This window comes from Glycine soja, chromosome 19 (genome assembly GCF_004193775.1).
Source record: "Glycine soja cultivar W05 chromosome 19, ASM419377v2, whole genome shotgun sequence".
NCBI classification, from domain to species: domain Eukaryota; kingdom Viridiplantae; phylum Streptophyta; class Magnoliopsida; order Fabales; family Fabaceae; genus Glycine; species Glycine soja.
In genome coordinates, this window is record NC_041020.1 from 5692118 (window position 1) to 5764206 (window position 72089).

The 72089-nt window shown below is 33.1% G+C and overlaps 4 protein-coding genes and 1 long non-coding RNA gene across 6 annotated transcripts; 3 read left to right on the forward strand and 2 right to left on the reverse strand.

The window, feature by feature from the left end:
* Positions 1–12761: 12761 nt before the first annotated feature.
* LOC114398481 lies at positions 12762–13514 on the forward strand. The gene is made up of 2 exons (XM_028360688.1): positions 12762–13140; positions 13248–13514. The coding sequence occupies exons 1-2, from the start codon at positions 12801–12803 to the stop codon at positions 13280–13282; spliced, it is 375 nt and encodes a 124-aa protein (XP_028216489.1). The 5' UTR covers positions 12762–12800; the 3' UTR covers positions 13283–13514.
* Positions 13515–19729: 6215 nt separating this feature from the next.
* Positions 19730–20733, forward strand: LOC114398514 (protein NSP-INTERACTING KINASE 2-like). The gene is made up of 2 exons (XM_028360710.1): positions 19730–19847; positions 20410–20733. The coding sequence occupies exons 1-2, from the start codon at positions 19836–19838 to the stop codon at positions 20731–20733; spliced, it is 336 nt and encodes a 111-aa protein (XP_028216511.1). The 5' UTR covers positions 19730–19835.
* Positions 20734–24183: 3450 nt separating this feature from the next.
* Positions 24184–26303, reverse strand: LOC114399939. Of its 2 annotated transcripts, none has more exons than XR_003663866.1 (3): positions 25684–26303; positions 25487–25559; positions 24184–24477 (listed from the first exon to the last, which is right to left on the reverse strand). It is a non-coding gene; the product is annotated as an uncharacterized LOC114399939 (long non-coding RNA). The 2 variants fall into 2 exon arrangements; XR_003663867.1 differs by lacking the exon at positions 25684–26303 and adding an exon at positions 25649–25673.
* A 226-nt stretch (positions 26304–26529) lies between these two features.
* Positions 26530–32044, reverse strand: LOC114398515. The gene is made up of 3 exons (XM_028360711.1): positions 31965–32044; positions 31187–31522; positions 26530–26646 (listed from the first exon to the last, which is right to left on the reverse strand). The coding sequence occupies exons 2-3, from the start codon at positions 31505–31507 to the stop codon at positions 26530–26532; spliced, it is 438 nt and encodes a 145-aa protein (XP_028216512.1). The 5' UTR covers positions 31508–31522; positions 31965–32044.
* An 8217-nt stretch (positions 32045–40261) lies between these two features.
* Positions 40262–40951, forward strand: LOC114398204 (heavy metal-associated isoprenylated plant protein 21-like). The gene is made up of 2 exons (XM_028360372.1): positions 40262–40397; positions 40485–40951. Exons 1-2 carry the CDS (start codon positions 40326–40328, stop codon positions 40704–40706), a joined length of 294 nt encoding a protein of 97 aa, XP_028216173.1. The 5' UTR covers positions 40262–40325; the 3' UTR covers positions 40707–40951.
* The last annotated feature ends 31138 nt before the right edge of the window (positions 40952–72089 follow it).

A 72089-nucleotide genomic window follows, 5' to 3' on the forward strand; every position in this document is an offset into this window, starting at 1 on the left:
AGTCTTAAGTGGAATTTGCATCATAATGTATGTGTATGTGAGAATGTAAATAATTGTGTGACTATAGTACAAATGTTGTTAGTATGATGATACATTATTTTTAATTATTTAAAATACTTACTTTGGTATATATGGTGAGAAGTATCTCACTCCTATTTTTATGTGTTGTTTGTGTTTGGGTTGATTGTCAATTGCAAGTGAGACTCAATACCATGTTGAGGATGATTCTTGAGAGACTTAAACTTTAATTTAGAATTTGTTTATTTATGTTTTCTTGTGAGTTGTAATGCTCTAATAGATTGTAACATTGAGGCTAGATTTATGTTTATTTTCTATTTGGATGTATGTTTTAAGTTGTAATAATTTAGTTATGGATTTTTAAATGGCCCTTGGAGAGTCAATAGGATAAAATTATTAAAATATATATATTTGTGTTGCCTATGTAAAGATTAAAAGTTTTGTGATACCCTTTATCTTATATGAAAGTTTTTTTTAAAATATTAAATGTTATATTCCGCTTGCTTTATTTCTATAAATACATTTCACTTAGTAACTATTTTTGAAGTAACAATTTAAGGGGAAAAAATTAACGAAATCAAATTTGATTTACCTAGCAAGAGTAGTCTCGATAGGGTACATAGTATGTTAGTGGTTGCCCAAATAGTAGTTATACTAGGATGGGTGGTAAACTCACAAGATGGTGGTGGTGGTTGTCCCTTCGCTAGCAAAATGACTTAGGGGTGGCAAAACTTATAAAACCAATGTAGATAGTCAAGGGTGCAAGTCCAAGGATCCCTGGGTGGCACAACATCATCTAGAGGAATGACATGGTGCAAAATGCATATTTCCCAAAAAAAAATGAACCGCTTTTGAAAATTAGAGAACCAAATTGAACCCAAAAAAATTAGACAACCAAATTGAATCTAAATAATAAATTAGAAGAAAAAATTTAATTTAACCAAAAAGTTTTCAAGGATTCTACTATTCGAAGCTATTGAACCCAAACCCATTGATATTGCCACCACTAAAAAGTTAGTTGGAAAGAGAACACCGTGCAACCAAGTCTAAAAATTTTGTATAAAATAGACCAATCGGGCTCAACAACACATGTTGTACCAAATGTGTCATTTATGATAAAACTACATGGGAAACTTTGCTTCATAGGATGTGTACAGGAGTGTAGTACAATTGTATGGAGGTTAATTAGAGTAGATTGAGTTGGGGGGCATGTGGCCATGTGGGGATACTTTAGTTGGGAATGTGACACAATGTTAGGGATGCTAGTAAAATTTCCTAAGTATAGAACTTACAAAGTTTATTAAAGATTGAATAGAGTTGAAGAACATGATATTGATGTTATGTTTGACTATTGATAAAAAAACGTTGCAAGTTTATTAAGGTTTGACGATATCATCAGGATAACAAAGCATGGAAGATAAAGACAAGTTGTTGAAGTTAAATGCTCCTCGAAAAAGTGAATGAAGAATCAACGAAGATGCATAGTTTTGATTAAGCGCACAAAAGCAGTTATCAATTGATTTTCGACGGAGAACAAAAAGACAGAGGTGTCAACATCTTAGATAATTAGTTCAAATAAGTTGTACACTTGTATAAATCTTCTAAATCAATTGTTAAGTCGAATTAGGCTATAAATAGACACAATGGTAGTCTTTTTTTTTTTTGTTTACGAAGATCACACAAAAGCTTTATACCAACACACTGCAAAAGAAAATGGTTAGCAGTTACTAGGAAAAAACATATGTTCGATCTCATACTTTAATGCAGTTTACAAATTTTGGAATTTTGTTTCATTGAGCAATTTACATTGAATGCAATTATCTTCTACATTTCTTCTCCAAACTCTTAACTCCTTCCAATCACCATTTCTTCTATGAACTCAAACTTATTTACTAGCTTGTGTTTTTTTTTAACTTTCAATTTACTTTTCAAAAACACTTTACATTTAAACTTTGTTTGCATTTCAATTCAATTTACTTTCAAAGCCTTTTACATTACAAGTTTTTTCTTCCTTTACATTTTAACTTTGTTTGATAATACAGTTTATATAATTTTTATTTGTTCAAAAAGAATCTTTGTTATTAAGAGTCAATACATCCTTTGGAAAGATATTTTTAAACTATACTCAAAGTGAATATATTTATAACTTTAAAGTAAATTTATCTTAATTATTAAAAACAACTTCATTACAAATATTACTAACCAAAATGACTATTTTCAAATATGATATAATAATACATGGTTATGTTGAAATATTACATACATTCGATTAATCTCGTAATTCTTTTAATTGAAAGTATAACAATTGTTAATTTGAATAAAAAGAACTTACAACTATGATTTTGTCATGCTAAATAAAATAAGTTGTTTTGATTGATAAGAATAAAGTGTGAATGTGGAAGCAAAGCTTTCAAGCTTATTTTGATGATGCCAAAGACTTTAGTCAAGAATCAAAATTCAAGTCAGTTTCAATAATCAAAGAGTCATTCAATCAAGAATCAAGATTCAAGTGAAGAATCAAGAAAAGATTCAAGATATGCAAGAGCCTCAAGAAAAACATCAAGATAAGTATAAAAATAATTTTTCAAAGAAAAATCTTTTACCAGAGTTTTTACTCTCTTCTAATCGATTACCATAAGGCAATAATCGATTACCAAAAGCCCAAAATAGTTTTATAACTATTTTACAAAGTAGTAATCGATTACCATGGGCATGTAATCGATTACCAATTATTTTGAACGTTGGATTTCAAATTTTAAGAGTCACAACTTGTGATAAAACATTTTCAAACTTGTGTAATTGATTACACAACATTTGTAATCGATTACTAGTGTTTCTAAACGTTGGTTTTCAAATCTAAACATGAAGAGCCACAACTGTTGATGTGTAATCGATTACACTATAATGGTAATCGACTACCAGTGACTGGTTTTGAAAAATAAATTGCCAAGAGTCACAATTGTTAAAGTGACTGGTTTTTGAAGAATTTTTCAAGAGTCACAACTTTTAAAGTTACTAGTTTTCAAGAGAAGTCACAACTTTTAAAGTGACTAGTTTTGAAGAAATTGCCGAGAGTCACAACTTTTAACATGGTTTCTTCAAGAGCCATCAAATGGCTATAAATATGTGACCATGTCACGAATTTCAGAACCGAATACTTACTGAATTATTCTCAACATCTTTCTAAGAGTTTTTGTTCAATACTTGCTTTGTCAAGAAAAGTTCATTGGACAAAAACTTGTGCTATTCTATTTTCTTTCTCTCCTCCTCCATTCTTACAAAAAGCTTTTCAAGAAACCTACTCTTGGTGATTGTTTTCAAGAGAAGATCTTCTTGGTTGAACACTGAACACAAGGGACCAACGTTTCTTGGGTTCATTGCAAGAAGCAGAATTTGCTTCTTGGTTGATCACTAGACTCAAAAGACTAACTGTGGAAGCAAAGCTACCATGATGATTCACCAAGATGTTTTGATGATGTCAAAGCTCAAAGAGTTCTTTCAAGATTAAAGAATCAAGCATTCAAGATTCCACTCAAAGATTCAAGAATCAAATGAAGAAATCAAGAAGCATCAAGCCAAGTCAAAGTAGGTAGTAAAAAGTATTTTTCAAAAAAACATCAAATAGCACACTTTTTGTTTGAAAAAAGGATTTTCTTAAATCTTCTAAGTTACCAGAGTTTTTACTCTCTGGTAATCGATTACCATTTGGTAGTAATCGATTACTAGTGACCAGGATGGTTTTCAAACTGGTTTTTACAAAGGAGTAATCGATTACCATTTTCTAGTAATCGAATACCAGTGTTTTGTAACGTTCCAAAATGATTTTCAAATAGTGTAATCGATTACACTATACTAGTAATCGATTACAAGTGAATCTGAACGTTGGAATTCAAATCCAATTGTGAAGAGTCACAACTTTTCATAAAATACATTGTGTAATCGATTACACCATTATGATAATTAATTACCAGTGAATGTTTTCGAAGAAAATGTTAAGAGTTATAACTCTTAAGATGGTTTTCTCAAAAGGTATCAAGGTTCTATAAATATAAAACCTTGGCACGCATTTTAACAACACATCTGATTACACAGAACTTTCCACTTCTTTTCTCTTGCAAAACCTCTGCCAAATTCATTCTAAGTTTTTGTTCAATCTTTCCTTGAAGAAAGGAAAATTCTACAAAAATGAAAATTGTGTTATCCTTCTATTTTTCTCTTCTCCTTCATTCCTTCTCCCTCTTGCCAAAAGAATTCAAAGAACTAACCGTCTAAGAATTCTTTTGATTCCCAAAACAAAGAATTCAAAGAACTAACCGTCTGAGAATTCTTTGCCCAAACACCGAATTCAAAGAACTAACCATCTGAGAATTCTGTGTAAGAAGCGGGTAGCTTCTTGGTTGTAATAGTGAACACAAGGGAGGATACATCCTTTGTGCTTCGCTTCAAATAGAGGGTACATCTACTTGGTTGTTCAAAGAGAACAAAGGAGGGTACATCCTTTGTGGCTCTTTGCTTGTAAAGGATTTTTACAAGGAAAGGAAAATCTCAAGAAGTTGCTTGAGGACTGGATGTAGGCACGGATCATTGCCGAACCAGTATAAAACTTATGTTTGCTTTCTTCTTCCCTACGCTCTTTACTTTTCCGCTATGTACTTTTTTATTTCCACTTTACTTTTGTCTAAGTTATTGTTTCTGTTCTTTACTTTTTCTTAACTTAGTAGTAAAGCCTAACTGAATCTTGTAACATTAAGAAGGATAAATTTTAATTAGTCAAGAAACATTCATAATTAATTCACCCCCCCCCCCTTCTTAATTATTCCGAGGTCACTTGTTCCAACACTAACCGCTTTTGAGTTCATTGCAAGAAGTAGGTACAACTTCTTGGTTGTTATCACTGGACTCAAAAGACTAACCGCTTTTGGGTTCATTGCAAGAAGTGAGCATAACTTCTTGGTTGTAATCACTGAACCCAAAGGAGGAGATTCCTTTGTGGTTCATTGCTTGTAAAGGATTTTACAAGGATAGTGAAAATCTCAAGCGGGTTGCTTGGGGACTGGATGTAGGCACGGGTTATGGCTGAATCAGGATAAATTCGGTTTTGCATTCTCTCTTCCCTTATCTCTTTTACTTTCTGTTGTCTTTACATTTCCGCAAGTTATTTTCTTTCATTTATTATTTTAGTAACTTGTTGACAAATAAATAATTGAATCTAGGGAATAATTAAGAAAGGGAAAATTTCAATTATGAATAGTCAACGGAATCTTAATTCAACCCCTCCTTCTTAAAATTTCTGAGGCCACTTGGCCAACAGTGAAAACAATGTTAAATTACATTTCAATTACTTAGACAAATTTCCACCATAAACACACAGAAGTTGTACCATAGAGGTGTTGGGTTAAAGTTTTTTGGGTTTAAGTGTGGTGTTAAGCTCACTTGTGTGATTTCTCTTTATCCATTGATGAATCTCTATGGTTCTTATTCCCTTTGTTTGCCCAACAATTGGTATCAAGGTCAATAATCTGACTTTGTGACCAACTTTGACGAGTATAATGGAGTTGGCGAGATCCATGGACATGGGGATCTCTTGTATCAAAAGTCTTCCGACCGGAGAAGTCCATACATGGAGGCCAAGCAGCGTTTCTAGTGGTTGTGGAATATGGCGATGCAAGGTACTAGAGGGCTACCATTGGATACTTGTGGATTGAACATAGTTTTCACTCGAGGGGAAGACTATCATGTATAAGAAACTCACACTTCAGGGGAATATTAATGGTGTTCAAGTGTGAAGGTATAGTCTCACATTGGGTAAAGATGGAAAAGTTGAGTAACAAATAAGTGAAAGAAAGATTCATATATAAAGTCAAACCTTAAGGTTTTGAGTTTAAGTGTGATATCAAGTTTACTTGTATGATTGTTCGTGACCTCTTGACGAAGATGTCCCCTATGTATAATCCCCCCCCCCCCCCCTCTTTGATTTTCCAACAAAGGGTTAATTAATTTACAAGTAAAAAAAGCATGTGATTCTTTTATTATGAATGTGACTACTAAGGATCGATGAAAAAATGGTAGTTATGATAGAAGACATGCTTTTTCCTTCTTCTTTTTTTACAATCATGACATGAATGTTAATTGTTTTACACTTTTTTTTGGTGGTTGGGTTGACATAAGTGAGAAAAGAAGGGAAAAAGAGAAAAGAGAGGAAAAGTGTGACTTTTTTTTACCAAAATGGGTTTAAAATGAAAACTAATTACCATAATGGGTTACTTAAGTATTTACTAAAATGAATGATTTTTGCCACGTAGGAAGAGACAACATCTTGATATGCTCCATCATGTTAGGCCGACTCTAAATATTCTTGTTTAATGACTAAATTTATGTTATATTTTAACTCAATATAGTGTCGGTTGACTGACGCGAGATACCTATAAAATTAAACTCTTGACTTTACAACAATTTATTTTGATGAGGCTAATTATAATAAGTATACAAGTGCAAGTAATTATGAAAAAAGGATACATACTTTAGTAACAAAGAACGAAGTAATATGAGTATGTATTTTTATTTCTTTTGGTAATGAAGAATAAAGTAATACATGTATGTAATTTAGTACTGTTATAATATATTACAAATTATGATATATTAAAATTTTTATTTGTTTTTTCCTCTAGTACCCCTTGTATATGTTATTGTCATCTGATATTGAATGAAAGTTTTGACTTTAAAAAAATAAATAATAAATATCTTTTTTAGACAAAAAAGAATTATTTAAACCTCAATTATTTTTTATATAATAGCTTTTTTAAAATTCATTTGTACACAATTCTTTGAAGTATCCTAATGCCACATTTTATAGGCTCATTTATTTATATTATATATTTGTCGTGTAATAAAAGAGATTCGTTTAATCATTCTTTTACCTAAAAAATCATTATTATTATTTTTTATTCGTAGGAATCAAACAAGGAGATTTACACCAACTCAGATTCTATTCAACCAATTGAGTTAATCTTCGATGGTAAAATTCATTATTTTACTAAGCAAATATATTTCTAAAATAAAGAAAAATTAAAATTACATTTATAACAATATTTGAATTATTGTTTAATCTTTCATTATATAATTGTATTTCATTGTAAACTTTGTAATTATAATATACTGTTTATTTTTTATTTATAGTTTACAATCTTAACTAAAAATTGAAATAAATATTGAAAAAGTTGTTAACTCATTGGCAAGTGCACCAATTTATCCAAGTAGTAAAGTAAGACAGAAGTCCGAGTGTCGAGTCCACATAAATTTTGTTTATATTAAGAGTTGTGTCTATCCAATTTTCAACCAATTAATGAATTGATTTAAATATTTGTGATACAGAATATTAAAAGTAAATTGACATAAAGTTAAATTTATTATCTAACACGTGCAAGGCAAGAAAAACAAACACTCAGAGCAGTGAAGCGATGTTTGATGCAGAATACGAATATGTTGGAGCTTAGCCTACCAAAACAACTCTTGGTGCAATGTAAATGATTTTTCACTATTTAATATCATCACAATTATCACCCACATCTACTCATATACTATAGCCATGATTTCTCACACGAAAGATCCTAATTTACCTAATTCTTCTCCTAATCCCTTAAGAGATAAACCAGTTAAATTACATTATTAACGGAGATGCATACAATAGGCTAAATAACATCATTCTATCCATAGAGATGATTTATTTAGATGCTTTTTTCCAGTTCTTAAGAATTAAACATTTTCTAATGTCTAAACCCTAAAACATAACATGGATATGGACAATCAAACCACAAGCATCAGAATAAGCACATAAAAGAGACAATGAAATTGAAATAACATTAAATAGATAGTAAGAGTCATTACATCAAGAGTGTTTGGTTACTAAACTCCTAACAATGGGGGATTTAGCCTTTCATTGTCATGAGAGGCTTTACAATTACAAAAGGGTGAAACATGGTGTAGAAAGGGGAGAAGAATAGAGATGGATGGAAGGAATGACTCCTAATGGTTGATATTCCTTCTTCTTGCACGAACCCTAGCCTTCACTCTTTGTGTGATGCTGAATAAAGATCAATCCCTTTCCATCTTCCTTTTTCTCCTTTAAAACCCAATTTTGTTCGATTATTTTTTGCGATCTCGCGCTAAGCGCACCTTCACGTAATATCAGGTTTTTCATGTGACTTTTTGTAATATGAGGTTGCCCACTGAGCAAGTGTATCGCGTTGGGCGAACATGGCTTGTTGAGCGAGAATCTCCAGACCTTCAACCTCTTTTCCACGCTTTATTCTATGTCTACAAAAAAAAAATACCACCAAAACTGTATAAATTCACCCGTTTAAATACCTACTGGAAAAAAACTCAAATGATGTCAAAATCCTAATTATTCACAAAAAAAAAAAAGAAACAATAAAAGAGGAAAAATCTGACAATTTTATATAACTTACTCACAAAGTATACTTATGCACCACAATTATCAAAAGTACATATGAATAGAAACAAAATATGGGTGGCCTTATTTAATATATTTTTTTTAAAAAAAAAGTGTCTATTTTATAAAAATAAGTTGGTTTTTTGTTTGTTAGTTTTTACCCCTATTTTACCAAATATAGGTGACCTTATTTAAGCTATTTTGTTTCAAAATAAAGATCCAACTATTTATTTAAGGTAATTTTCTCCCCTATTCTTTTTTACAAATTTTACCTCCAATGTTTGTGCTTATTAATGGATCAATGACGGGGATAAATTTTGCAGGTTTCTTAAAAGTTAAGGGTAAAATAAGTCAAATTAATTTGTTGTGTAAAATTTTCAAAAAAGATAAAAAAAAAGTTGGAAGAAAAATGCAATTAAGCCTATATAAAAAAAAACATTTGTCTCATTGTTGGGGGCATAAATTTTAACCAAAAACAAAATGGTGGAGGCGTGTTATGCTTATGTAATTTTGTATTTCAGAAGTTGATTACACTATTGATTTATAGGGTATATATATATATATATATATATATATATTGATCTTTGAATGTGTAGAAAGCATGATAAATTTGTTCTAAAAGATGGAAAACTTAAATTTAGTATCAGAAAATATAAAAACTGTGACATATTGATCTTGCTGTTAAATTTGTGAGATTATTTTATCATTAAGTTATAATATTCAAAGATCATCACAATAATTTTATTTTCAAAAGACTAGTTTAACATTAGACCAACTTGTCATTAAATTTTATTCAGGACCACTTTGTTGCACTTTTTGCATATTTATAAACTAAATTTGATTTTTCTTTTAATTTTAGGAATCAATTTATCATCATCTCACACTTTCAGTGACTAAAATAAATATTTATCATTGATTTTTAATACTATATTGAGTGTAGCACATATGATAGACATGGATAATGTGTATTTGAATTGGTGATGAGAAAAATAATTTAGAATAAAATTTATTTTACAAAATTAATTGTAAAATAATGTAATTTTTGTTTGAATAGTATATATAAAAAAATTGATTTATTTTACAGGATATTGTTAGCATATTTTGAATCAAAAATTGATTTTGAGGGTGAAAACAAAAATGAATTGTAATGTCTATGCACACTTTTCTATTATATTTAGTTGTGTATATAAATAATTGAAATTAACACTATATACGTATAATATGCTAACTTTTGAAATAGAACCACTTCTCTTATAAAAAACATTAAAATTGGATAAAATATATTATAAAAGTATTAAATTAACATATAAGCATAAAAAGTAAAAAAAAAATAATAATAACATAAAGTGCAATAGCACTTCGGCATATGGGTATGAGTACGAGGGTAAATTGGATTGAATGTATTCAAAATTAAATAAAATATGACAAGACTTTTAATTATATTTTTTAATTAATAAATAATAAACATGTACATAAGGTATATTGATGTGAGGGTAAATTTAGATAAAAATCTAACTAAAATTGATTTTCATAAAAGTAAAAACTATTAGTACTTATTTCAGTTTCACCATAATTTTTTCCATTAAAATTCATTCTATTTTTATTTTTTTGAGAAAAATGATTCTACAGAGATAACCAAACATACAAAATCATGATATTCAAGTTAATTTGACCCACGTCATAATGTTTTATCATAACTTTAAAGTTAATCCAAACACACACTAGATAATTCTACTTGCGGATCAGTTTCTTATACTTAATTTGTTATATGTGTATACCCACGTCCCAAAACATGAGCTACAATGCTGGACAAGCCAAGGGTCAAGCTCGGGTCTGCCTTTAACTTTCTATCTAAATGCCATGTAGAAATTCATTATTCTTCAGGACAATGGATACTTAGTTGTTGAAGAACTATTTAATAATTTTTTATTGTAGAAAAATTATTAGATAGATTTGAACCATCAGTGTTCCGATTATACATGACATATACTTAAGCATTACTAAATTTTGAAAGAAAAAAGTTAAGGTGTTTATACTTTCGTATTTATGAATTTGACTGTCAAACTAAAAAAAAAAACGTGTGAATTTAATCAGGACAAATTTGAGGGATAAGGTTAGAGTAAGGTGGATGGTTGGTTACTTATTCACTGGCAGGGAGCATTGTCTTGTCTGAATTTATTGCTCAGTCGCTGTAGTGGGGCTCGCTCTCTCTGATTTTTATTATTGCACTTATATTAAGCTGTTGCAGAGTGGGTCTAAATAGTACCCAACCACGTACACATGATGTAATTTCTTATTCTTTCGTACAATGATTGTGGTCTAAATGGTACCCAACCACGTACACTGATAGCAATACTACACAAGTGCCATACGAACCTATCACAATCTTTTATAACCGAATTCTATCCCACTACCCCATGTTAAAAGCCCACGTTATGTGCACGTTGCACGTTCCTTCTGATAACTTAACTTCCTATCTCACGTTTTGATAACAAGTTGAGAGCTCTGTGATGGACAGACTCTATAGATAGGGTGCTCTTAGTTTTGTATTACCAAAACCCACTTCTCTATTCAGAAAAAATACACCATCTATTCAGAGTGAGTAAGGGTCTGGAAGAACAAAACTGTCTTTCAGGTTCGTGTGTGCGCCGCTTCCCGTTCAATTTGCAATGGCTGGAGGTACGCTCGTAATTCCTTTTAATTTCCGCTGTTTGATCTAAATATGCTATTTAAATTTATTTGCATGTTTAGATCAGTGTATGTATTTTTTTTTTACATTTGGTATCAGAGCCGATTTGTACCTCTGTCTTGCTTATTGGGTCGTTCCTATGCGGAGTTTATTTTCTGAGTATATGGGTGCTATGTTTTAAGCCTCCTTAATTCAAAATAACATCAAAATTATGAATGATACGAGTTTTCTAATTTTTCTATGATTTAAAACGTATTTTTGGGTGTCTAAAATACATATAATGATATGGGTTTTTTGAAATTGAGGTAATAATTTTTTTTTTATCCACTGTTGGAGGTTGAAGACAAAGTTTTGCGGGTTTTGTTTACTGTCTTCGAATTGTTAATGTAAATTTTAAATTAACAATATTAAACAAAGCATGAGTTGGTCCAGTGGTAGATGTGATGTGTATTATCTCATTGTTCTGGGTTCGAGCCCTGCAAGCATGAAAGGACTCCCTTTACCGCTAAGCTATTGCAATTTAATTGTTTATTAATTGCAGTTCATGTATATTTATAACTTCTGAAGAATAAATTATATATGCACAAACTGTTTAAAATTGTGTGTCTCTTAAGTTATGTTGAACATGCAATATTATGTTAAATACTGGTATGCATTGGATTTAATCCTTTAAAGTTTATTACATGTTGAATGAATATACGTGCAATGTTATTTTGAATTGGTATACATGTAATTTTTATGATTCAATATTGAGCACATTTGCATTATTAAGTATGTTTATGCAAGGATTATTTTTGAATGTTAAGTGATTAATATAATTTTATTAAATTAGAGAATAGCCAGAACATCTTTAATTGAGTAATATTATATGCTAAATTTATAATCACATTAGAAATATTAATTGTGATTAATCATATGTAATGTGATGAAATCTACCCACAAGAATTTTGTTATATTTGTATGATTAATTAGGATAAAATATTAAATTATATTTCTTAATTTACCCACAGGAATTAAGGAAAAGAACATGATTTAATAGTTTTATCATAAAGTTGCATGATGAATCTAATTGAGTAGGACTTTAGCCCATAGGCAAGTTTTGTGTCACTAGATTCATATATTGAGACATGATTTGCATTGGCAAAACATGACATTTGTTTAGTCTCAAATTTTCTTAATGAGCATGTGTGTTTGTTTGCAGTTTCACAATCTATGAATATTTCTTGTGACCTTCCCATTTTGAAAGGTGATAATTATAAGGTTTGGAAGGAAAGAGTTCTCCTTCATTTGGGCTGGATGGATATTGACTATGCTATAAGGAAGGATGAGCCACCGGCTATTACTGAAACTAGCGAACCTGATGCTGTTGATCTTTATGAAAAGTGGGAGAGATCTAATCGTCTCTCCGTTATGTTCATAAAAACCAACATATCCGCTAGTATCCAGGGTTCAGTTGACCAGCATGATAAGGTCAGAGATCTGTTGAAAGCCATTGATGAACAGTTTACGACCTCTGAGAAGTCACTTGCTAGCACACTCATTATGCAGTTCTCTTCCATTAAGCTTACTGGAACGAGGGGTGTGCGTGAACATATCATTCGCTTAAGGGACATAGTGGCTCAGTTGAAAACCTTGGAAGTTACCATGTCTGAATCCTTCCTGGTACATTTCATTTTGTGCACCCTACCTCAACAGTATACACCCTTCAAAATCTCCTACAACACACATAAGGATAAATGGTCTATTAATGAATTGATGACCATGTGTGTTCAAGAAAAGGAGAGATTGATAATGGAAGAGGGTGAGAAGGTAAATTTGACTACTTCTAATTCTGGAAAGGATAGGAAGAAGTCTGTAGGCACCAATAAAGGAAAGATTTCGACTCAACCAACAATTAAAAAGGAGTCAAAGTGTTTCTTCTATAAAAAGAAAGGACACATGAAGAAGGACTGCCCCAAATTTAAAAGTTGGTTTGAGAAGAAAGGTACACCATTTGCCTTTGTTTGTTATGAATCTAATATGATTAATGTGAATCATAATACATGGTGGATTGACTCTGGTTCTACAATCCATGTTTCTAATACCTTGCAGGGTATGGAAAGCCTAAGGAAGCCAGTGGGAAGTGAGCAGTGCATCTACTCAGGGAGTAGGATGAGCTCACATGTAGAGGCCATTGGAACGTGCGTCTTAGTCTTAAGTAGTGGCTTTAAATTACATTTGGAGAAAGTTTTTTATGTTCCTAGTTTCTGTAAAAACTTAATTTCTGTTTCTAAACTTGCACCTTTGGGATTTTATTTTAATTTTACAGACTTTGGTTTTAATTTACTAAATAAATCTGAAATTATTGGTTGTGGTCAATTGGTTGATGGTCTTTATTCGATTGAATTGCAAAATGACGCTACTTCTATGCACGTTTCTGTTGGGTTAAAACGATGTATTGTGAATGAAGAATCCTTTATGTTGTGGCACCGGAGATTAGGACATATCTCTATTGAAAGAATCAAGCGATTAGTAAATGAAGGAGTACTTAGTACTTTGGATTTCGCTGATTTTGAGACTTGTGTAGATTGCATTAAGGGTAAGCAAACTAACAAGTCTAAAAAGGGTGCAAAGAGGAGTTCTAATTTATTAGAAATCATACATACAAACATATGTTGTCCAGACATGGATGCAAATAGTCCGAAATACTTCATAACCTTTATAGATGATTATTCATGATATATGTATCTCTACTTACTTCATTCTAAGAATGAAGCTTTAGATGCCTTTAAAGTTTTTAAGGATGAAGTTGAGAAACAATGTGGAAAACAAATTAAAAGACTCTATAAATAGGATGGGGTGCTCTCAGTTTTGTATTACCAAAACCCACTTCTCTATTCAGAAAAAATACACCATCTATTCAGAGTGAGTAAGGGTCTGGAAGAACAAAACTGTCTTTCAGGTTCGTGTGTGCGCCGCTTCCCGTTCAATTTGCAATGGCTGGAGGTACGCTCGTAATTCCTTTTAATTTCCGCTGTTTGATCTAAATATGCTATTTAAATTTATTTGCATGTTTAGATCAATGTATGTATTTTTTTACACCCCACCCATTTGGTTATTCTGTTTTGGCTATCGTGCAAGAGCACTTGGACCTAGTCTCATATTATAAATAATGTACTCCACCAGAAGTAAAGAAGAAGAGAAGAATTATGAAATATCAGCTTAGTGTAGCTTAGCATAGAATAGCTTAGTTTCGGTTCGTAACAACTAACAGGAATTTAAAATAGAAAGCTAAGTTGCAGGAGATAATTCTGATATCCATTTTATTTCATTTCTGCCCCTTTTTATAGCCATTTTTACAAGATATTTGTGCTAAGTCGTTGTAACAGAATTTCGAATTTGTAAACTATTCAGGTGGCAACTAAAACGTGGGTAATTGCTTATGGCGCTCAAGGGGAAGGATTCTAGAAGCTTGTCTTCGGGCTAGTGGTATCCATGGTTCTCATATGAAATCTGCAAGGTACTTGGGCCTGTGTGTGTTGCGTTTAGGCCTATGGCTGCTTCTGCTATTGGTAACTATGAATTCCTCTTGGTTAATCTGTGTGTTGTTTGGGACTGCATCTTCTATGTGTTCTGTTATCTGTATATTGCTATCATACACATGATGTAATTTCTTTTTCTTTCGTACAATGATTGTGGAAACCCTTGTCTTATCATCAATATTTTTTGCTGATCTAAAAAAATTATACGATATAAGTTTACAAAAATGTATAAGAAATAAAAATATGGGCGGGTTATTATAAATCTATGAATAAAAATAAATATATGTGTATAAGTGTAATTTGGATTGGATTGGATAAACTTTTAAATTCAATTTCAAAATTTGATCCGATAGAATACAAATTTTCATTTTTTTTTTAATTTTTTTTATTCATTTAATTTTTGATTTATTCCATTTTTTATTTTTTTTATCAGATTTTTTTGTCCACATTGGGTTACATTAGTTTATGAACATTCCTACTAAGCATCCACATGTAATTAAAAGTCTAAGATCAAAATTCATCAATACCAAAGTACAAGAATCTTGACAACATTTAACTCAATTTAGGGATTAAAAACATTTTTTTTCTTAATTCTTTCATGTAAATCGAAAAGTTGGACGGTGTCACTTAAAAATTGGTAAAGATCATACTCGATAATTAATAGTCTAAGACTGTTGAATAATTTCTCCTACACATGAACTCAATTTCGATGATTTTCATATAAGAATATCTTTAGTAGAAGAATCCATTTTGGATTTTTGAATCACTTTTTGTGAGTCCTATAATGTAACATAGGATGTAAAAGCTTTATTTATTTTTTTCACAATCAAGACATGAATGTTAATTTTTTTACTCTTTGTTTAGTGGTTGGGTTGAAATAAGTGAGAAAAGAACGAAAAAAGAGAAAAGAAAGGAAAAGTGTGGCTTATTTTTTCAAAATGGGTTAAAAATGAAAGCTAATTATCATAACGGGTTGCTCAAGAAAGAATTTACTAAAATGGATGAGTTTTGCCACATAGGAAGTAGGAGACATCACCCTGGGTGACACCTTGTGTTTTGTGTTTGTCCTGTAGCAAGAGACATCATCTTGGTATGCTCCATTATGTCAGGCCGACACTAAACATTCTTGTTCAATGAATAATTTCATGTTACATTTTCACTCAATTTAGCGTCGGTTGGTTGACACGGGATACCTATTGTACTGTCCAGAACCCACAAACTACACGTGTCAACCCTCCACGTTAGCCCTGCAAAAGGAGCGTGGACACCAAGCACTTAGCAATCCGGCTCCCTAACTGACAGACTATCTCTAACCTATGAATATTCAAATATATTTGAATATCTTTATCTATTGGCAGGTAGTTAATTATCCACAAAGCCACATATTATCTACAAGGTACAATTATCTTCTAACTTTTATCTATAAGATACGATTTATCTTTAACATTATCTACAAGCTCCCGACTATTATTTATAAGCCAAAAATTATCTGCAAAGGCTATAACAACCCCTACAAATAAGGACCTGCAACTACGCACCACTCCTATAAATACCAGGTTTCAACGAACCCTTTACATGATCATTCACACACTTCAGCACACGAGCAACAAGTTTGTGCCTCTATCTCTCTCGCTCACTCGAGCCTCACTTAAGAATATACTTGCTTTATCTCATAACTCATATACTAACTAGAGCGTTAGAGTCCTTTGTTTTGCAGGTCTCGTCTCCTGTCCTCTTGACAAAGGCACTTCTCAAAGCCGATGTAAGAAGTCTAAGAGCCCACTTCGGCCACGTCCTCCGTGACGTGTGCTAGCTCTGAATTTTGGTAAGAACATTTGGTTCCCACCATGGGGTCGTGGTGAAACATACCGCACAGCTCTTGTCAACTCTCTCTTGTTCATCCATGGTTAGCATTCGGTTTGGCCTCACGCGAGACCCCTCTCGAAGATTCCCATCCTCATCTGGTATCAATGATAGACACGTATAATGTACAACAACTCCAAACACGCATCGCGGAGATGGAGCGACGCCACGAGGAGGAGCTAAGAAAGGTAAAGGCTAACCATGATCAACTAAAGACTCAAGTCGAATGTTTCCAAGGTGACGAGCACTCAGCTCACACATTGCCTGAGTGCACCCAAGGAGAATCACACCCTCGACGCATAGTCAACACTGCAGATGACTTAAGTCTCTCCCACATGCAATGTCCAACAGGACAGACTACCTATTGGCATCCTTTTGTCGACCATATTATGGAGATAGACATACCTTTGGGGTGGAAATAACTCAACCTCAAGCGGTACGATGGGACAACAGATCCAGACGAGCATCTAGATGCCTTCTTGACTCAGCTGAACCTATACACTAATATCAACACAATTTTGTGTCTTGTCTTTCCAACGTCCCTCATGGGGGCGACACTGACCTGGTATGGTGGACTTCTACCTAGGTCCACAGACAGCTTCGACACCCTCGTCAAACGATTCAGTGCATAGTATGCCACTAGTAGGTCTCACCGCATGACCTCAGCCGCCTTGGCCAGTTTGCGACAAGAAGACTACGAGTCCCTCAAAAAATTCATGGATAGATTTGGGCGCGCAACCATCCAAATCTCAAATCTTAACCTCGAGGTAGTGTTGCATTCCATGTTCCTAGCTCCAGGCCCCGACAAGTTCGCGGGCAGTCTATGCCAAAAACCACCAGGTAGCATGGATGAGTTGGGTGAGCGAGCCAAGGGCTACATTCAGATGAAAGAAATGTCCAGATTCAGGAATGAAATCTAACAAGCCAGACAAAAGCGCGGTAAGCGAGAAGCAAACACCAAGACTAACTTACACAAGTCGGACAATAAGCACAAGCTAGACAAGCGTCAACCTCTCCCCAAAGGCCCCAGGTACGAGCGTAACACACCCCTAACAGCCAATCGCACCACAATTCTGGAGGAAGCTTTCAACTTGGAGGTACCCATCAGGCTACCCCTGACAAAACCTCCCAGGCCAGGGTTAGACGCAACCAAATACTACAAATATCATTGTGGTATTGTTCATAACACAAAAGACTATTGCATACTAAAAGACAAGATAGAAGAACTTATACAGGCTGGGTACTTAGCCTAGTTCGTTAAGAGGCTGGACAACCACCAAGTAGGAGAAAGACCCAGAGAACACCAAGATGAGCAACATAAGAACCACGAAGCAAACAGAAGAAGAGCGGAAGACCGAGGTAGATAAAGACAACAACAACAACGACATGAACGACAACCTCCACAAGAACAGGAACCTGCCTAGAACATCAGAGGTGTAATCTACACCATCGAGGGAGGATTTTTCTGTAAAGGACAATCCAAACAATCTTAAAAACATCATCTCCACGTCATCCGGGACATCAACATTATTTTTGTCAATGCACCACTACAACAAAGTCTCCCTCCTATCACTTTCATGGATAGGGACTTCCAGGGTATCCACCTCGTCAACTAGGATGACCCTGTGGTAGTCTCCATCATCATTGCAAACTTCATGATTTCCAGGGTCCTTATCAACTAGGGCAGTTCCACAAATATCCTGTATCGGAAAACTTTCCAAAGACTCAAGGTTTCCCCCGACACTGTCCACCCTTGTGCCGGTTCACTCCTCAGCTTTCAAGTCGAGAGAGTAGAGACTATAGGCTACGTGGACTTGATTATCATAATTTCTTATTAGTTAACAATATAAAAATATTTTAGACTATTGTGAAATTAAATTCTTAAAAAAATTGAACTCCCTAAGAGTGAGTTAGTTTATTTTGTTATATATGTACAGGCTAGGCAACAAATGCAGGCAAAAGCACAAGGAGTTGCTGATGCTGTGAGCGAGTTAGACTTGGTTTCCCTTGAAATAAACCATGTTCTCTATGTAGACTTTCATATTTATAAATTTGACTCTCAAACTTAAAAAAAAATGTGTGAATTTAATCAATACCTGATATTTAAGAATTATGTATTGAATTATAATTCAATTATTTCAATTTTATTGATATATCATGTAATTAATTTAATTTAAAATTTTAATTTAATTCGATCCAATCCAATTTAAAGTAAATTAGATTAGATCAATTATGATTTTATTCTTACTTTAACTTTTTATAAAATATTAAATAAGAAATATATTTATATATAATAAAAATAATATAAAATATCAAATATTTTATTTATATATCATTTTATAACTCATAATACTATATTTATTCATCTTAAATCAAATTGGTGATAAAAAAAAAAGTTTCCTTACTAAATGCATTTTTTTGAGTTGTATGTGTACATGAATTGGTGTTTAATACTATGACTCATTAGAGGGATACGGTTAGAGTAAGGTGGGTGATTGGTTACTTATTCCCTGGCAGGGAGCATTGTCTTGTCTGAATTTATTGCTCTTTCGCAGGGTGTAGTGGGGCTCTCTCTCTCTGATTTTTATTATTGCACTTAATAAGCTGTTGCAGAGTGGGTCTAAATGGTACCCAACCACGGACACATGATGTAATTTCTTTTTCTTTTGTACAATGATTGTGGAAACCGTTGTGTTATCATCAATATTTTTTGCTGATCTAAAAAAATTATACGATATAAGTTTACAAAAATGTATAAGAAATAAAAATATGGGTGGGTTATTATAAATTTATGAATAAAAATAAATATATGTGCATAAGTGTAATTTGGATTGGATGGGATAAACTTTTAAATTCAATTTCGAAATTTGATCCGATAAAATATAAATTTTCATTTTTTTTTTCAATTTTTCGGTAGAATATAAATTTGATTTTAAATTCCATTTTTATTTTTTTATCAGTTTTTTTGGTCCACATTGGGTTATATTAGTTTATGAACACTCCTACTAAGAATCCACATGTTTTTAAAAGTCTAAGATCAAAATTCATCAATTCTAAAGTACAAGAATCTTAACCACATTTAACTTAATTTAGGGATTAAAAACGTTTTTTTTCTTAATTCTTTCTTGTAAATCGAAAAGTGAGGGGCACAGTGGGATATATTGCACCAGAGTACCTTTCCAGAGGGCAATCTTCTGAAAAGACTGATGTATTTGGATTTGGTATACTGCTTCTTGAATTGATCACTGGCCAAAGGGCTCTAGAATTTGGAAAAGCAGCCAACCAAAAAGGAGCCATGCTTGATTGGGTAAGCTTGTTTTCCTTTGAAAATCATTATAGTTCTTTTCCCACTTTGTTAAGTTGAAGAGTATTTGTGTGTTTGGATGAACATTGGCAAATTTGATTTTACAAAATTAAATTAATTTTTGTTAAAATCTTGTTAAGTTTATTTTGAAAAAGTTATCCTTTATTTTTATTAATTTTTTAAAAAGAAATTTTAAAAAATAAAATGATTATTTTTCCAAAAAGAAAAGGGCTGAAATATATAGTAAATTTTATTGTAAAATTTTAAACCAATAGTTTTCTGACCATTAGATTTGTAAAGTATGCACCTGTTTATTGTAAAACAGGTGCATGTTAGATTTACATTTTGAGTCTTACCTAAGTAGTTTCTGTATTTGTTCTTACATGTGATGTGAAAATACCAATTTATGTGACTTTAGAACGTGGGTCCAAACACATTATTAGTCCAATGTGAGTTTGGATTTTGAAATCAAAATCACACCAATGGTAAAAAATAACCAAACATGTTCTTTTCCTTGAAAATCTTCTAAAGTGAACAACTATATATGTTGTTGACATTCATTCAGGTAAGGAAACTACATCAAGAGAAGAAGCTTGAGTTGCTTGTTGACAAGGATCTCAAGACTAACTATGACAGGATTGAGCTTGAGGAAATAGTTCAAGTGGCACTCTTGTGCACACAATATCTTCCGGGCCACAGGCCCAAAATGTCTGATGTTGTACGCATGCTTGAAGGTGATGGGCTTGCAGAGAAATGGGAAGCCTCACAAAGTGCTGACACTACCAAGTGCAAACCACAAGAACTCTCTTCATCAGATAGGTATTCTGACCTCATTGATGACTCTTCTTTGTTAGTCCAAGCCATGGAACTCTCAGGCCCTATGATGTGAACCTTACGGGGCGGATCGCTTGATACAGGCTACGAATATTTGGATGACGCCACTTCCAGTGAAGGAAGATAAGTCAGGGTAGACGCCACTTCCGGTGAAGGAAGATAAGTCAAGGTAGACGCCACAAGGATTACCTTGATAAGTCTGATATTGGTTCAACAAGGAACCCGGAGAGAAACTCTCACCAAATTTTATCAAATGCCAAAAGTTTTCTTATTCAAAACAAAAACCCATACTTATAGTGTAGCTGAACAAAAAGATAAAAATAGACATGGACCTTCTAAACAGTTTGGGCCAAAATTACAATAAAAATAAATTATAACTAAAAACTTATTTAACTTGGGCCTTCAAATTAGTTTGGGCCTTCAGCAACAATTAATAGTCTTGATAGTGTCTCTGCCTCTGGGCTTTCATCCTTCTCCACTCGGGACCTTCGTCCTTCTCCACTTGAACCTTCGTCCTTCTCCACTTGAACCTTTAGCCTGTATTTGGCCAGTTTCATGATTCTCATCACCCTAGGTGATATTTTCATAGTCATTTTTAGTTCTTTTACTTTTACTTTGTTTTTCTTTCTTATGATTGGTTTTTCTAGTTTACTAAAGAAAGTATATGAAATTGAAGAACATATGATAATTGAGTCCATTTGTATGTTGTATGATAAAAGCCTTCAAAGTTGAAAGGGCTTTCTTTTTGTTTTACTTTATTCAAATGTACATATACTTATTTGTTGAAGATAAGTTTGTAGTGCCAATTTCGTAAAGTTGAGACAAAATGAAAACCTTTACCAGGTTTTCGGTGAAATTAGTGATTAAATGATCTTACTTGCCTTCTTTTGCTCATTTTATTATGTTTCATGCTCAATATAAATTTATTAGAAATATTCATCATTTTACCATTATTTTTTTTCATTTCAGTTTGTAATTTTAATCTATCGATTGGTTTAGTTCTAACGGCTTACGTGAATAGTTGAAGGATATAGATCTATGATCCGAGGAATTGTACATACTTTTCCTCACTGCTTTAAGATGGACTTCTGTCTTCTTTATATATATATATATATATATATATAAAAGTAAATTTTATTAACGAGGGTCAGAAGAGGGAAAGATGTACCCATTAACAAGCCTTCAGGCAAATACAATATAAATGTTGGTTTCCAAGTAATTGAGCTAAGTTATTTGTAAAATATTCATTAAGTTAGACTTTTTAAATATTCAATCAAACTTGTTTATTTAATTAAATACATAAATTCAAGTTTGAAGTTAAGCTCGTTTAAATGATGCAAGTGAAAGCCATAAATACTTAACATTTCGCAGATAACTTGATTACATGTATATCTATACGATAGAAAAATTAAAATTACACATATAAATTTCACAATATTCATCCTACATGTTTAATACATGTTTAATACATGTTTATAACTGTAGATTATTATCTAATACTTTAGGTTAAATTATTCATTTGATCCCTATAATTTTATGGTTCTTACCTTTTTAGTCCCTGTAGTTTGAAAGTGGTATTTTTAGTTTCTATAGTTTACATTTTAATTCTCTTTTAGCCCTGTAGTTTAAAAGTGTTTTTTTAGCCCCCATCGTTTACATTTTAATTCTCTTTGAGGTCCTGTGATTTGAAAATGATAGGAACTAAAAAAATAAGAATTATGAAACTATACAAACTAAAAAGACAACTTTCAAAACTACAGGACCTAAAAAAGTAAGAATCATCAAACTATAGAGACCAAATGAGTAATTTAACCAATATTTTATTTTGTTTAAGTTATTATCTAGTATTAAAAATTTTTAAATATTAAATTATTGATAAAGTTAAATTTAAAAAAATCACAAATTAAAAAATAATTTAGCTATAAATGAGCTAATCAAGTTAAACTTAAGCTTTAACTTTTTTTAACAAGTCAGAGTCCTTACTTTTAATTAAACTCATTTAAATAAATAAATCAAACTTAAATGCTTGAGTCAAACGTTATTTTTACAAGACAAACTTAAATTTTTATTGTTCACTTAACTCATTTACACTAGTAGTTTCCATGCATAACAACCACCAACATTATAAAAAAAACTCAAGCAATATATTGCGTAACTACTTTGCACATGCTAACAACACCAAGCAAGCATTACCCACCTTGACTTATTATGAAGACTGCAAAAGCATATTTTCTACTACATTATTTCTGCTGCATCAAAGTCACAAAAATTGGACTACCCCCAAATCATTTCATGCGGAAACCATATAAGTTGCAGCCAACCCTCTGCACCCCATGTCGAAACATCATTTTCCCTCTAATGAATATCATCCACGTTAGCCTATGGTGCCTAAACATGCCATAGGATTTAACATCCAAGAACCTAATGAATATTCAAACCCTCTCTTCCTTACTCTAAGTCAATTCCATGACTTGTTTTTCACTGATTCTATTATGTCTAGAGTTTGCACGTGTTTGTTCTCCTATAATGTCCATGCCACTGCAAACCACACCACCCACCAGTTATCTTTCTCCATCAATGTCTAAGTCCCCTATTGTTTTAATACCTCATTATAAAAACATTCCCGAGGGACCCAGGAGTGTATCAAAAGGGAGCCAAGTTTTGTTTCTACACAATCATTTAAACTTCTAATAAATAATTATTAGATAAATAATAAGTCTAACAAAATATTTATTATTAATTTATGTATAAAACTAGATATAAGATCTACTAGTAGAAAAAAATTAAGAAAATATTAACTCAAAAAAAAAATTATTCATTTTCCTCAATTAATACTCAGGAATCGTGTGCTACAAAAAACGCGTTCAACGTCGGTGCTTATCGGAGTTCAACGACGCTGCAAGGCCGACTTTGAATGAGACGTCGTCGTTGCTGTCGAAAGCAACGACGTTGAAAGGAACCAAGTTACATCGGTGCTTGAAGAGGAACGTCGTTGAATCCATGGGCTTCACGTCATGTCTGTGGGAGGAACGTCGTGGACTGCATGGGAAGCTCCGTCGTTGCTGTCGTAAGCAACTAAGTAGATTATGTTTTTTTTCTATTTTAAATTTTTAAATTATAAACGTTATTTGTATAAACATAAATAATATGAACTCGAAATTTTTAAATTATTATTGTCAACTAATAATTATTATGATAAGTAAATATAATTTTTGTGCTAAAATTTTTGGTTTTAATTAATTTAATATTATATAAATAAGCAAGATAATGCATGATATTATATAAAGTAAAATATAAATCAACCAGTATTTGAAATGTAATTAACCTAGATTTGTGTAGTATATATTAATAAACATAATAATTAAACATGATATAATATAATAATAAAAAAAGTAAAATGTACTAATAGTTAAGCTGAAAGTATATAAATTTGTGTAGTATATATTATCATTTTACTTAATTTAAATTTATATTAATCTTAAGCAACAATAACATAAATAATGAATATGAATACAAATAGCCATTTAACAGTTGTTAAAATATTGTAACTTAATCATATTAACAATTAACAATACATATAATTAGATTTAACAGGTAATTGTTAAATTTATTAACAATAAACATAATATATTAGTTGCCAGGGGAAGACTGTGGTTCTTGAAATCAGTAACCTTCTCAATTTTTTGGTACTGGTTTGATCAAAATTGTTGGAGCTGTTGCTCAAGCTGGTGTTAGAACCATATGCTAATTGAGCTCCACTACCATAGATGGGTTCTGGCTATGCCCTTGATGATCCATTCTGTTTCAGATAAAATCAAACATCACGCCTTTGGAATGACATTTATAATAAAGGCATCTTAATTAGTGCTTCCTATGATCATTTGCCTCATAGAGTAGTTGCCTATACTAGTAGAATTCATTTTTGTTGAAAGTCATCAAGTTTGCTTGTAATGCAAGTTGACAGAACCAACCAAACAAACAGTTGCACAAATCTCTATATATACTATATTTGGTGCTAGCTAGCTTAATTAAAAGAGTCTAGTTAATTCAAACATTAACAAAGAAAATGTGAAGAGCAGGGGTGCTTTTAAAAATACTTATTTAAACATGAAAATGTACAGCTGGCAAAGTGTGATCAATCATTTACGAATAATGCTTTTAAAAAATTTACGCTTTTTCAATGATCACGACTATTTTTAACATGAAATAATTTTGGTCGAATTATGTAGGATTAATATAGATAATAAAATTTACTTTCCGAGCATTTAAAAAATACGTTTGTTTTAAAGTAAGCGTATACTTATTTTCAATTTCATTTAGAAAGTGTATTGTAATCTTAATTTACTTTGATTTATTTAAATTTAAAAATTAAATATATTTATTTGCTCACTTTGAATGCTAGCTTGTTCTTATAGAACCTTTTTATTAGTGCCTACATATATGAGCACGGAGTACTTTGGACCCAAACTCAGGATTACTTTAAGAAATAAAAAATTAAACATACTTTTTTAGTTATTGCGTTCAATATAAATAATAAGGCTAGATAAAAAAAAAGTGGAAATATATTTATGCTATTTTGTAAAATTATGTATGATTCTTAATTTTAGTACTTGAACTCACTATTGAATATTTTTTTTTTCCTAAACTTTTAAAAGAATGATATCAATCGAATATAATCATCAGTTGAAATTCTTTCTCTATTGTGCTAGCCTATTTATTGGTTTTTCAAATGTTGCATGCTTCACTTTCACTCATAACTCTATTCCTCAATTTGAAAAGAAGACAGGTGGGTCAATTACCACACTAACCTATCATAAAACGAATAAGAAAGCGCCTCTGACAATATCCGTCCCACAGTTGTCTTCCCAGAGGCCATCATTCCTGCATATCAGATTCAAAATATTTTGAATACCCTAAGTAATTATACTTGCAATGTATGTATGCACAAGTACTTCTGCCCTGAGTCTGACCAACAAGATATATACAGCGTCCACTATAGCATTACCTTCAAACTTTTTGACGGTGATCTCAAAACAACTGATCCCTCAGTTGCTCCTAGCATACGAGCGATGTTTTCCTCATCTGTGCTTGGACCAGCATGCTTCCCACTTGTACTCACATCTTGTGTGATCTTTGAAGCCTCTGTTACAATCATTTGCAAACCAATTGTAGCTTTTAAGATGATGACATACCCTTTGTTAGTACTTAGCAGTATAACATTAAAGGGTATAACATTAAAGGAACCCCTACAATATAAAATGTAAGGAATGAAATTCAACATTCAAATCTGTCTCCAAAAACTATAATGAATCATATTAAGAAACATATTTTGTTTCACCCTCCTCAAAACAAAAGGATCAGAAACTCCCTGAACTTGTAGTTCATCTACAGGTGCAGCTTTTCCATGTGCAATACTTTCAACTCGAAAAGTATGGATACCATATATAGACTGCAGGCAACCTGGACAAAGAATTGAGAAAATCTAGTCAAAGAAAAAGTATAAGATGTAACAAACATCATGTAGGTAGGTTTTAAGCACAAGCTGTGCATTGTTATGCGTATTTAGCCAGTAATTTGTAGCCGTTCAAAACCCTACCGTTTCTTTCATACTTTTGAATGATATAAAACTCACAATTTCTTTCATACTTTTGAATGATATAAAACTCACAATTTATAAGGAAAAATTGATGTGTTAGACTGTCAGTCTATAACAACTATAAAATATAAAACGTGTGCTAGAAGAACACTTCATAACTCTTTGCATATATATATAAGTCTAAAAAAACAAAAACTTATTAGGTAACTGAAATTAGTTTAAGCAAAACACATTAAAATAGAGGGCAAGAAAACATTATGGTATGCCTGCATCAGTACCTTGTTCAATGATAATATCAATGACCAGAGAAAGAGGTACACGCCTCTCAATTGTTACAGTCCCCCAAAATGGTATAAATGAAGGTCTTGATACCTCACTACTAAAAAAACATTTATTTACGACATCATATTTACGACGGTCGTACAAAAACGTCTTAGTATGTATAAGGATGGCAATTTCGTAAATATTGCGAGCATTTCAAAGGCGGTTTCGCAAAAAACCGTCTTTGAATACGGGCCATTATAATTTTAACGCGCCCGTGCGTCCGTTCCTCTTCTTTCTGCTCGCGCTCGTTCCTGTTCTTTCCCAGCTGGCGTCTGTTCCTCTCCCCACTCGCTAGCTATCTTCTCCTCCTCTTCCCATTACACTTTCTCCACCTTCTCCCTGGTGCCACCACCGCCCCCAACCCCACATTCGTCCTCCACCCCCATTCCCCTCTCCTCCAGTGAAACCGCAAAAAACCCTAACCCCAAAAAAACCCAAACCCCTGTCGCAACGGAATCTCCACCCCCAAATAGCTCTTTGGAATAGAATCAAGGAACTTACCAAATCCATTACATGCTATTGGGGTTTTGCTGTGTTTCCGGTGTGAAAGAAGGAAAAAGAAATGCATACGCGACGATGATGTATGTAGGTACGCCGAGGGACTACGAATTCTATATAGCCATACGCGTGCTTCTCAAATCGCTGGCTACGGTCGACACTGAAGCCGATCTTGTTGTCATTGCTTCCGTTGATGTTCCTCCTCGATGGATTCGAGCTCTGTAAGTCCCACTCATTCACCATTATTTGCCACTTTATTTTTATTTACTTTTACTTTATTATTATTTGTAACCTGTGTTTTCATTTGGTTTCGGATATCTGTTGCTTTATTATTCATCCCGAAATTTGGTTGATTTTATTATTTTTGAAAAAGAAGGAAAGAGATTTATTTAGTACCCTCATCGGCATCTCCTTACGCGGATTCAATAGCAACTGGGTCGTGAGAGCTGAAAGACGTTCAAGCTCAAAGCTACTGGTTCTGTCATACTCAATTTTGTTTCTTTCTACTCTAGAGTTATTGGCTTTCCTTTCTCGTATTTATTAAAAGATGCTTATTGAAAACGATGGTTATGATTTAAAAGAAAAATAATACTGATCCTAAAAAAAGTTAGTATAATTTAACATATTTTATATTAAAAATAGACTCCTTTTTTTTTTTTGCTTCTATTATTTTGATTTTCTGGTTAAATAAATATTTTAGAAAGTTATGTGTTACCCATGAGTTGATTTCTTTTGTTTCAATGGCGTATGCATCTCAAAAAATGAAAATCACTTTGCATGTATCTGCTTGAAAGCATGGACAGATTGATTATCTAACAGAGGCTGGCTTTGTATCAAGGAGTCTGTCCAATATACATGGAATTCTGTGATGATTCTGAGGCAACTTTCAGAAGAGCCTTCAATTTGCTGCAGGTAATGTTTGGAGGATGTGTACACTGATTTACATCATGTTAAATTCTTGCCACTGGTGTATGGCATATGCCAATGCTTCGTGTTGTACTTCCATACAAAAATGTCTATTGTTTCTACTAACTAACCTTGATTATAACAAGCATGTTTTTGTGCTATGCGACTAATGAGTAGGGACAATTGGCTCTGCAATTCCTTTTTAAAAGGCATTTCCCTATCAAAGGAAAAAAATCCTTATCAGTGTTTAACATTGGTGATGAGTTTCATGACTATTGAAAGTCCACGACTCCTTATAGTGTCTTAGTTGGAGCTCATAAATTGTCCTCCTTTCACATAGGATGGATGTGTTTATGCTACTGGTCTTAATGATTTTGGACAGCTTCGTGTATCAGAAAGTAAACACTACTCGATGGTATTATGTTTTCACCTTTTTACCTGTTTTTTCTTTTCTTTTATAGTGAGCTTATCATAGTTGCAGTAGATTGTTCTTTTGTCCAATTGTTGAGGAATGCAGTTCCCCTGGACATAAGAAAGAAACGTAAAAATTTACTTGGCCTCTTTTTCCTATCTTGGGATCTTTTAGGAGCCACTTTGTGTTTTTGCATGTTGGTGTCTAAGGTCTTGGAGAGGAGAAGGAAGTTGTGCGATTACAAGTTTGTGCTCTTGCATGCTTCAACTGGGATGAATTTCATAGATAATAAAAATTTGAACCTAAATTACATATGAATAATTTATTTGATAGAAAAACTCAAATACTACATGCAAACCCAACATTGGATGTGATTTTATTGCAGGGAAAGGTGGTGGAGTTATACAGGGAACTGCAAGTGAAGCTGTACTAGTTGTCTTATTAGCTGCCCGTGACAAGATCTTAAGGAGGGTTGGAAGGAATGCCCTTCCTAAGCTTGTGATGTATGCATATGATCAAACACACTCTGCTTTACTAAAAGCTTGGCAGGTACCTCCAATGACACATAAAAATGAAAATAACATTATCATATATACTCAATGACATGGATTTTCCTAGTGCACCTTCTCACTGTCAAGTATACTCTTGACCATTATCATATTATTTTAAATTTAAATCTTATAAATAGGAATGTAGGAACGGAGGGAATTATAGAAAAACAACAACGATTACTTTTATATATATATATATAAATTAATGATTTATGTAACCACGCTATATAATCATTTTTTTTATCTTTTGTGCTTATTATTAGTTTCAGTTATGACTTACGAATGTTCAATTCTTCAAGTCTGTTCATACCCTGCAGCAGCCCCTAGCATCATTTACAAACAACAATTGCATTTTTAATGGCTGCACTGAGAAACTACTTGATTCCTAATAATATCAAAAAAATTGTTTATTTTATTACTTATTTTATTTATTTTGTGGGGTATGACAATGATACGTAACATCATTTATCGTTTATATATAACATTATAGTACATGCCATCAAGTTGAACATGTATTGAAGAAAATATTTTTTATATATAAAAAAAACACCATAGCTTGATAGTTTTAGTATGTAACGTGGGCCCTTATGCCAAGTAGTTGATAGGATAGAGCTTTAAATCATGTTGAAAATATTACGCATACACTGTACATACTACATATTGATCATCTAGTTGGTGGCACTTTTCCATGTGCATGCATTACGATGACTTGATTATTCTTATAATACGTGTACATAATTTTTGTCAAAAATTATATTTTTATGGCTATTTTTACAACTAGAAAAGAAAAGAGAAAAAAATGTAAAATAAAAACTAATATGAATATATGAGATAAAAAATTCAAAAAAATATATGGGTAATAAGAATAGTAGAATTATTTTTCATTACTGTTAAGTTATGTCTTATTTTTAATTTTCTTCAATTGACATTTTTTGTAGTTTTCAGTTCATTAAGATTAGACAAAAAGTATAAAAATGAATTTTTTTAGAGACAAATAAAATAAGCCTTGTGTTAAGACTGTACAAATAAAATTTCAAACACTGTTTTTAACATGTATAATAAGTGAGAATATAATATAGACAATTATAGTGTTTGATATTACATGTTTTGTCAAGAAGCTGTATATACACCGTATTCTAATCCAGTCCAATTATGGATGTGGTTCCAGAGGCTAGTAAACTCTGTTTCATGAAAATTTTCATTTTGGATCTTAAATTATACATCCAAGAGAATTCGTATTGACTATTATGCATGTTGACTTTTATAGAAGATATTAAATATTTGTAATTGAAACTCTGCTTGGAACTAATGTTGGATGTATATTTCTTGTTGTAACTTGAGGTAACTCTAGAGTCTATTATCGGTGGATTTCAAGTTTTTGGCTTTGATTGCATGCACTTTGCAATTATATATGCAGGTTGGTACCACTTCATCAACAGCTGTTGATCCTCTGCTTGCATTGGGAAAAATTGCCAAGGTAAATATATTTTATTGAATTGATGATATAATACATGCTAGTATAGTCGCTGATTCATTTTATTGAGGATATTAAACCAAATGTTTATTTTTTTTAAATAAAAAACATGTGACTCATAAGGAATTAGGAATGGTCCTAACAATTTTTTTCCTGAGCCTGGACATATTATTATGTATATACCTTTTTAATATTGGATACTCGTAGTAGTCAGAGATGTTATAAAGCTCTTCAAAGAATAAAAAAGACATGTTTGAAGAATGTATATACCTAGCTTTTAATGTTATAAAAAAATAATTAAAAAAAGACATTCTACATCGGTTCTAAGGAGACTGATGTAGAATGAAAATCATTTTAAGACGGTTACGTGCCGAAGACCGTCTTAGAATGCAATGCATTCTACATCGGTTCTGAGAAGACCGATGTAGAATGTAATCATTCAAGGACGGTCACTTGAAAAATGACGTCTTAAAATGCAATGCATTCTACATCGGTTCTTAGACGACCGATGTAGAATGTTTCAGCATTCTAAGACGGTCTTCTACAACCGTCGTAGAAAATCTTTCATTTTTTACGACACCTCCAACAACGACGGTTGTAAACCGATGTAGAAAGACTTCTTTAACCGATGTAGAAAGCCTACTTTGTAGTAGTGCCTTGACCAAGAGAGAAAGGGAATAAAAGATCATTTCGTGTATTAAAACTCATATCGCAACATCACGATCATGCAGAACAATTCATATATACCTTGTAAACTACTTCGGTACATGTAACATATAATCTGCGAGAAGACAAATCCTTTTGAAGCACATATCTCCTGATGGGCAGGTAAAGCAACATAAGAAGGCCAATTCCCCAAGCTAAAACTAGAAGTAATGATATAGCAAGCCATATGACCGTGTCATATTTAACGTAATTGCTTGCAAGCTCTTCAAAGGATGCTGAGTATAGTATCTGTTCCAAACAATCTTCCTCTTCATCATCACTTAATTCAGACCCAGAGTAGCCAAGTATCTGATCCTTCAATGATCTTGACTCCGATATGTGATCTGCGTGACCAATCAGCATCTCTTCAACCACAAACTAGTCAAGAAGAAAGGTACACAGATAATAACATTAGCTCCAAAAGAACTATAAAACCCTTTATTCCAGTGCAACTACTGCAGACATGCCTTAATCTAACCTTTCAAAGTGAAATTAGAAACCTCATAAGGCTACCAAATTGAGATCAAATTACATTTTGCACAGGAAATGTTCATGTGAATTGAGCTGAATCATACAATGCCGGAAACTCTAAATGTCAAAACACAGCAGAATTTTCAAATGCATTTATATTTATCTCTCTCAAAATGCAAACAACTATAGTGAGTTTGTGACATGTCTTTACTATTCAGCTCCAAATAAAAGACCAAAACAACTAAGCTCAGGTTATCATGCCCAGATGGTGTACTATAACTGAAGGGGCATCTTTGCAGTGAAAGAGCTTAAATCAATTAAAAGTGACAAAGGGCATTGTGCTATATACCTTCAAAATCAACTTTTCATCAACAGGAGAATGAAAGCTTCCAGATTCCAATGCTGAAGCTACAGGAGCGACATTTGAAAAATTATGTTAAGACTCAAAATAGGCAACACTTATTACAAATTAGAATCATCAACAAACTACATAGTACAGGTTAAACACATGCCTTCCCTTATATGTTAGTTTTCCAATTAATCACCCGAGGGAATTGTGACTGACACTGCAGATAATGAAAGGTAGCTCAAAATTAAGTGTAGCCTCGGTTAGCTCAACTTGATAGAAACAGACCCTCAAGGATCCAGTTGGTAAGAGCATTACCCTTTCTAATTAATAAGCCATGTGACGATTTTCAATATAGATAGTAGATAATCCACCATATTTAGTCTCAAATAACGGTGCACTGAAATTGACTTCCGTTTCTGAAAACATTGCTGGGACATTGCTGAAACATTGCTGACCTCAGTTTCTGAAATTGACTTCCGCACAAGTTCTTTTAAAACAAAGTGGACCTGCAGAGTAGAAGAAAGCATGTAATTTATAAATGGAAAGAACAACATGTCACTGGGAAATTTAATACAAAAAAGAACAAGAACAAACACTTATTACACAAATGTAAGTGACTTCCATTGCACTTTGGAGGGGTGCTTTCCTAAGGTCTGCCTAAGTGGCAGAGCCTACGTCATAACTCCCAAGAGAACCACCACGAACAGCAGATCCCAAAATGGGGATATTCTTTTCCTTGTCATTCTCATCAAAACAATTCACTGGAGCCTGCCAATTTGCATCCTCAAGCACCGCACCAACCTCAAATGTCATCACGTGACCAGTGTATCCTGCACCCACCAAATTCCAAGTGGATTCACTTCAGATAAATTCTTCAAATAAGGGAGACATACAAACAAATATAAGTAACAAAAAGTGTTGGACATTTTAGTGTAATTGATCTCTTTATTATGTTAAAATAAGAGTGCACGCTTGTTTTAATGTAATAACGAGATGTTCGGTTTAGGCAAATTTTGAAAGTTACATGGAAGTTACTAAAATTTCCGGTTGGAAGTTACATGGAAGTTACTAAAACTTCCATCAACGGCAGTTTTTAAAAAGAAATAACTTCCATCAACCGCCAAAAACCACCTGTTCTTTGATCATAAATAATCATTCTGGTTCAGAAAACATAACGGGTGACAAAACATACAAGACCAAAACAAAACTCTTGAATTATAATCTTCTGATTTTATCCGATTGAACAATTTTGGTTGAACCCCAAAATTTGATTCAATCTGAAAGTGTTATACACGACTTCAGATTTATCCAGTATCATCTCGATTTTTTCAAATTAACCAACAAAAGATTGAATCAAATTTTTCGAGATGACGAATGATAGTTCGAAGATGACAAGCAAGTTTGCGAAGTTGGACAAGTTTGAAGGGCAGGATTTCAGAAGATGGCAGAAGAAGATGCACTTTCTCTTGACAACATTGAAGGTGGTGTATGTATTGAGTACACCGATGCCGGTGTTTATGGAAGACGAAACTCTGGATCAAATAAGGAAGCGTTCGAAATGGGAGAACGACGATTAAATTTGTCGTGGACACATTCTGAACGGTATGTCTGACTCTCTCTTTGATATTTATCAAAATGTTGAGTCTGCTAAGGAATTATGGGACTCTCTTGAATCCAAGTATATGGCAGAAGATGCTTCAAGTAACAAATTCTTAGTTAGTAATTTCTTTAATTACAAAATGATTGATTCGAGGCTTGTTATGGAACAATATAATGAACTGCTGCGGATTTTGGGTCAGTTTACTCAACATGATTTGAAAATGGATGAATCCATTGCAGTTTCATCTATAATTGATAAACTGCCTTCTTCTTGGAAAGACTTCAAGCATACCTTGAAACATAAGAAGGAAGAGTTGACTCTGGTTCAACTCGGTAGTCATTTCATGATTGAGGAGTCGCTGAGGGCTCAGGAAATTGACAAAGTCAATGATAAAAACGTAGCAGGTTCCTCTTCCGTTAATATGGTAGAGGAAAGTGGAACAGTTAAGCAAAATTATAATGCTAAAGGTAACAAATGCAAATTTCAAGGAAATAAGAACAAAGGTCCAAACAAACAGACAAAATTGTCATGTTGGAAGTGTGGGAAACCTGGTCATTTAAAGAGGGATTGCCGGGTGTTCAAAGGAAAGAACAAGGCTGGTCCAAGTGGGTCTAATGATCCTGAAAAGCAACAAGGTCAGATTGTAGTGAATAATTTTAATTCGAATACGAATTCAAATTATGTATCACTAATATCTGATGCATTCTATGTGCAGGATGATGACGTTGCTTGGTGGTTTGATTCGGGAGCAACAAGCCATGTGTGCAAAGATCATCGTTGGTTCAAGGAATTTAGACCAATCGATGATGACTCTATTGTGAAGATGGGAAATGTTGCAACTGAACCAATCCTAGGATTAGGTTGTGTGAATTTAGTTTTTACTTTCAGAAAAAGTTTGTATTTGGATAATGTCTTATTTGTACCTGGTATTCGTATGAACTTATTGTCTAGTATGGTTTTAAATAATTGTGGTTTCAAGCAAGTACTTGAAAGTGACAAGTACATCTTGTCAAGACATGGTTCGTTTGTTGGATTTGGTTATCGTTGTAATGGAATGTTTAAATTAAACATTGATGTTCCTTTTGTTCATGAATCTGTTTGTATGGCCTCGTGTAGTTCTATAATTAATATGACAAAATCAGAAATTTGGCATGCTAGATTAGGACATGTTCATTACAAAAGATTAAAAGATATGTCAAAAACAAGTATGATTCCTCCTTTTGATATGAACATTGAAAAATGCAAAACTTGCATGTTGACCAAGACCACTAGGAAACCTTTTAAGGATGTTAAAAGTGAGACTAAAGTCTCAGACCTTATTCATAGTGATTTGTGTGATTTGCATGCTACTCCATCATTAGGTCATAAAAAATATCTTGTTACTTTTATTGATGATGCATCAAGGTATTGTTATGTATATTTATTAAATACAAAAGATGAAGCTCTTGATAAATTTAAAATTTATAAGAAAGAGGTAGAACTTCATCAAAATGGGCTAATCAAAACTCTTCGTACGGATAGGGGAGGTGAGTATTATGATTCGGTTTATTTTCAATCTACTGGAATAATACATCAAACTACAACTCCCTATACACCACAACAGAATGGTGTAGCCGAAAGGAAGAATAGAACCTTGAAAGAAATGGTGAATTCCATGTTATCCTATTCGGGTTTAAGTGAAGGATTTTGGGGTGAGGCTATGTTGACAGCCTGTTACTTGTTGAACCGAATTCCTAACAAAAGGAATAAGGTTACCCCATATGAACTTTGGCACAAAAAGACACCAAATTTGAGTTATCTCAAAATTTGGGGATGTAGGGCTGTGAGAACTCAGCATAATTTGGCCGATCATTTAACCAAAGGGTTAAGTAGAGATCTCGTGAAAAGGTCGGCTATGGGATTAGGATTAAAGTCCATATGTAATCTCTTATGTTAAGATACCCAATTCCCATCTAATATGACATTAGGTGCTGAATTCAATGTGGAAAACTTAACATGTAGAGATTGGAACACATCATCGAAAGTATCCCAAAAGGTATGTGTTCGGTTCTGCAAGTTAAGGAGGTTGAAGTATAACTTCTCAATGGTTCTTTTGAAAAATTGCATTTGTAGGTGCAAGAAAGAAAAGGACTACCTATATAAGCATGAAGTTTAGCCGCTTCAAGAAGCTGGGACTTGGCTTTGATATGCTTATGAAGGATAAGGACACACGCTAGTAAATTAGTGTCGAGCAAGAGTAATGTTATAAACTATTGTGCAAATTATCTTCATGTATTCATTATGAATAGAAAGGGTTCAATCCTTAGTGACACCCTGATATTCGAATATTTGAAATGTGTAATTTGCTAAGATGAAATTCAATCGTCACGATATTTCATCTATGCAGTAGTTTGTTGTATGTTATGACTTTGGTGATTTGATCGGTAATTACACTAAAATGGGGGAGGTTTGTTGGACATTTTAGTGTAATTGATCTCTTTATTATGTTAAAATAAGAGTGCACGCTTGTTTTAATGTAATAATGAGATGTTCGGTTTAGGCAAATTTTGGAAGTTACATGGAAATTACTAAAACTTCCATCAACGGTTGGAAGTTACATGGAAGTTACTAAAACTTCCATCAACGGCAGTTTTTAAAAAGAAATAGCTTCCATCAACCGCCAAAAACCACCTGTTCTTTGATCATAAATAATCATTCTGGTTCAGAAAGCATAACGGGTGACAAAACATACAAGACCAAAACAAAACTCTTGAATTATAATCTTCTGATTTTATCCGATTGAACAATTTTGGTTGAACCCCGAAATTTGATTCAATCTGAAAGTGTTATACACGACTTCAGATTTATCCAGTATCATCTCGCTTTTTTCAAATTAACCAACAAAAAGTAACGTGGCATTGACCATTCGATGTGGTCAAAATACTGTTTATGAGTGTGGACAACATCTTTACTTCACCATTTAACTTTTACAGTTAAGTTTAAACATAAATGTTAAAATGACATCAAAATGTAATTAAAAATTGTTGTTGAGCTTAATGGACCATTACTTGTAAATATCTCTTGCAAAATTAACAATTTAAGAATAGAGGTGTGTGTAGTACCTGAGGAGAAGTCCCACCTAAGAGGCCTACGAGTGAGGATATCCAAGTAAAATATCAACGGGAAGATTATAATGTGTTTGAACTTTCATTAGTCTCAGGTTTGAACTTTTATGTTGCTGATCTAAATTACTAACCATGTTGCTCTTGGCTAAGATGTTGGGATGAATTAGTCCCACATTTGTCAGAACTTTGAGGTAGCTGAAGCTCCCAGTATAAAATTTGAATACTTACATTGTACAAAGCATACCTTTCTCGGTCTTATAAAGATTAATATACACAATAGGTCTCATAAATCTATCAAGAACTTATAAAGATTAGTAATATATATAAAATCTTCAAGGCATGCATCTATAATAAATTGTACATTAGTTGAAAAAACTAACCCCAGAAACAAAGAAAAACAATAACATTATGAAGAAAAAAGAAGAGAAGAGAGGACAAAGAAAACACACCCGCAGTTTTGACAGAGCAAAGCTAAACCGCCACTTCGAAGCTGCCATCCGTTAATGATGGTTGTTGTCTTCGACTTGCAGTGAAAGCAGAAGAGAATGTTGTCATTGCCTTTGTAAGAAGAAGAACCAACACCAGCCATTGAACTCGCAGCAAGACAAACCACCCTCAAAGAATTACTGTGAAAGATTTTAACATGTACAGAAATATATAACATGTATACTTAAGTGTTTTGGAGCATACAAAAATGAAATTAAGACATTCATATTTTAATTGAAAGATAATAACCCTTAAAGGAGCACAACTGTTCAACCCAACCAAAACAATTATAACAGTAAAACAAAGTTCATGTCCACATGTTATGTAATTACAGCTTTCTACATTGGATGGTTCTAAGTTTCAAAAAGTAAGCTGCCCATTTTTTACGTAATGCTGTGATCGCCTCCGAGTCTAGTGCCGAGCCATCACCGAACCACTACACATTGTCAAATACAAACAATTAATGAAAATGAGTCTAAATGAGCCTACATATGGCGATTTGCCGTCAATGTTTTCGGAGTACATTATTTACCACAGTCCAATCACCCTGCACCGCCGCGCCAATTATGTTCCACATCCAATGCATCATATAATACCCACACTCATAGCTTCCGTGTTGAACGAGAGTCTACATGAAGAACAAATTAACTATTGAATGTAGGGCTGAACATGATTAATAACATTTCAAGTTGCAAACATTGTATGTAGTTCGACTAACCTTCAGTTCAAGCCACTGGGGTCCAGTTTTAGGAACTTTGCCATCAGCAGTCGTGTTTAATTTCTTGTATGCACTACATTGGAAGATTAATATGATGTTAATATAATGTGCACAATCGTAGCATCCAACTTTAATATAGGTTAAACGACTAAAAATATAATACTTAACTTGTTAATTGCAGTTTTGATATGAACATCAGGCCTTCTACGCACTGAACAAAACCAGACCACGACATTGTCTTTAGGGCACAACACAACCATTTGCCAATGGGCGCTGCAATTTGCACACCATTTATTTGTTAGTAGGACAAAAAGAGTTATAGCATTGCCAAAATGAATTTTACTTACTCATTCAAATAAGCTCCAATGTACAGTTGTCGTTGCGATTCCTTAAGCCATTTTTCGATATATTCTTCACATTGCCCACGTCTGTCCTTTGCATTGTGTATAGATTGAGGCTCAAGGAATCCATACACCGATTGATAACCCAAGCCATTACTCCACTCATTCATATACCTAATTTCCATAAGTCATAAAATAACTGAAGATCACGTAAATGTCATAGCAATATGATTTCATAGTCACGAATGGATTTTACTTACATGGTCCACAATTGAAGTATGGCTATGTTCAACCATTTGTCGCCTGATGTTATTTCGCTGACATCAATATACGTTAAGAACAACGATGAATTTACATTTGGAATCCCAAATTCAGTAAGATCCCACACAAACTCAACAGGCTTGTCATAAATGTCAACAAGGGTCTTAATCAACTCACGCAAGGGGTCCTGCTTAGGAACATCATTGCTTAATTCGGCAGCATTGGCAACTTTGTTGGGAGTGATGCCTGAATGCTATATCATGCAACAAAAGTATTCATTATAGGAACGTTCAAAAGATTGGAATATACAGTTGAAAAGATAATAATTGGCTGAACTTAAAGTATACTACCTCATTTGATACCAGTTTTACCAAAGGCAATGGCCATGCAATGAATGTGTTAACGGCATCTCTCACATACTTAACTTCTGATGTCGGTAATGGAACTTCAGCTTCGGTAATGGCATCTCTCACATACTTAATTTCGGCAGCATTTCATCTATGTCTCCAAGTACACGAGATGAAAGCAGGTGCATGTATTCATGCAACGCATTCAAGTATGCACTCGGAGAACAAAGTGAAATGTAGTATACCAAAATTTCAACAAATTTAAGAAAAGACAAACAACACATAAGTATTAATCTACTATAAAAGATTGTCCTCTCAAACTGTCCAAACGGACAATTCAAGATTCCATACAACGATTAATCCAAACTATCCGTATTAATCGTTGTATAAAATCTCAAACGGGAATCTAGGATCACTCAAAATGCACATAATTGCTTATGTAACACAAAATTTATATATAAATAACCATGAAATTATCATTGCTGAGTCAAAAAAATACATACCACAGAAGTTCGGTCAACAACAACAAGTATGGGTGGGATCACAGCAGTGGCAAACCAAAAGACAACTCCAAAACTCCGATGCTTGTGAAACAATAATTAACTTCGTAACTTTTTGCTCGAACTTGGCCTACAACAAACGAAATTTGTAGCATATTCAAAGTCATTGTTAGTAATTGAAGTTGGATTGTAGTTGTTTTCAAAACCAACATAAAATGGGAACCACAACCAGCAAATTCATTGTTAGCTTTGACTAAAATTTATTGTTTCCAACTGTGTCTAAATCTTCAACGGGTTCAAAGTATAATTCACATGCTTATCAAGGGGCCACAACCAGCAAATTCATTTGTGTTACATAATAATAATATATTCATTTCAAAATGTAGCTCAAATGATGGGTTTTTCGGTCAAAATTGCAAATGAGAGAATTATAATATATTCATTTCTAGATATAAGACTCTTTTTATATTTATTTATCTCATTTTTATAAGATTTTTTTAAAGTTATCTTTTATATTACTTAGCTTTTAATTAGAATACCCTTAATTACTTTACGATAATTAAATATTATGAATTGTTCTTTATTTTTTCTTTTTACTTTTTAGTGTGTTTTTGAAAAATATTAAAAGAAAAAAAGAAAATTATTATGAACACGAAATAAGATATTGAACCATTCAATATATAACACAGTGATTATAATCATATAATAAAAGGCATTATTGGAGCAATTTGTTAGTGAACTGTGGAAAAGTAGAGCATAATGATTGTACAAAACTGAAAGACAAAATAAATATAAAGATTCTAAAAAAAGTCAATAAAACATAGCACATTTGGTGATCTTTTACGAGCAAATGTCCCCTGTAATAATTTCAGTTTATAATATAATTGTCAAGAAACCTGCTTTTGCGCCTTAATTAGTCCTCTGAATCTTTTAGAGACTCCCCTACATAAACACCATTCATGAATCACACTCTCACTATCTGGCTTTGGTTTGATTTCTAGAAAATGGGTGCACTAGATTACCTCTCCAACTTTTGCACTGTAACCAGCACTAGGACCAAGCAGAAAGCAATGCAGGTAAGAATGAAGTATATATAGAGAGAGAGGCAATAGTGAATTCTATAATTAATTGTATGATTCCTTCAGATATATATTATGTTGCAGACAACAGAGATAAAAGTGAGAATGGACTGCGATGGTTGCGAAAGAAGAGTGAGAAATGCAGTGAGTTCAATAAAAGGAGTGAAATCTGTGGAGGTTAACAGAAAGGAGAGCAGGGTGGTAGTGAGAGGATATGTGGATCCAAAGAAGGTGCTGAAGAGGGTAAGGAGCACAGGGAAAGTAAGAGCTCAGTTTTGGCCATATGTTGAACAACATCTGGTCTAGTGTGCTTTTCTTTGCTCTTTGTTCTTCTCTTTATTAATAAATTATTCTTTTATAAATGCCATTCCCCTTTGGTGGCAACCCTGTTTGCACTGCTGCAGGGTTGGCTAAATGACGAATTTCCTTCTCTTAAAAGTATGATGCAAAGACAGCTTGAAACTGAAAATGAGAGCATTGGTTTTATTTATCAATAACAAAACATAAGTGGAATCAGAATATAGAATCACATTCCGAAATCCCATCTCCCAAACCAGCTGAAGACCTTTGAAAATACCCATTAGTTTAGCTTGAACTACCTCATCTCCATGAAGATGAGGTACAATAGTATTTTGTGTCTATTTAATTATCTCCTCCCTATCTCATCTATACCTAACAAATTTACAATATTATTTTATTTCTATTCTATTTTTCACCCATTTCTCTTAAATCAAACAACAAAACATATCATTTTATTTATACTTTATTCTGCCCTTTTCAAATTATATCTCCTATTTTTGCCTATTCTATTTTTCTCTTCTAAACCAAATACAACATTAAAGTGATGCAAATCAACTCATCACACATAGGTGACCACTTTGAAGAAAAAATCAATTGAAAATGTTGGTAATTGGCAGCAAGTTAACCTAGCCGAATTTAGAGTTCTTTACTGCATAAAGGACTAAAAGCATTTTTCAAAATTGAAGACTAAAAATCATTTAAATTTGAGAGACCAAAAACAAAATAACCTAATTTAAAGGACAAAACATGTTTAAGCCAAGGATTTATAATCACTTAAATTTTATGTTTGTTATGTCAGTCTGCAGAGTAACAAGTTCACAGAACTGAATTACGCCTTTGACTGCAGAGTAACAAGGCTGGTATATGCAACGCCATCCATTTCATCCACAAACAAGTTTACATCATTGTTTATCTCTGTGTTGAGTTACGCCTGCCCACCTTAATTTGTTTTATTAATTAATTAAGGTTAAATTAATTGGGAATGAAATGGACTTTGATGTTCAGCCTAAGGACATCGCTAATTCCCAATCATTGGCATGTGTGGCAAATGAACTTTGATGTTCAGCCTTTGACTGTACTAGAGGCATTCTGTTTAAATGTTTAAGAGTACACGTAGAAAAGCAAAAAGGATTGGTATGGGACAAAGAAAAAAAAAAGGATTTAAGAGTATACTTAAACTTGAAATTTTCAAAATCTAATAAAAGTTACTAGTGTTGCTAAACAAGATAATCCTGTCCTAAAATGCGCCCGCCATGGTTACCAAATCACACAAAGTGGAAACTTCGTACTCTTTTCTTAACTGTCACTCCCCATCCTCTTTCTAAATCCCCTATTAATTGACCACTTCCTTCGTACTCTCTCCACATCCTCTAACACACACTCTTTCCCAAACCCAATTCAACAGCACCCACCACCTCCTCATATCTACTTAAACTGCATAAATTAAGCAACCACATTCATATAGATGAAAAATGCTACACATATCTTGGATGAAAAATGCATAAATTATTGAATGCTAATATACACCAATTAAGATAGATATTAGTATTCATGAAATACTGGCAAGCAAACACCATTAAAAAGCACATTCCATAAGTAAGCATATATGGCCAATAAACAAAGCATACATTTACGTAAATGTCCTAGAATTTTTCTCAAGGTGAATATTCTGTGGAAAAAATCATATCATCATTAAGCTCAATCTAGTATTGAAACTCCTCTGCATACCAAGATGCAATATTCTCAACTAAAACTGCATCAGAGACATGATAAGGCACCCACCTTGTTCCCAATGACAGGAGAATTGTCAGCAAACCATGTATCCTGCCTCTCAGATTGACAGTGAGCAAAACATGAATTTATGAACAATCCATTTTGAGGTGATCTTGAGAAGCCTTTAATAGCATTCAGCATTTGATTCCTGAATCCTGCATTAGATACAGGGAAATGACTTGTTACAGTAATTTACTGAAGACATATTTGTACTTCTTGTGCTCCTATAGACTTGATAATTCTTGAAATCACCATATTTTCTTTTGCTTTATAAATGTTTGCTGACCAATACACTTTTTGGATCTTATTGTAGACTCACTTGTGACTTATTAAACGTGATTCACGTTAGGAGAAACCCTGTCTTACCTTACTCGCGAGTAATCCCTTGAAGTTAGTTGTTACACTCTCTTTACCTTTTAGCATATAGGCAGAGTCTATGATTTATATACTTTTTATACATGATAAGGAGAGGAAATGGTGCCTTAGTTTAGTATAGAATCCAAAAGAACACTAATAAAAAACTTACAATTACCTATTAAAGAATATGAGTGAGAAGTCGAAGATATACGACAGCAATAAGAAATTCCATAATTACATTAGTATAATGCCATGTTGGTAGTTTTATTCTCAATTTACAGAAGAAAAAAATAGTAGCGGGTGTATGTTTGTGTCAGCTGAGATTGTTCTGAGTTTTAGATCAAATGTATACTATATACATACATATATTACATGTTTATGCAAAGTAATTAATTGTTTTTGTTAGAAACTACGGCTAATCATACTTGAGCCGGATAATGAACAACAAAGTCTCTATCTAAGAATTTAACTAACTGGACATACAGGTCTCAAATTCAAAACTACTTAAGCTAATTCGCACAGTTAGTAATTAATTAGCACCTTTGTTAAATTTAGCACACTAATTCTCAAAAAGAAAGCTGTGTGAGCAACAAAAACCCACTTGCGGCCTGAACGTGGGTTTGAAGTTTCTAAATTCTTATCCTCTTTGGGAAGTATGCCAGTACTAACCAATCCACTTGAGAGACTAAAAAAGAGCAAAAGTGGCTCTGCAGCAATAGCAAGTTAAAAACATGACGCAACTAGCTGTACTTTAGGAAACACCATCCAGAAGAAAGAAAACCACTTCATAAGATCTCTCTATGCATCACATTTTCCCACCAAAAGGAAACACACGAAGAGACAACAAAAAAACTTGTCATCTTCACTCATCTTACCATTAACCATTTTGACAGTACTGTCTTTTCTCTCCTTGGCCATTGGCCACCGTGCTCAACCCTGTAGTGAAGAATTCCTCAAACTAGCCCAACAAAAGAACCTCTAAAACTGCAAGACATTGCGCACTCTGGGGGCAGAGTTTGCTTGGTCCTACCACAGTGTCACGAATAAATCCATAGAACTAGAAATTATGTTCCGTGCCACACTCCCCACCCCAATCAGTTCAAAGGACTAATTTGAGGAGGCTATGAAAATACCAAATGCCATTCTCAGTCGTCTGTTCATATCTCTGAAACCAATGAGAGTCAAGTTGGCTCTATTGCTCAATATAACCAAACTTGGAGTGATTTCGAGTCTTAGGCTTTGATAATGATCTCACAACTAACCCATTCAAACTTGAATCCTTTCTCTTTCTTCATTCAAGTTCCCTAGCGTCATTAATCTCTTTTTTTTTCCCTTCATTTCAGAACATTAGGTTTAAATTTAACTTCAATCCTTTCTTTTTGACACCTATCTTTTAGTGATGCATGTGAGACAAAGAGAGAAGAGATTGAGAGATTTTCGTAATCACTAGAGAGCTTCATAATAAATTTAAGAACATTAGGTTAAAGCTATTTCTCAAGAAGTACATTTACCATGATTTAAGCTTGTTTGGACCTGATGAATAGTGGGGTTCTAATACCAGCAATCAAATTCTGAGGGAAGAAGCACTGAAAGAGGGGTAAAAGATACATCACTAAAAGAAAAACTCAGAGCAAGTAACAACTATGGAGCATCAAATCTTCACACAACCTTATCTTCAAAACACAACCGTGTTACGACAACTCCAAAAAGGGGTACTCATTGGCTTCGGCGGTGCCGCCACAAGACGAGACGCCGGACGACGTGACGGGGGTGCGGGCAAACGCCACAGGTCACGGCGAGGTCACAGTACACAGAAATTTCAGACACACATGGAAGCGGGAGCTCGAGCGCGAGTGTTCACGAAATAGCGCGAATTACAGCATTATATACATCAACGTTAACGACGGTGGCTTAAGAACAACGTCTTCGAAATTCAAAATTTCATCGACGGTGTTTTCTATTGCACCGTCTTAAGTTACCTGCGCGCCACCTACAAAGACGGGCACCCACGGCCAACGTCGTTGAATGTGTCACGCGCCACGCACGTGGCACATAAAATGCTCACTTATTTACGGAATTGCCACCGCTACTCCTACTACGACGTTTTTGGCAGAAACGATGTGGAACGCGCGTCGTAAAATAGCTTTTTTTTAGTAACAAACTTGATGACTTTCAACAAAAATGAATTCTACTAGTATAGGCAACTACTCTATGAGGCAAATGATCATAGGAAGCACTAATTAAGATGCCTTTATTATAAATGTCATTCCAAAGGCGTGATGTTTGATTTTATCTGAAACAGAATGGATCATCAAGGGCATAGCCAGAACCCATCTATGGTAGTGGAGCTCAATTAGCATATGGTTCTAACACTAGCTTGAGCAACAGCTCCAACAATTTTGATCAAACCAGTACCAAGAAATTGAGAAGGTTACTGATTTCAAGAACCACAGTCTTCCCCTGGCAACTAATATATTATGTTTATTGTTAATAAATTTAACAATTACCTGTTAAATCTAATTATATGTATTGTTAATTGTTAATATGATTAAGTTACAATATTTTAACAACTGTTAAATGGCTATTTGTATTCATATTCATTATTTATGTTATTGTTGCTTAAGATTAATATAAATTTAAATTAAGTAAAATGATAATATATACTACAAAAATTTATATACTTTCAGCTTAATTATTAGTACATTTTACTTTTTTTATTATTATATTATATCATGTTTAATTATTATGTTTATTAATATATACTACACAAATCTAGGTTAATTACATTTCAAATACTGGTTGATATATATTTTACTTTATATAATATCATGCATTATCTTGCTTATTTATATAATATTAAATTAATTAAAACCAAAAATTTTAGCACAAAAATTATATTTACTTATCATAATAATTATTAGTTGACAATAATAATTTAAAAATTTTGAGTTCATATTATTTATGTTTATACAAATAACGTTTATAATTTAAAAATTTAAAATAGAAAAAAAACATAATCTACGTCGTTGCTTACGACAGCAATGACGTAGCTTCCCATGCAGTCCACGACGTTCCTCCCGCAGACACGACGTGAAGCCCATGGATTCAACGACGTTCCTCTTCAAGCACCGATGTAACTTGGTTCCTTTCAACGTCGTTGCTTTCGGTAGCAACGACGTAGTTGGCCAACCATTGAACGCCGGTGGTTGCCGGTGCAACGACGTGGTAGCCCTTACACACAACGTCGGTGCCGCCATACCTGACCTTAAAAGCTTACCTTTCAACGTCGTTCGTCGTGCCGGCAACGTCTTCGAAGGCGAACCTACAACTACGGGCCTCCAGTCATCACCGTCGCAGGAATCGTGTGCTTCTAAAATGGTGGACGGAGACCGTCGTAGACTGGCCGGAGGCCTACGACGACGTCTCATTCAAAGTCGGTCTTGCAGCGTCGTTGAACTCCGATAAGCACCAACGTTGAACGCGTTTTTTGTAGCAGTGTCTATTTCTCTTAGGTCAACCTCTCCGCTTCCACAATACAAATACATGATGAATCCGAACATAAATAGAAGAATGATTATCAGAGCAATGTGGTTCAGTGTTTCGAGATAAGGAATTGTCATGACCACCAACCATACTTCATAATTTTGAAGAACAAGAAATAAACAAAATAGAAGAATGATCCATATCAATACAAAAGAATGAACCAAAATAGGAAAGGAAACAAGAAGAATGATTCGTAATCAGAATAAAAAAAAAAGGAAGACTGAATCGTTAGGAGAACCACATCAATACAAGAAGAATGAATCGAAACAATATACATTTTAATTTAATTTTTAAAAAGAAAATAAAAGAAATGAGAATAGATCAATACACATTTTCATAGGCTTAGAAACTAGAATAGAAAGCATTTACCTACTCTCCCTCGGACAGAACTGAGCATAAAGGCGAGGGGTGGTTATATTTCAGTTCAGTTTTACTCCCAAACTGAATTGAACTTTAAAATCAGTTCTTAATAACTGAACTGAATTATTTATCGGAGAAAAAAATTGAGTTTAGTTCTATATCAGTTCAGTGGTACGAGAATCATTCTTGCAATACAAAGTTGTATGAGAACCAAAACTACCCGTCAATGTAAATCACACAAGTATCAAACACGGGAATTTATGATGCATGCGGGCTCACAGTGAGTACATTACTATTGACATAATCTAATCTAGTTACCTAGGAGGACAATGTTGATATATATATATATATATATATATATATATATATATATATATATATATATATATATATATATATATATATATATATATATATATATATATATATATATATATATATATTTTTTTTTTTTTTGTGGAGATACCTTAAATTAGTGAGGTATTTACAGTTAGATAGTGGGGGAGACTTTGATAGATTTATTTATACTGTTATATGAGAGAATATGACTAAGTTATCTTAGAATATAAGTATGAGATAAAATCCCATATTGAATAGAAGTAAAAAAGTTAAACATTACATAAGTGAGGAAAAAACTCATAGATCTGTCTTAAAATATTAGATTAAAATATAGTGTAAGTTCTCTTATATAATTACTCATAACTTATCGATATAAATCTTCCCAAATGATTATTGAGTCCAACTAAAATATATGTCCCCCCAACTCCTAGTTATCCCCAAGATAGAAAATTCATAGTGGGAAAAAAAAAGGCTCAAGTTATCCTCAAGTTCTCAATGCTTTTACTAAAGCGTAACTTCCAACAATATTTAAATGCACTGTTAGTTGTGAGCTTCTAAAATTTAAAAAATAAATAAATAAAGTTAAAATAATTTATTCTAGAAATGTTTTATTTTTGGATTTTGTGCATCAATGTTCAAAATTTAGCCACGGTATATCATTTTAATTGTTTAGTATTTAAATGAGTTAATTGAAACAAGATATCACTAAAGTAACCTCTCTTGTGTAGATTGTTCATATTAATGTATGTGATTAGTTATATGAGTGCTAATTGGCCCAAAGGAAAGTTACCATTTAACTAATTTACATACACACCTATGATGTTAAACATATGATAATTATGAAGTTTTGCATGTGAATGATAAATCACATCAAAAGATGGGTTTGTTATCAAACCCATCTCTTGAGATGGGTTATACCATTATTTAAATGCATTGATAGACTTGCTTCTATATCTGCTAATCTGAATTCGGTTCCGATTGTTAATAGTACAAATTTTAAGGACGGGAAAGAGAACATGCAAATTGTTCTTGGCTGCATGGATCTAGACCTTGCATTAAGAATTGAGAAACCCCCTTCTCCTACGGATTCCAGTACCTTTGAACAAAGAAAGCTTCATGAGAAGTGGGATCACTCAAATCGCATGAGTCTTATGATCATTAAGCATACCATTCCTGAGGTCTTTAGGGGTACTGTTTCAGATGACATAACTATTGCCAAAGATTTCCTTGCTGAAATTGAAAAGCGCTTTGCAAAAAAAAAACGATAAGGAGGAAAGTACTCTTCTTCATAACTTAATTTCATGAAGTATTAAGGCAAAGAAAATGTCAGGGAATACATTATGGGAATGGAAAATATTGCTAGGGCACCAAAGCTTAAGCTACCAGAAGACTTGTTTATTCATTTAGTGCCAATTTCTCTACCTTTACAGTTTAGTTAATTTAAGATCTCTTATAACTCTCAGACGGAGAAATGATCTCTTAATGAGCTTATTTCATACCGTGTGCAAGAAGAGGAAAGGCTGAAGCAAGAAAGGACTGAAAGTGCTCATGTTGTAAGTACCTCTAAAGACAAGGGCAAAAGAAAAAAAGAACTGAAGAGCCCAAGAACGAAGCTGCTAAGGGTCCAGCACAAAAGAAACAAAATCAAGAGTGTCAGATCTGACTGTGGTGGTGAATACTATGACAGATATGGCGATTTAGATGAACAACGTCCGGGGCCTTTTGTCAGGTACCTAGAGGAATGTGGAATCGTCCCATAGTACACCATGCCGAGGTCACCTAGCATGAATGGTATGGCTGAAAGATGAAACATAACTCTTAAGGATATGGTAAGAAGCATGATTTTTCATTCTAACTTACCAGAGTCAGTCTGGGGAGAGGCACTAAAGACTACATCTTATATTCTAAATAGAGTGTCAACCAAGGCAGCTGCCAAAACACCTTATGAGCTTTGGGTTGGGCAAAAGCCTAGTCTGAAACATTTTCATGTATGGGGATGTCCAGCTGAGGCAAGGCCTTATAAGCCAAATGAAAGGAAATTGGACTTCCGAATAGTGAACAACTACTTTATTGGTTATTATGAAAGATCCAGGGGCTATAAATTTTATGATCCCAAATTAAACACGATTTTTGAGATAGGAACTGTCACATTCTTTGAGGATATTGAGTTTGGGGGGAAGAATAAGGTTAGAGACTTTGTCTTAGAGGAAGAATCAGTAACAATTCTATAGTTGATTCATATAGTTGCTTTTGATAAAACAAATTCAGAACCTCTACAAGATATTGTTATTGAATCTCCCACTCAAGATAATTTGGTCGTTCATGAAGAACAAACTCAAGATCCTCAAGAACTTAAGCTTCATGAGTTAGTACTTTTGCGGAAATCTACAAGAGAAAGGAGAAGTGCTATTCTAGATGATTATGTGATATTTTCTTCAGGAACATGAGAAAAATAATGGTATGATGGAAGATGACCTAGTTAACTTCCATCAAGCCATGCAAGATTCCAACTCAGAAAAGTGGACTAAAGCAATGAATGAGGAGTATAAGTCCATGCAAGACAACTAGGTTTGAGAACTTGTCCCATTACTAGAAGGTGTGAAACCCATTGGTTGCAAATGAATATTTAAGACCAAGCGGGATTCCAAAGGTAATGTGGAAAGGTATAAAGCTCGTCTTGTGGCGAAGGGTTATACCCAAAAGGAAGGGATTAACTTTAAAGAGACTTTCTCTCTAGTTTCATCGAAAAACTCTTTTAGGACAATCATGGCTCTTGTTGCACATTATGATTTGGAGCTTCATCAAATGGATGTCAAGATGACATTTCTCAATGGCAACATTGATAAGACAATTTATATGGTGCCACCAGAAAACTTTGTGTCAGGAGACCCAAAAAATATGGTTTGCAAATTGATAAAATCCATTTACGGGCTAAAACAGGCATCTCGTCAATGGTACCACAAATTTCATCAAGTAATTCTCTCATTTGGTTTCGAGATGAATCTTGTTGATGATTATGTGTATCATAAATTCAGTGGGAGCAAGTACATTTTTCTGGTCTTATATGTTGATGACATACTACTTGCCACTAATGATATAGGCATGTTGCACAAAACCAAGAGATTTCTATCGAGAAACTTCGAAATGAAAGATCTTGGTGACACCTCCTTTGTATTAGGAATTCAAATACACCAAGATCGATCTCGGGATATTCTAGGATTATCACAAAGGAGCTATAGAACTATATCAAAAAGGTACTTAAAAGGTTTGGCATGCAGGAATGTAAATTCGGGGATACTCCAGTTGCTAAGGGAGACAAGTTCAGTCCAAAACAGTGCCTAAAAGGAAATTTGAAAATTTAGGAAATGCAGAAGATTCCCTATGCATCAACTGTAGGGAGTTTGATGTATGCCCAAGTATGTACACGTCTAGATATAGCATACATAGTTGGGGTATTAGGCAGATATTTAAGCAATTCAGGAATGAATCATTGGAAAACAACCAAAAGAGTTATGAGGTATTTGAAGAGAACAAAGTATTATATGCTCACATACAAGAGGTCAGATCAGTTGGAGATCATTGGGTATTCTGACTTGGATTTTGCAGGATGCCTAGATAGTTTGAGATCCACTTCAAGTTACATTTTCATGTTAATTGGTGGTGCGGTTTCTTGGTGCAATGCCAAGAAAATCCTTACTACTTCATCCACTATGGTGACAAAATTTGTGGCATGCTATGAGGCATCAAATCATGGAATACGGCTGAGAAATTTTGTCACAGGACTGCAAATTGTTGAAGGAATTGAAAGACCACTTAAGTTATATTGTGACAACAAATCAGCTGTATTGTATTCTAACAACAATAAGAGTTCAACCAAGTCGAAGCATATTAACATCAAGTTCCTAGTTGTTAAGGAAATGGTACAAAATGGATAATTTTTCATAGAACACTTAGGGACAAACTCCACGATAGCAGATCCTCTTACTAAGGGACTTCCACCCAAGGTCTTTCATGAGCATGTTACTCACATAGGTGTTTTATAGTTCGAGGAATCTTTGGTTTAGTAGGAGTTAGTCACTTTATGTATTTTGTGTTCTGTTAGATTTTATGTATGCATACATTGACTTTTGGATATATTTGGTTATATATATATATATATATATATGTTTTATTATTCAATTATTACACTTTGTACATTAAGGTTATTAAATGATCTCATTGAGATAAAATAGGACTAGTTGAAAATAGACGTACATGTCATCTTCACGTAATTTTCATGCTACACATTTCATGATGAGTCTATGTCATTTGATTCTGTCAACATTAGTGATCATTGATGGGTTTAGTTGTGATTAATACAATGAAAGCTACTTTGGTTCCATGTAGCAAAAATATTAAAGTGGTCTAATCAATATAAAATTATGGCTAAGGACATATATGTTATGAAAGGCTAATTGTATAGATATCATTAATGATATTAGAATTTAATGAGGGATCAAATTATAATTATCAAATTTGGGGTAACCGATGCACGTTGTTTATTTTCAATACAAGAGGTTATGATATCCATTTGTAGAGAGAAGTAACACCAAGTACAGTTCTCTTTATCCCATCAGAAGGGAAAATTCATAGAAGAAAAAAGATTCTTTACATTTGGAAGATCATAAAACCAATCTTGATCCTCATCAATCTTTTACCATTCCATTATGTCTAATCCAGGTACGCTTCTGCATTTAGTTTTCATCATGATTTTGAGTATGAGAACACAATAGGTTTCATTCATCTTTATGTAATCATTTCTCTCTACATAAATAGAAAACATGAAATTAAAATTGTTAATTGACTATTAGAATCAAGTTAAGTTGATTGATTGAATCCCTATGAGTGATGCATGGATGGCCGAGTCTACTTCTCCGGTTTTCTAGTTCGAGTCCTAGTGGACACTCAAAAAGACATCTTCGCAATGGTCTTTTCAATTTTTCAGACGCATTTAATATTTTCGCACCTTTTTGATAAAATACACAATGATTGCGACCTTTGGTTTCTGAAATGCTCTTAGGATGATCAAATGTCATGCCTCCCTAGCTGTTGAATGAAAACAATCTAACGGCTCAAACGGATGAGAGTCTTCTCAGCTGTTTAAGTTATAAAAGGAGAGACTTCCTTCTCTATTCTCACTATTTAACTTGTGTTTACATTAATGCTATTTAATATAATTTTGATAATTAAAATTAATTTTAATATTAAATAACAACAAGCTACTTATTATATAATTTTCAAAATTAAATTTTAATTTTTATAGTTTTGATATTAAGCAGTAACAGTCAATATTATAGTATGCCTATTTTTTAATTTAATTTTATTCAAATCATAAATATAGATGTTGTAAACTTATAATAATAATAATATATTTATTTTAATAATAAGATACTATTATTTTTTCTCTTTTCAATAGTTAGTTTTCAAATGAAAATATATTTATTTTTATTTTATTAAAATCTTAAATATTATATATATAAACATTATAATAATAACATTAAATATTATATTACTATTTATATAAACACAATATAATAATGACAAAACTCATTCATTGATAATATGATTTTAATTTTTACAATATTAAGTGTATATATATATATATATTAAATTATACATTTCATATTAATATTACTATTATTACATGGAGCAAGAATAAATATAATTTTTTTAATAGATTTAATATTTTTATAACAACATTTTCTCAATTAAAATATAACTAATTATTTTTCTCAATTTTAATATAATTATATATAATATATTACTAAATAAGTTAATTAATTTTATTAATTTACATATATTTTTTATATTAATACTAAATATAAAATTATATAATTTAATCGAATTCATGCATCGTTCTTATTTAAAATCTCGTTTCCATAAAAATAAAAATAAAAACTTCATTCATCGAGGGAACATTGAGGGACCAAATAGCCATCCAGTCACCATCTTCACTGAAAGATTCCATGTCAATAAAATGCTCCATTCTATAATAATAGACATATTTGATTGGCAGAGAAATTACCATCAAGGTATCTTCCAAATCACCATTGAGGGATCTTCTCCATGAAGGTATCTGCTCCATACTATGCTTCCAAATCAAGGTATCTTCTCCATGAAATAATGGACATTGACAAAATCTGTTGTGCATCAAAAAAAATTTCATGAATAAGATTACAGTTCCAAGTTCCAGTTTAATGTTGAATCAAATTGCGCTCCTTTAATTCTTCCAAACATACAATCCTTTTATTCTTCCAAACACACAATAGGAGTTGTTTGAACATATGAGGAACTAGTAGAATGAAGCCAAGGGCCTAGGAAAAAAATAAAATAAAAACTAATAGGGATGCGAATAGCAGAAATTTGGAACGACCCTAAAAGTTGGTGGAACACAGACAACAAAAAATCTCTCATAAAGTGAAGGGATTTGAGGGGAGAAATGAAAAAACAGATAGTATGTACTTATAATACACACTCACTTTTATTTTTCTCTTATTTCTTTTCTGCGTTTTGCAATTCAAGTCACTGTTATTTTCTATTCTTTCTCTCTTCTCTTCTATATTAGGTTGGTGGTCTAATGATAAAGAAATTATAGCTTAAATTTTAGGCCTACAATTTTTTTAAGTATTCTTAGTTCTTATAAAGTAAGAAATTATTATATATATGTTGACAAAAAAACCACATATACAAATAAAATAAAGTATAATTTTTATTTGAAATAATATATATATATATATATATATATATATATATATTAAAAAAATATTTTAGATTTCACTTACTGTTGGGTCAACTCTGTCTACATTTTTCATTAAATTTCTTTCTTTTTAAAATCTCTCATAATCTAAACAGAACAAAAAAGTAAAAATATAATAAATAATATGATATAAATAGTAACAAAAAGAGATAAAATTAAACTAAGTATTAACAAATCATTGCAAATAAAATAGATGTCAATTAAGATTGAAAAAAAAAATTTAGAAGTATTTATAAATTATCTATAAAACATCTTTACATTGGTAACTAAATTTGAGTCATATATATATATATATATATATATATATATATATATATATATATATATATATATATATATATATATATATATCAACTAATTAATATTCAATCTTAATTGGCTAAGGGTATCTTTAGATTACAGCTCGTAAAGTTAATTAGTTTTGATCTCCTTTTACTTGACGAGTAAACATATTAATGAGTAAACATCACATTTACTTGATTAGTTAACATTGTTATTTAATAATATATATGAACTACAACAAAAAAAAGTCTTTGAAAAATTAAAATAGAAAATTTTCCTGTTTCATAGAAACCAAAAGAATATTTAAAACCTTTTAATAATGATTAATGATATCTAAGTAAGACAAATGGAAAGACTAATATATTCTTAATTTAACATATTATTTTTAATAGATGCTTTTTAGTTAGCTAAAATTTGTTAAAAATTATAAAACCAGGAAAATAAATAATTAAATTACACATGAGATTTACAAAATCTTATCATTTATAATATGTATATTTTTCTACTTTTACCTCTGTTACTATGTTTACTGTTAATTGGGTCCATCATTTTCTTGCTTGCTTTGGAATCTTTGTAGATTGAAATCTCTGTTTTCGAGCTTTGATTTTTAGGGTTATGATGCTGACAATTACTGAGTTGTTTGGTGGAGATTTATCCGTTGAAAATTCATTTAACTGATCAATTGGCCACATGATTTATTGGTGGCTTCTTGTTAACGAGAGTTTACTTCATCTACTAGTTCAATGATATTTCCTTTTAAGCCTGAAGTTGTCTAATTTACTCAAATAAACTTAGTGTTAAATAACTTATAAAAGATGATTGATGCAATTAACAAAATTGTGTCCACCATTTTGAAATATATAATTAATTGCACTAATTATGTTTTGAGGTTGTAACCTCATTTAAATTAGGCAATCCACTTTTAATTGCTTCCAAATGGAATGGAGTGTAAGTTGGTGACTATCACTATCCTATTAGCATCTCTATTCTATTTGTTGAAACCCAAGCTTGGTTTTCACCACCTTGCATGTATATTCCTATTTATAAAAAATTGTTTCTTAAATATTGTAGAATTTGGGTATCAGTGATATAACATTCTTATTCATTCATTAGTGCACCGTCAACTTTACTATCGTATTTTTGGGTATGAATGATATTATTGTTCATACAATTGTTTCTTGAGTATTGTAGCAATAGGACATCAACCCAATATTCTCATTCATTGCATTGAAAATCTTTCTCTATCATCAGGTTTCTATTTCCATGGCTCACAATGTGAGAAAGTAAAAGTGCTAGAACAATGTCAACTTTCTCCCCCACCAGGGTCTGCTCCACCAACCTCTCTTCCTCTATCTTTCCTTGACATTCCTTGGTTTTACTGTGTCCCAGTACTAGGAATCCTACTTCTATGAGTTTCCTCACTCAAGTAACCACTTCTTGGAAACAGTGCTTCCAAATCTCAAACACTCTCTTTCCCTCACTCTCCAACACTTCTTCCCCTTCACTGGAAATTTAGTGTTCCCACCTAAGCCTCAATTCCCTTATATTCACTACATTCATGAAAACTCCATCTCCTTCACCATTGCAGAATCCACTGCAGAGTTCCCACTCCTCATAGCTAACACTGCAACAGATGTTAGAGACTCTCACTGATAGCAATCTTACCAAGAATCACAGGCCCAAGAGGATAAGCAGCAAAGCAGTCCACTTGAGAGATTACGTGTGAGCACTAGCAGGCCGTTATGATATTCCACTACTGATTCCACTACTCTGCCAGTAATTAGTTGTAACAACCTACCATTCAAATTATCAAAGTTTGTTATCTCCAATTTCCCGCAAAATTATCTTGTATTCAACTATAAATATAGAGCAAATGAAGGAATAAAGGCAGAGATGCATTAATACTTATCTTAATAGTCATAGTAGAATAGCGTCCCTATCACTCACCCTTTTGCTCCTGTATTACCTACCCCAAGTAGAAAGAAGATGGCACGTGGTTGTTCCCTCTTATTGCTGATGGAAGAGCCTTCTATCGTTTCATTAAGTTTTGGACGTCCTATGTTACTAAAACAAAATGCGACGTGGCATCATCATCTCAAGCTTTATTACCACTTCTCAATAGGGATATCATCGAAGACCCCAAAGGGCTTAAGCTCATTTTGTGGAAGGAGTAGTTATATATGGAACACTCCTATAGAAAGCATAATAAAAGAACCCTCCAATGTTGTTGATAGCAATGGCAAAGTTCGTCACGGTTTTGTGCTGAGCCGTGACCATGTTGAGAAACTAAAGAAATGGGTGTCTTTTAAGTGCAAGAGTATTTATGGGTTAGAGTTACAATCATTGCAGACATCAACCTTTGTAGCGACATGTTCTTTGATGTGGGTTTGTAGGGTCCAATCAGAAGAGACCAATAATGCTAGCACTAATCCTAATAATGATGAAACCTGGAAATTGCCTTGCTCCTCGCATTGTATCACTCAAGAGGGGCATGCTAATAGGAGAAAATGCTATAATTGAGGCAGTGATTGCTATTAGAAGGAAAGTTAGAGATTTTCAGTTAGATGCTATGAAAGGGTTTGAAAGTGTTATATCTGACTCTGAAGAACTTAGCCAACCAGGGACGAAAAGTGTTGTAACAATTGCAGGGTCACCAAAGATAGGTGCATATGAGACTGATTTTGGGTGGGGAAAGCCCAAGAAGAGTGAAATACTTCACATAGAAAATTCAGGATCTATTTCGCTTTCTGATAGTAGGGATCAGGAGGGTGGAGTGGAAGTTTGGACTAGTACTTGGAAGGGCTCATATGAGCAAATTTTGTACTATATATCTTGGGAGAATATCTCAGAAATATTGAGGAAGTTTGACTAAAATACCATGCATGTGTGTTAAAGATGGATTTGCATGTTGCTTTGCCGTGCACCAGTGTAGCAATTATCAAATGTGTTTTCATTTAAAAATAAGATGTCACTGCGAGTGATCATGATGATGAGTCTCTATGATGAGTTATACATGAATTATTTATAATTTTATCAACATTTTTTAAAATTTGTTATTGCATTATAAATTTTATTATATATATATATATATATATATATATATATATATATATATATATATATATATATATATATATATATATATTTACTCTCGTGTTAAATAGCATATTAAATGTCTTTTCATTATCAAATATGTTGTGTATTGTATGCGTACGGTGGTCTAACATGCAATGACGGTTCCCGATGTTGTAACATGTAATGATCACTAATAGATTTATTATTTAAATACGGAATGATTTATTTACTTTAATTTTTTTATCATCAAATAGAGTATATTCATTAATATGGGTACTACAGGTACCCAAGAACCATAACTTAAGAGTATTTTTAGATAAAAATCCAATGAGTTAGTAAGCATTTATAATGATACGCATAAAAATTAACCCTGGAAAAAATATAGATCAACACTTAATATGTTAATATAGACACTTAGTGAGAGAAATGAAAGTAAGAAAAACATAAGTTTTTTAAGTAATATGATATTACATGGAGAGAAAAATAAAAACTGTTTATTAGGTGCTTAAAAAATATGATTAAAAAGAACCAATCATATATATACCAGTAGAACTTTCGTGCTTCTGCCTTGCATTCAGGTACTGTTCTTTTTTTTCCTTGTCGCAGTGTATAAATAGGATTCCACAACACCTTTTTATATCAGTTGTTTTACACTCGATGTCAAAAGTAACATAGTAGCAATTTTGAAATTAAAAGTAAGTAATTTACATTTGTTATAGATTAACCAATGTAATAAATTATTCTTTACATTGCTTTTAATTGGAACCAATGAAAAAAGCGGTTAAGATGAAGTGAATAGACATCTTTCACTCATGAGAATAATTTATTTAGTAGAAAAATTCATATTTATTATTTATCATGTCAAGTCAGCCATAATCACAGTATGATGATTCATATTAATTTATGCTCAAATGTGCTAAAACATTCCCGTCACAGGAAAAAAAATATAGTAAGGGATTATTCTTGGTGATGATGAACCCTTCACTTCATCCTTGTGATTGTGACTTGCACCATTGCTCCCTCTTCGCCACTAGTTTATGCATTCATTGTGACACCAACATCGACGACGTCTGGTATAAATCATACATTTCATATATATAACATTTTAATTTTTTTAAAGGTTATTTCTCAAACTATAATACATTATCAATACTAAGTTAAATTTTTGCTTTACTTCTATTGATTTAGATTTCACGCATGGATTAGGTAACAAATATTTAGATTGTTTTGTAAAAAAAAAAATAGAAGCTAGTTGGCCAGTCCATGCACCCAGCAAATAGTGAATGGGCAATTATGCCCTTCTGAGAAGCCTATTTCCGGAAGACCTTTCTTCCGGATTACTTCCGGAAGACTGCTTTTCCGAAAAACTTTCGGAAGACACTTCTTCCGAAAGAAGGTGGACTTCCGGAAGAACTCCAGAAAACGTTTTGGAAGAAGTGTTTTTGGGAAGTTTTCCGGAAAAAAGGTCTTCCGGAAGAAGGTTGTTACGGAAGTTATTTTTTTTGGTTTTTTTAAAATGCTGTATTTTCCTAATTATTTGATTTTAATAAATAAATTAAGTTATAAAATAAATAATATTATTTTACATAAATTATTATTAGTGAACATAATTATGAGTAATATTTGTAATTCCTTTTTTACGCGCATATAAATGTAAATAATAATTTGTGTGACAATTTAATATAATTTAAATCATAAAAATTAATTAATTCGTATATTTTATAAAAAAAATAATTATAATTTGTATTACAAAACTTAATATGTAATAAAAAAATAATTATAATTTTATAACAACGTGAAGTAAAATAAATTTCATTTTATAATAATAACTAAAAATAAAATAATATTTAATGTATATGTAATGACGATTTTGCCCCTGGTTGTTTTCTTTAAATTTACTGCGCTTTCACCTTCATCCCCGTCTTCTTGCTATTGTTATCCTTTTCCGTAAAAAGCTTTTCTGGTGGTCCCGTGAAGTAGAAGTTCCGTAACAAGCGATTTGGTGGTCCCGTTAAGCAGCTGTTCCGTGTTTGAAGTTGTTTTGGTCGTTGTTGTTCGTATTTCGTTGGAGGTACGCATTTATCGTTTTTTTTTTTGTGTGTTTTCTAGATGTTCTTTAGAGAAGATGAACAGTAAAAAATTATTTTCGGAATTACTTTTTACTACAGAAGGAAGTAGTTCCGGAGTAAGAATGTTGAATTTCCGGAAGAAGTTATTCCGGAACTTGCTATTCTCAATTTCGGAAGAAGTGCTTCCGAAACAACTTCTTCCGGAAATTCAATTTATTAATAATTTTTTTTAATTCTGCTATAAATTATATATATATATATATATATATATATATATATATATATATATATATATATATATATATATATATATATATATATATATGAATATTATCATTTATAATATCTGTATTGTGGATATAATTGGCTTAATTAGGTATAATGATTTTGGTATAATATTAAATGATTTAGGTAACATAATTGTATTTTGTTGTAGTAAAAAAATGTTTTATTAGTTGTTTAATATAGTGTTAAGTTTAGTTTAAGTAAATAATGTAGTTATAAATTTAGAATATATTTGTATTAGTTGTTAATATGTTTGTTAGATAATATGTAGTGAAATTGTGAATGTGGTTATATGATAATTTGAATATATTTGTGTATGATGCATATGTCCTGTTAATATGTTTGTTAGTTAATATGTAGTAAATTTTTGGATGTGGTTATATGATAATTTGAATGTACTTGTGTATGATGCATATGTCCTTAAGATGGACGAAGATCAATGGAGGTATGACTATGCGATGTCACAAGAAGTTCATATGGATTATGATTATGATAATGAAGAAGAATGTGGGGGTGAATGAACCACATGTCGATTGTTCAAATGCTTTGGATACGTCTCAGGTAATCATAGATAATTTGAGTCATTTGGTTGAATTGATGTTTTGTAAAAAAATTAATATGTTTGGGTTGCGTTGTAGGTATTCGGTACTCGAGATGATGTTTTGCAATGGGCTCGAACAGGTGCCCATGAAAATGGATTTGTTGCAGTGATTATGAGGTCTGACACAGATACCGGTAGCAGAGGAAGAAGTTCATTTGTCTTAATTGGGTGTGAAAGGAGTGGTACGTACAAGTGTAGGAATAAAGAATTCGTTAGAAAAGACACTGGGAGTAGGAAATGTGGTTGTCCCTTCAGGCTTCGTGGGAAACCAGTGCATGGAGGGGAAGGTTGGATGGTGAAGTTGATCTGTGGGATTCACAATCATGAATTGGCCAAGTCCTTAGTTGGACATCCATATGCTGGGCGATTGACTAAGGATGAAAAGAAAATTATTGCTGATATGACAAAGTCGATGGTGAAACCAAAAAACATCTTGCTAACGTTGAAGGAACACAATGCCAACAGTTGCACCACGATAAAGAAAATTTACAATGCAAGAAGTGCATATCGTTCTTCAATAAGAGGAGCTGATATCGAAATGCAACATTTGATGAAGCTTCTCGAACGTGATCAATACATTCATTGGCATAGATTGAAGGCTGAAGTTGTGGTGCATGATCTGTTTTGGTGTCACCCAGATGCAGTAAAGTTATGCAATGCATGCCATCTGGTGTTTTTTATAGACAGTACCTACAAAACAAACAGGTACAGACTCCCACTACTTGACTTTGTTGGAGTGACACCAACGACAATGACATTCTCTGCTGGGTTTACATATCTGGAGGCTGAGCGTGTTAATAATATTGTATGGGCTTTGGAACGATTTCGAGGCCTATTTTTAAGAAACGATCGCCTCCCTGTTGTTATTGTCACTGACAGAGACGTAGCACTGATGAATGAAGTGAAAACTGTGTTCCTCGAGTGTACAAATTTGTTGTGCAGGTTTCATATCAATAAGAATGTGAAGGCGAAGTGCAAATCTTTAATCGGTGAAAAAAATGCGTGGGACTATGTAATGGATAACTAAGGTACTTTGATTGATTGTCCGTCCGAACACCAGTTCCATGAGTCACTTCAGAAGTTTCAAGTTGCTTGTTCGCCTTGGCCGATGTTCATTGACTATGTTAACGACACATGGATTATCCCCCACAAGGAAAAATTTATTACAGCATGGACGAATAAGGTCATGCACCTAGGCAACACAACAACAAACAGGTATTAAGAACTTATTTTATTTGTTAGTAAGGATTAGTAATAAATGGTATTTAATTGTTGTATATTTTCATGTTTGTTGTGTATTTTAAATGTAGGGTTGAATTAGTTCATTGGGCTCTCAAAAGAGTACTACAAAATAGCGTTGGAGACCTATGTAGTGTTTGGGATGCCATGAACAACATGATCACACTGCAACACGTCAAAATTAAAGCATCCTTTGAAACCAGTACGCATGTGGTTGGGCATGTATATAAAAAAACCTTATACAAGAGGCTTCTTGGGATGGTTTCAAGGGACGCTTTAAATCAGATTGCTTCTGAAGTTGACCGTCTACGTTATCTCGGCAGCAATCCCTCTTCTTGTGGTTGTGTGATGAGAAGCACGCACGGTCTTCCTTGTGCGTGTGAGCTTTCTAGGTATACTGCTGGCAGCATCCCATTGGAGTTAGTCAATCTTTTCTGGAGGAGACTTTGCTTTTCAGACCAAGGGTTATGTGAGACAGAAGTCCGCATCAAGGAAGAGATAGAGACCATATCTAAAAGGTTTGATGAACTTGATGTGTCTGGCAAAGTAACTCTGAAGAGTAAACTTCGAGAAATTGCATACCCTGATCATAACTCTATGTGCCCTCCTCCGTCAAAGGTCAACACTAAAGGTGCACTGAAAAAATCGATGAAAAGAAGTCAAAGATCCACAAAGCGTGATCCATCTTACTGGGAGTATGTTGATGCTTTTCATTCTGTTCAAAGCAGCAACTCTCCAGTCAAACGTAGTGCATCATGTACTGAACCGCCTCAGCCAACAAGGATCATCCCGATGTTGGATCAATTTGTGCCATTCATTCAAGGTTTCATTCGTGACGTTATGGATGTGAAAGCGGACGGTAACTGTGGATATCGGTCCATTGCCGCTTTATTAGGTATGGGGGAAGATTCGTGGCCGTTAGTGCGTAATGAATTGATTAAAGAACTTGGCAGGTGGTCACATGAGTACATGAACCTCTTCGGTGGCACAGAGAAATTTGAACAATTAAAGTTGTCCCTACTTGTTGATGGGTTTTCGAAGGTATGTTTTTAGGTTAATTTTTTTAATAACAAACTTTAAATTACTTACATGTGTATATTTGGTTGATTCAGGTTAGTGTGGACAAGTGGATGGATATAACGGAGATGGGATATGTGATTGCATCACGGTATAACGTAATCCTTGTATCGTTGTCCCGACAACAAAGCATGACATTTTTTCCTCTTAGAAGTCAACCACCACCTGATTTTTCTGGGCACCACATGATATGTGTCGGTCACGTGTTTGGAAATCATTTTGTTCAGGTACATTGAATATAGTTAGTATAACAATTATGCAATGACTTTGCTGGTTCATTTGACACGGTCACCGCATGATATAATCTTTGTTCATGTACAACAGGTTTATTTGAAAGACCATTGTCCCTTACCGCCTCCAGCGTTGTTGTGGTCAAGCAATTGTTATTCTCAGGCAAAGCAGTGGACAACTCCATATATTAGTAGAATGCAGCAATACACAAGCTTGATGTCATTCAAAAGACACTATGTCGACCTAAATGACGACTAAACATGCATTTTTTATGTAATTGTATTCATTATGCGATATAATTTGTTGTAACCAATTACTAACCAATTAATATTATTAAGTACTCGTTTGGTTAAGCAAAAAAATTGTTGGTCCAACAAAAATCATTTACGCGTGTAGCATACATCATTGTCATAATTGACAACACATAATGACATGCATGCGTATTAAAGTTTGAGTTGAGGACCAACAAAGAACTGCTGAAGGTGTTAGTACAATCTAACTACTGGAAAAAATATGGACCGATAGAAATTTTAGCTGTCTTTACTAAATATGTTGTGAAAATCGAAGACGAGGTCATTGCGACATCGCTAAACAACTGAATGCAATGTTTATTTTTTTGTTTTTTCGTTGATGTAACCTTTATCTGTTTACGGTGTGTTTAAATCCCATAATAAAGTTGAATGTGTTGTTTCAATGGTCCAAAGATAATTTATTTTAATTGTTAGAAGGGTCGGATTCCTATTTTTTTGGATTTTCTGGCTTTGTTTGTAGGTGTTATTTGACGGAACCGGGGAACGGGAATAATTTTTTTAGGTTCTTTGAAGTCCAAACATGAGAAATAGCGGCCCTCCATTGTCTTACGGCACTCGCACACCCACGGAAAAAAAACCCCAAACATGGGTACTTGAACATGAAAAATGGTCCCTTTCCTATTTTTTTGGATTTTTTGGATTTGTTTTAGGTGTTATTTGATGGAACCGGGGAACCGGAATAATTTTTTTGGGTTCTTTGAGGTCCAAACATGAGAAATAGAGGCCCTCCATTGTCTTACGGCACTCGCACACCCACAGAAAAAAACCCCTAACATGGGTACTTGAACATGAAAAAGGGTCCTTTTCCTATTTTTTTGGATTTTCTGGCATTGTTTTTAGTTGTTATTTGAAGGAACCGGGGAACGCGAATAATTTTTTTGGGTTCTTTGACGTCCAAGCATGAGAAATAACGGCCCTCCATTGTCTTACAGCACTCGCACACCCACGGAAAAAAACCCCAAACATGGGTACTTGAACATGAAAAAGGGTCCCTTTCCTATTTTTTTGGATTTTCTGCCTTTGTTTTTAGGTGTCATTTGATGGAACCGGGGAACGGGAATAATTTTTTTACGTTCTTTGACGTCCAAATATGAGAAATAGTGGCCCTCCATTGTCTTACGGCACTCGCACTCCCACGGAAAAAAACCCCAAACATGAGTACTTGAACATGAAAAAGGGTCCCTTTCCTATTTTTTTGGATTTTCTGGCTTTGTTTTTAGGTGTCATTTGATGGAACCGGGGAACGGGAATAATTTTTTTAGGTTTTTTGACGTCCAAATATGAGAAATAGTGGCCCTCCATTGTCTTACGGCACTCGCACTCCCACAGAAAAAAAACCCCAAACATGAGTACTTGAACATGAAAAAGGGTCCCTTTCCTATTTTTTTGGATTTTTTGGCTTTGTTTTTAGGTTTTATTTGACGGAACCAGAATAATTTTTTTGGGTTCTTTGACGCCCAAACATGAGAAGTAGCAACCCTCCATTGTCTTAAGGCACTCGCACACCCACGGAAAAAAACCCCTAACATGGGTACTTGAACATGAAAAAGGGTCCCTTTCCTATTTTTTTAGATTTTCTGGCTTTGTTTTTAGGTGTTATTTGACAAAACCGGGGAACGGGAATAATTTTTTTGGGTTCTTTGACGTCCAAATATGAGAAATAGCGGCCCTCCATTGTCTTACGACACTCGCACACCCACGGAAAAAAAACCCCAAACATGGGTACTTGAACATGAAAAAGGGTCCCTTTCCTATTTTTTTTGGATTTTCTGGTTTTGTTTTTAGGTGTTATTTGACGGAACCGGGGAATGGATATAATTTTTTTGGGTTCTTTGACGTCCAAGCCTGAGAAATAGCGGTCCTCCATTGTCTTACGTCACTCGCACACCCACGGAAAAAAAACCCCAAACATGGGTACTTGAACATGAAAAATGGTCCCTTTCCTATTTTTTTGGATTTTTTGTCTTTGTTTTTAGGTGCTATTTGACGGATCCGGGAAACGGGAATAATTTTTTTGGGTTCTTTGATGCCCAAACATGAGAAATAGCAGCCCTCCATTGTCTTACGGCACTCGCACACCCACGGTAAAAACCCAAAAAATGGGTACTTAAACATGAATTTTTTTTTAAAGTGATATTTGTAGTATCTTATATGGCGATTTCATTGTCATGTATTTTTTTTTTAATATTTTGTTTTTGGTACGAGCTTATTATTTTTTATATAAGCAAAAATTATATATTAATAGTGTAAATTATGATCAAATCATAATTTATTATATATGATAATTACTTTAAAAATCTTACTAACACATAATTATGAATTATGAATGAATTGACCATTGATTTTTTTTATTATCAAAACTTATTGCTTTTTTTATAAAAAAAAATAGACTGCATCTATGTATGGTGGTGGCATGTAAAAAAAAATAATATTAGTAATTACATTTGGATTTCCTGCCTCTTTTATAAAAATATTTATTTTTAATGTAATTCTTACGAACAAAACTCATAATTTTAGGTTCACTTTTTTTAAAAATAAATTTAAAACACTCCAAAACTTCGCTTAAGGACCACGATCGGAATCAGAATCGATACGTTAGTTAATATCATAAAATAATAAATTGTGCAAAACAAGTCAACTATATTAAACAAAAAAATGTAATAATTACAAAAATTCATGTCAACTACAAGACAAAAAATAAATACAATAATCAATGCTCCGTGCGGCGTCTTTGACGAGCCCTGACACTTCCATCAGCACTGGCTCCCCCTCTGGCGATCGTCAGGCAGTCCTGCATAATCTCATATAACTTTGTGGCTGCAGTGACCATCCTAAGGTTGAGCACACGCTCCAACCTCTGTGCAATCGCCTCATATCCGTCGTAATCATCCTGTGACAGTCATTAAAAAAATTTATTATAAAATTTAAAATAAATAACAACTCATCAAACATTAAATGCGCAAAAAATCTTACCACATGTGGAGGGGGGTCAAATGCCACTGGAACCTGGGGGCTGGGCGGCTGTATGTACTCCTCAGGGTCTGCAGCTGGTGCATCTCTCGGTTGGTCACCTGCCTGGGTCGGTATCATGAATGTGTGAGATATGCAGAAAAACCACTCCATGTAATCCGCAGATACCTGCCCAGGTACTAGACAAAGCTCACTCGCAGGTAGTACGTGCTCCGCAAAATGCATCCACCTGTCATCTATATCATCGTGTGACAATCGAGCACTAACAGATGGCGGAGGGATGCTTTGGATGTAACCAAACTGCCGTACCACCCTCTCCGGTCGAGCTGTGACCACCATAGGACCCCATCTCAGCTGACCCTGGAATGATGAAATCAGCTCAAAGGCCCTAACCCCCCGATGCTCTGTGTACGGCAACCAGGACACATCTGTGACGGTCAAAGCATCACAACGTGCCCTGTAAGGTGCTCCTGTGATTCCCTTCATGTGCGCCTTCGACGTCAACCACCGGGAAGCACGTGGGGACGTCTCCTGGTATGTATCATCTGTCACGCACTGGTGCACACAAGGAAAATGCTCATAGATCCAGCATTACACAAAAAATGAGGTTAACGTAACATAAAAACATGTTTAAATCATAATCGAACATAACATATTAAAAAACACAAAATTTACCTGTAATAGAGTCAGGTACCCCGCAAGCTGTCGTGTGGTGGTCCTAGAAGCCTCATCTAACTGGTCATACATATGAACCAGCGCGACAACTCCCCAAGCATAACTACCACTCTGAGCGAGGTCACAAAAAGCGTCTAGGTGAACCACATGCACGTATGTTGCACTCTTATTAGCAAAAAGAGTGCAACCGACCAGGTGCAGCAGATAAGCACGAGCTGCTACAATCCACCGCCGGGCTTGACATCTCATCTCATAAATGTCTCGAACCCATCCTAGTCGTACATATGCCCCACGTGTCAGTGCTGTCTCGGCTCTAGCCTCCTCGGCAGACACCTCAAGCAACTCTGTCAGCAAAAATCTCGCCTCCTCCGTAGAAAGAGCATGAAAACTGTGCAGCGAGCCAGTGATAGGCAAATGATGGAGTGATGACACATCATCCAATGTGATCGTCAACTCTCCTACCGGAAGGTGGAAGGTGCTGGTCTCGCCGTGCCACCTCTCCACAAATGCGGATATCAGTCCAAGATCGCCAGTAACAACTAAACAATCGATCAGTGGACTTAATCCTGTGGCAGCAACCAGTCCTTCAATCTCAGGCACTGGCCTCCCAATCAATGTCACATTCCTCCCATGTGACACCAACTTCAAATTAGGACGTTCCTGATTTGAGGTACAAATTATACAATTATTAAAAAAAATTAATGACAAACAAATCAACAATGATAAATAATTAACAAATTAAAATACCTGTCCACTCCAAACAGCGTGTGCAACATGATCCGCAAATGATGTCAGCACTGACGGGTCACGTGGCCCACCAGGGAATCCCTCAGCTTCATCAGCATCTGACCCCTCAGCACCATCAGCACCCTCTACGTCCGCACGCATCTCAGGTGCCTCCTCAGCCAGATTAGGGACATCGTCAGTCATGTCAGCAACGTCCTCAGCCAAATTACGTGCATCCGCAGTCATCTGATGAACCCGTTGCCTACGGGCTGAGGCAGTAGGCCTACACCTCTCGAGAACATCAGCTGCATCATGGTCATCATGTCTATCTCTGCCTACAAGTCTACCTATGACACGACCTAAACCTCGTGTTCTAGCCATGATCTGCAAATCATGTGGAACACGCATTTTTTTCCGGTCAAAATATACACAACTTTCTTTATAAAAATAAAACAAGTTTATTTATAAACAAATAAGACTAATTTAAATCAAATTATTTGAAAACATACACAACATAATTTAAAAAAAAAATAAACAAATTCATTTATAAAAAAAACACAACTAATGTAAAAAAAAAATTAATTAGTAAACATCCACAACTTAATTTAAAAAAAAATAAAAAACTTCATTTATAAAAAACCACAACTAATGTAAAAATAATTAATTATTAAACATCCACAAGTTAATTTAAAAAAAATAAAAAACTTCATTTATTAAAAAAACACAACTAATGTAAAAAAAAAATTCATTAGTAAACATCCACAACTTAATTAAAAAAAATTAAAAAAACTTCATTTATAAAAAAAACACAACTAAATTAATTAGTGATCATCCACAACTTAATTTATAAAAAAACACAACTAATATAAAAATAATTAATTACTAAACATCCACAACTTAATTTAAAAAAAAATTCATTTATCAAAAACCACACCTAATGTAAAAATAATTAATTATTAAACATCCACAACATAATTTAAAAAAAATAAACAACTTCATTTATTAAAAAAAACACAACTAATGTAAAAATAATTAATTAGTAAACATCTACAAATTAATTTATAAAAAAAATACTTCATTTATAATAAAATAAACAACTTTATTTATGATAAAATAAAAAACTTTATTTATAAACAAAAAAAACACAACTAATTTCAAAATATATAATTAGTAAACATACAAAACTAAAATTATATATAAAAATAAAACAAAAATGGGAAAAAAAATTTCAAAACATACACAACTTAATTTATATCATTTATAAAAAATTATTAGTATTTAAAAAAAAATTCCAAATCACGCACAACTTTATTTATAAAAATAAACTACTTCATTTATAAAAAAAACACATAACTAATTTAAAATTAAATAATTAGTAAAATACTCAACTAAAATCATATAAAAAATAAACAAAACCAATTAACAAAAATAACCAACTTAATTTATACCAATAACCAACTCTATTTATAAATAAAATACATTAATTTTTTAAAAAATATTTTAAAAAAAACTAACTTCCGGAAGCATTAAAAGGTCATCCGGAAGAACCCTTCTTCCGGAAAGTTTCCGGAAGCTTTCCGAAAGAAGTGTTCTTCCGAAAGTCCTTTCAGTTCTTCCAGAAATCTTCCGGAACACCTTCTTCCGGAAGAACCCTAAAAGGATCTTCCGGAAGGCGCCACCGTAACCTCCCTTTCCCCATTTTTTTCGGTGTCTTCTACCCTAAGGTTCTTCTAACCTACCCTAAATGCTACAACTATAGTGCATAATAAAAGCAAAGGGAAGGTTAGGGACACCTACCTCGAAGGGAAATGGCGTCTAAGCGAAACAAGCAGCAGTCGGGCTCGCGGAGAAGAGAAAACGTAGAGGCTCGCGGAAGAGGGAAGAAAAACAGAAGCAAGAAGAAGAGGCGTGAATGATTCCGGGAGAGGGAAAGCTTTTTAAACTTTTTATTTAACTTTTTTAATGAAGGGCAAAATGGCCCATTCAATAAATTGCTGGGTGCACCAGCAATATTGCTGGGTGCACCTAGCATTTCCCTTCAAGAGGTAGAGAAGCTCTTAGAATGGGCTAGGCCAATTATATAGGAAAAAATAAATTTCATAAAATTTAAATCCAGCCATGAGTTGGCTCTAGTCCACACAATTTTTTGGTCTTTTGGGTCCACAGGCTTTTGTTTGCTTAAGAAGTCTTATGAGTTGGGACCCAGGACGAAAAGGAGTAATTTTATTTGAAATTTATCAAATGGGAATAATTTTGAATGAATACTAAATAGGAGTAAGTCATAAGAATTTTTAGGATTCCTAGGTATGAAATCATAAAAAATTTACAATTTTAACCATTTTTTATATGAAGTTTTAATGACTTCAATTTTTATTTTTTTTAGTGAAATCATAAACTTTACAACGACTTCAAAGTCGTTCAAATTTTTTATTTTTAAGTTAATATTATTTGTTTCAATGTTTTTAATATTTTTTTATTAATATTAAAAAATAATATTAACTTAAATTTTATCAAATAATATTAACTTAAAATTGATCAAATAATATTAAATTTTGTAAAAAAATATATTTTTTAATTATTTTTTACATTTATCATTATTTTAAACATTTGGGGGTCAAATTTAATCTTTTAAAAATTTGGACACCAAATTGAACTATTTAAAATAATTCGGGAATCAAATTAATAATTAAGCCTAAAATATATGATTAGTCTTTTACAATGTGTTTGATTTTGTAGAAAGAAAAAGAATGGAATTGTGACAAAAGAAATAAAAAAAAAAGTGTTGAAGATCTCATATCAACACGATAAAGCCTCATTAGTTAATATAAATGAAGACAATTCTCACATTTACAAATCAATTTTGTAAGACTGAGTTAGATCCATAATCCACGTTATAATTTGATAGTGTATTCCAACGAGTCTTGTTGGACTTATTGGATCACGTGTTATTGGACCACTTACATATATTCAGTCATACAAACCTCATGCTCGAGATGTTCAAATCTCTACATGAGGGGAATGTGATGCAGATCTCACATTGACCAGTGATGAGTCCTAATTGGTGTATATAAATAGAGGACAATCATCACCTTACAAGTAGATTAATTTTATAGCATTGAGTTAGACGCATAATTCACATTAATCTAATAAGAAGTGAAATAGAGTAGAAAGGAGTGAAAAATAAGGTTTTTGGTTGAAGTTAAAGACAATGAAAAAATATTTAAATTAAAGTGGTTGGGTAAATAAGAAAAGAAGAAAAAAATGACTATTACATAAATTCACATTTTACCCCTAATAAAAAACAAATTTGTCCAATTTTTTTCCCACAAACAATTTTTTTTAAAATAAAAAAGAAGGTATACAACCGATCGTAGTAAGAAAACAACAATAAGAAGACAGCTTTGCAAATGTAAACGGACAAAAAGAAACACGGGCCTGATTTGCTCGAGTAGCAGGATTTATATAGCATTGTTTTTTATGTTTATTTTTCTTCATCATTATGACATAATAAATTATGTGCAGCAAAGACATAGGCAAAAAAACAAAAAATGATTGTTGTATAAACTCTTGTATAATTTGTTTTACAAATAACATTTTCTACAAAGCTTACCGATCAAAACATCATCATCATTTGACATCAAATATAGGCATTGACAAAATATGATTGGGGATCACGATTATCTGAGATAGATATGACTTATTTAGGAACTAATAAATAAATAAATAATAATTAGGGATTAAATTGTAATTGAGTTTAAAGGGAGAAATTTCTAGAGGTAACTGTTATTTGATGGGAATAGTGGTTATAAAAGAGGTTAATACCCACTAACGTCAAACAAGGTCTCTTTGACAAAAAAAAGTGTTTTTCTATAATATCTAGCGATTGTAAATGTAGATAGACAAAAAGAATAGTTAAGGGAGTGAAAATTTGTTTCTCTCATCTTTCAAGAAATCAAAGTACACGCCGGAGAGAAGTTCTACTATGGAGAAATATACATATTGTTTATCTATTATTTGTAAGAATCATAGGTTTCAATATCACATTGGTTTCTTATAATTCTTAATTTAAGAAATCCTTAAAGATTTTACATGTGGTTTCAGAGCATGTGTTATTAAATTTATGATTCTTCAAGAATGATTTATTTTCTCCCAATTATGCATGAACCCTAATTATAAAATTTAGGGATTTTTTTTTCCGCTACAAGTATGAAATTTTATATTGAAAAGGGTATAATTAAATTGACTTTTAGATCACAAGTATGAATGCGTAAAATTATATTATTTTGATTGTATTCAATGGAGAAAGACTTGTGATGTTTGTAAGTAGTTGTGCTTTGGGTTGTACATATTAAATTTGGAGAAAGATTTCATATTTATCTTTTTGTGCTATCTAATTTGATTTGATGATAATGGCTGGTGTTGGGTTTTTTCCTTTAACATGTATTTGTGAACGTGGAAAAAGCCATTAATCACGACTGCCAATTTTTATTTCCAATTTTTTTTTAAAGTATATGCGGACATGTATGTTCCTTGCAAGGGGTAAAGGAATCCTTTTGGAATTGCTTTTTGCATTCCACATTTTTCTATTCTCAATCCCACTTGCTCATTTTTTCCAAATATTTTTATTAAAGGTGATTAAAGGATTGAAAATTTATGCTATGCAATTAAATTAACGTGAAT

Coding starts and splice junctions, on each gene's coding strand:
- LOC114398515 (XM_028360711.1), bottom strand. CDS start 31,507: ATGCTGATTGGTCACGCAGATCACATATCGGAGTCAAGATCATTGAAG. Junction 26,647..31,186: donor GTACCGAAGTAGTTTACAAG/GTATATATGAAT, acceptor TTTAGTAGTGAG/GTATCAAGACCTTCATTTAT.
- LOC114398481 (XM_028360688.1), top strand. CDS start 12,801: ATGTCTGAATCCTTCCTGGTACATTTCATTTTGTGCACCCTACCTCAA. Junction 13,141..13,247: donor AAGTTGGTTTGAGAAGAAAG/GTACACCATTTG, acceptor AATACCTTGCAG/GGTATGGAAAGCCTAAGGAA.
- LOC114398204 (XM_028360372.1), top strand. CDS start 40,326: ATGGGTGCACTAGATTACCTCTCCAACTTTTGCACTGTAACCAGCACT. Junction 40,398..40,484: donor CCAAGCAGAAAGCAATGCAG/GTAAGAATGAAG, acceptor ATTATGTTGCAG/ACAACAGAGATAAAAGTGAG.